Genomic DNA, 72,089 nt, shown 5'->3' on the forward strand with positions numbered 1-72,089 from the left:
TGTCAATAAAAGTAACTTGCATTGGCAGTGCATACTGTTTTGCTTGCTAGCTAGCAAATACAGTTGTGCTGCTCCCCATTGATGCTTGTATGCTTAGCTACTTTATTTATAGGAAGAAATATGTTTTAAATCGGACTGTGTTTTGATGGTATTAGGTTGACTATACACTTTATATACAGATTAATTGCCCCCATGTCCATGGCTGAGTTAATAATTTTGTCAAATGTCCTTGGTGCTACATGTTGGTGCCTATCCGTGATTAGGATATGCACCCAATCTGTGACATTTATACTTAAGCAACTTTAATCCTGTTCAAGCTGAAATCTACATTAAAATAGATTGTTCTGGAGAATATAACCTGGGCGGCACAGTGGCGCAGTGGTTAGCACCGCAGCCTCACAGCTCCAGGGACCCGGGTGCGATTCCGGGTACTGCCTGTGTGGAGTTTGCAAGTTCTCCCTGTGTCTGCGTGGGTTTTCTCCGGGTGCTCTGGTTTCCTCCCACAAGCCAAAAGACTTGCAGGTTGATAGGTAAATTGGCCGTTATAAATTGTCACTAGTATAGGTAGGTGGTAGGGAAATATAGGGACAGGTGGGGATGTTTGGTAGGAATATGGGATTAGTGTAGGATTAGTATAAATGGGTGGTTGATGTTTGGCACAGACTCGGTGGGCCGAAGGGCCTGTTTCAGTGCTGTATCTCTAAAAAAAAAATAACCATTGGCAAAAAAACTGTCCATCTATCAATCACTGATCTGTGATAATATTTAAATGCTAAATATTGAAAACTAGAATAATTGGGGTAAAGTTTATGCTTCAAAGGAGTAACATAAGAACATAAAAAATCAAAGCATAAAAAATAGGAGCAGGTGTAGGCCATTCGGCCCTTCGGGACTGCTCTGCCATCAACACATTGATATGTGATCTTCTACCTCAACTCCCACCTTCCCACACTATCCCCATATCCCTTAATTCCCGTAGTATACATAAATCTTTCAACCTCTTTCTTGAATATACTCAACAACTGAGCATCCACAGCTCTCTGGAGTAGTGAATTCCAAAGTTTCACAACCCTTTGAGTGAAGAAATCCCTTCTCATCTCAAGCCTAAATGGCAAATCCCTTATACTGATACTGCACACACCACCACCCCCCCCCAACCCCCGCCCCCCACAACCTGCCCGCCGCTGTTCTAGATTACCCAGCCAAGGGAAACATTTTCTCAGCATCTACCCTATCAAGCAGCTTAAGAATTTTATATGTTTTAATTAGTTCACCTCTCAATCTGATAAACTGCAGGGAGTATAGGCTTAGTCTACACAGTCTCCGCACATAGGATAATCACCTTATCCAAGGAACCAGTCTAGGAAATAAAAACAGAAAATGCTGGAAATACTCTGTGGGTCTGGCAGTATCTGTGGAGAGAGAAGCAAAGTTAACATTTCATGTCATGACCATTTGAGTATTTCCAGCATTTTTTGTTTTTTGCCTCAGTAATCCCTATTGAGACATGCCCCTTGAGCCTGTTCCACCATTTAATGGAGGAAGAGGACTCTCAGCAGGAAGTCTTATATCCACCTAGAGTCTTCAGGGAGCACTTCTCCTACCTGCACCTAAGCCAGAAGCAATGTGTGAGGCTAGTGGTGCAGCTGATAGGGTTTGACATGTAAGGATGCATTTGCTGACCTTGACCACTCGTGTGAGATTATTAAACTTCTTGTGGCACTGCATCCATGTCCTTGGCACTAGACTGTTGGCATTGACCGCCATAGCCACCAGCTCTCACTGCCTTCTGAACAGTTGGTCGGAGAGCCTTCACGTCCCCTGAGGGAAGAGAACCTCTCTCCTCTGGTATGCCTCCAGTACCAGCATCTGAAAATCTGGGGGCACACTGTTTTGCCTGCTGTGTTTCAGGTCTGTGACCTTTCATCAGAACTGGGAAAAGTTAGAAATGTAATAGGTTTTAAGCAAGTGAAAGATGGGAGGGTGGAAAAAGAACAAATGGGAATGTCCATGAAAGAGTGCAAGACAGGAAAGATTAAATGACAAAAAAAAGTTGGTGGTGCAGAGTCAAAGGGAGTGGTAATGGGACATGTAAAGAAACAAAAGATGTGTCTAGTGGAGCTGTAAATGGCATAGTGATGAACAACTGCTGTCCGAAACCAAAAACAAGAGAAAAATGTGAGTAAAACCAAAATCTGCAAAGGAAAAGGAAATAAAATGGGACAGAGGTTACGGGTTGAAATTGTTGAACTCAATGTCCGGAAGACTGTAGAGTGCCTAATCAAAAGATAAGGTGCTGTTCCTCAAGCTTACATTGAACATCATTGGAACACTGCAGGAGGCCGATGACAGAGAAATCAGCATGAGAGCAAGGTGGAGAATTAAAGTGAAAGGCAACCGGAAGCTTGGGATCATGCTTCTGGACTGAATGGAGGTGTTCTACAAAACGGTTGTCCAATCTGCCCTTGGTCTCCCCAGTGCAGAACACACTGCATTGTGAGCAGCAAATACAGTGCACTAAATTGAAAGAAGTACAAGTAAATGGCTTTTTCACCTGGAAGGAATGTTTGGAGTCTTAGACAGTGAGAAGGGAGGAGGTAAAAGGGCAGGTGTTGCATTTCCTATGCTTGCATGGAAAGATGTTATGGGAAGGGGGAGAGGGTGTTGGGGGTGATTGAGTTGACCAGGGTGTCGAAAAGGGAATGGTCACTTCGGAATGCTGAAAGTAGAGGGCGGGGAAGATGTGTTTGGTGGTGGAATCATGTTGGAGTTGGCGGAAATGACGGAGGATGATCCATTGAATATGGAGGTTGGTGGGGTGGAATGTGAGGACAAAGGGAACGCTGTCTTATTTCTGGGAGGGAGGGGAAGGGGTGAGCAGAAGTGCCAGAAATGGGATGGACAAAGTCAAGGGCCCTGTCAACCATGGTTGGGGTGGGGGGATGGGGGGGAGTGGGGTGGAGTCCTCGGTTGAGTGAAAAGGAAGATATATCAGAAGTGCTGGTGTGGAAGGTTGCATCATCGGAACAGATACGACAGGGATGGAGAAACTGGGAGAATAACATAGAGTCCTTACAGGAAGCAGGGTGTGAGGAAGACAACATTTGAGATTGCTCTGGGAGGAAGTGGGCTTATAGTGAATATTGATTGATAGCTTATCCCCATAAATGAGACAGAATTCAGGAAGAGAAGGGAAGTATCAGAGATGGACCATGTGAAGGTGAGACAAGAGTGGAAATTGGAAGCAAAGTTGATGAAATTTTCCAGTTCAAAGTGAGAGCAGGAAATGGCACCAATACAGTCATCAATGTACCGGAAAAAAAGGACGACTGGAACAAGGAATATTCCACAAATCTCACAAAAAGGCAGGCATAGCCAGGACCCATGAGGGTACACATAGCAACATCTTTTATTGGAGGAACTGAGTGGTGTTGAAGGAGAAGTTGTTCAACGTGCAAAATAAGTTCAGCCAGGCAGAGGAGGGTGGTGGTGGATGGGGACTGGTTGGGCCTTTGTTCAAAGAAGAAGCGGAGAGCCCTCAGACCATCCTGGTGGGGGAATGGAGGTATAGCGAGATTGGACTTCCAAGTGAAATAGGAGACAGTTAGGGCCAGGAAACCGTTAAAGTGTTCGAGGGCATGGAAGAATCACGGATGTAGGTGGGAAGAGACTGGATAAAGGGAAAAAGTGAAGTCGAGATAGAAGAAATCAGTTCAGTGGGGCAGGAACAGGCTGAAACAATGGGTCTACCAGGGCAGTCCTATTGGTGGATCTTGGAAAGGAGGTAGAAGCGGGATCTTCTGGATTGGGGGAATATGAAGTTGAAGTCTGTGGAAGGAAGCTGTCCAGAGGAGATGGGGTCAGTGACAGACATGGAGACGATGGCTTGATGTTCAATAGTAAGGTTTGCCACATGCACACTCTTGACCACTCTCTTCAGCAGCACCGATTCACTCTATCTCAAAGCTGTCCTGCTCCACAGTTTAATTTCCCATTTGTTCACATCTACTGCTTTAAAAAAAACCTTTCTTTCTTCCTTTCAGATGTGAAGGATCGCAGGCTTCATCAACAATGCCCCTCTGGATATTTCTTTCCCTTCATTTCCATCTGACCCCAGCCCTTCTTCTAATCTTACCTTACCCCTTGTCATGTATTCATAATACCCTCCAGTGTTCTGCTCCCTGACCCTAAATGATCCATCCTTAGCCAAGGCCTCAGCTTCATCCTCTTATATAAGCATCTCAATGAATTGTGAGCGCAGCATGACACTGAGCTCTCCTTCCAACCAGTCCCCATCCAGCACAACATTGTGGGATATGTGCAACATTCTTTGTTCCAGCCCTACTCGAGGCCCCCTCCCTCACTGTCTTTTCCAGCGCATTGACAACTGTATCGCTGCCGTTTTCTGCTTTTGCCCTGATCTGGAAAATTTCATCAACTTTGCTTTTAATTTTCACCCTTCTCTCACCTTCACACGGTCCACCTCTGGCTCTTCTTCCCCTTCCTCGATTTCTCTGCCTCCATTTCTGGGGATAGGCTATCAACAAATATTCACTATATTGGGCGGCACGGCGGCACAGTGGCTAGCACCACAGCCTCACAGCTCCAGCTACCTGGGTTCGGTTCTGGGTACTGCCTGTGCAGAATTTGCAAGCTCTCCCTGTGTTTCCTCCCACAGCCACAGACTTGCAGGTTGATAGGCAAATTGGCCATTGTAAATTGCCCCTAGTGTAGGTAGGTGGTGGGGATGTGGTAGGGAATATGGGATTCATGTAGGATTAGTATAAATGGGTGGTTATGGTCAGCACAGACTCAATGGGCTGAAGGGCCTGTTTCAGTGCTGTATCTCTCTATGACTCTATAAGCCCACAGCTACCTCGACTACAATTCCTCACACACTGCTTCCTGTAAGGACTCTATTCCATTCTCCAATTTCTACATTGTATCTGTTCTGGTGATGCAACCTTCATTATCAGCACTTCTGATATGTCTTCCTTTTTCCTCAACTGTGCATTCACCCCCTCCGTAGTTGCCAGGGCCCTCGACCATGTCTGTCCCATTTCCTGCACTCCTGCTGTCATCCATTCCGCTCCCTCCCAGAACCATGATAGGGTTCCCCTTGTCCTCACTTTCCACCCCATCAGCATTCGTATTCAAAGTATCATCTTCCGCCATTTCTGCCATCTCCAATGTGATTCCACCACCAAAGATCTCTTCTCCTCCCCTCCCCTTTCAGGATTCCGAAGTGACTGTTCCTTCCTCAAAACCCTGGTCCACTCCTCAATCACCCCCACCATCCCGTCCCCTTCCCATGGCACCTTTTCATACAAGCGCAGGAGATGCAACACCTGCCCCTTTACCTCCTCTCTCCTCACCATCCAAGGCCCCAAATGCTCCTTCCAGGTGAAACAGCTATTTATGTGTACTTCTCTCAATTTAGTATACTGTATTCACTGCTTACAATGCAGTCTGTTCAACATTAGGGAGACCAAACGCAGATTGGGCAACTACTTTGCAGAACACTTCTGTTCAGACCGCAAGCATGACGCTGAGCTTTGTTGCCTGTCTTTTTAATCCTCCAGCTTGCTCTCACACTGACCTCTCTGTCCTCGGCCTCCTGCAGTGTTCCAATGAAGTTCAATGTAAGCTCAAGGAACAGCACCTCATCTTTCAATTAGGCACTTTACAGCTTTCTGGACTCACATAGAGTTCAACAATTTCAGGCAGTAATCTCTGCTCACATTTTGTCTCCTTTCTTTTTTCAGGTTTTGGTTTTAGACTTGTTTTTGTCTTATTTTTGCTTTCGGCTGGCTGCTGTTCATCATACTGCCAGTCACACCTCCTCTCAACACATTTTTTCTTTACTTATCTTTACATTCCATTTGGTTCTGCACCACCAATTCTTTTTTGTCATTTAATCTCTCCTGTCTTCCACCCTATCACAGATCTTTCCTTTTGTTCTTCCCCCCACCCCCCACCAATTGCTTAAAACCTATTACATTTCTAACTTTTCCTGGTTCTGATGAAAGGTCACAGACCTGAAACGTTAACTCTGCTTCTCTCTCCACAGATGCTGCCTAACCTGCTGAGTATTTCTGTTTTTATTTCAGATTTCCAGCATGCACAGTATTTTACTTTTGTATCAGTCTAGTGAATCTTCGTTGCACTCCCTCAAGGGCAAGTATGTCCTTCCTGAGGGAAGGAGACCAAAACTGCACACGGTACTCCTGGGGTGGCCTCACCAGTACCCTTTATAATTGCCATAAGACTTCTTTACTCTTATACTCCAATCCATTTATAACAAAAGCTAACATACAATTTGCCTTCCCAATTGCTTGCTGTACCTGCATGTTAACTTTCTGTGATTCGTGTACAAGGACACCTAGGGCCCTAGAGACAAAGAGAAAGAAAGGACTTGTATTAAGATAGCACCTTTCACCTCTTCAGGGCATCCCAAAGCACTTTACAGTTAATGAAGTGCAGCCACTGTTATAATGTAGGAATCTGGTGGGGAAATTATTTAGTATATTGCCACCTAATATAATGGAAGTCAGTCAGTACAGCAAAGTCCTCTACTGCAATCAGAGTAAATAGGAGGTTATTTGGTACAATTGTACTTTAAGTTTGGAAAGCTATATATACTTTAGATGGGCATTTTGTATAACTGTAGAAAAGATATTGTTACAACCAGGTGAGAAAGGTGTCCAGGGGTCTGTTACTATCTTCACCTGGTCTTACCATAACAGGGTTTAATTTTAAACACACTGTGTTTTGAGCTCCTCCTTTGTGAATCCTTGTTCATAGCTTTCCAATTATAAGGCAAAGAAATGAGCACACTGGGTTTTCTTTAGGTTTAAAGAAGAAAAGTGAAATTTATTAAACCTTAAACTTAAACTCTAATACAGTTAACGTCTATGGATACATGACGCGCCCAAGCTAGCATGCACACGCGATAGACACATGCAAATAGGGACAGAAAAGGGCAGAAGAAAAATAAAATGGAGAGGTTTGAGGCAGTCTCTAAAAGGGGTGGTCTTTGATTGTAGACAGCTCTTACTTTTCATTGGGGCCCAGTATGCTTCTTAAAGCTTGTTCACTGTAGGCGACTTTTCTGTCTTGGTGTTCATATGTCTTTAGTGGTTTCCAAAGATGGTGAGAGCGAGATGAGAGCAGACAGGAGAGAGGTCTTCTCTCTCCAGGAGAAAAGTGCTTTCTGATTTCAAAATTCTGTTGGAAGCTCAAATTCAAAAACTCCAACAGTCAGTCAGTCATGTGACCAAACTGGCCCGGCGACGTCTGTGTACTCTGCCATCCCAGTAGCTAACCTGGAATGCTTCAACATCTGGTAATCAAAAGTCCATTGTGGATTAAATTGGAGCAGGGAATAGCCCCTTTGTCCTTTTAAGTACTTGTCAGTTGATACGCGAATGTCTCAGCCAAAGTCTCCAATTGTTTTTAAAAGCAAGTTCTTTCTTCACCATCAGCAGTTTAAAATCAATGCTCATGTGACAAAATTAATTTTCCTCATTCCTAGCAGATGGAGAGCTTGCCTGACAATATTATAATGAGTTCTGTTGATTGACATGGTGTGCTTTTCATTTTTTATGTGGGAAAGTTGAACCTTTATGTTTTGTCAGTTCTTCGGGTCATTGAATGTATGCTGCTTTCCAAATTAAGGGCTTGATCTTTTTGGGATATTTGTTATTCATTTACTAAAATGTTACCTTTCCCATTACAGATTATTTTAAACAGCCTTATTGTAGCTCAATTGGCAGCACTCAGGTCCCATTCCAGAAACTTGTGCACAAAAATCTATTCCAACACTCCAGTACTGAGGCCGTACTGCATTGTCAGAGGTGCCGTCTTTCGGATGAGACATTGGGCGGCACAGTGGCGCAGTGGTTAGCACCGCAGCTTCACAGCTCCAGCGACCCGGGTTCAATTCTGGGTACTGCCTGTGTGGAGTTTGCAAGTTCTCCCTGTGTCTGCGTGGGTTTTCTCCGGGTGCTCCGGTTTCCTCCCACAGCCAAAAGACTTGCAGGTTGGTAGGTAAATTGGCCATTATAAATTGCCCCTAGTATAGGTAGGCGGTAGGTAAATATAGGGACAGGTGGGGATGTGGTAGGAATATGGGATTAGTGTAGGATTAGTATAAATGGGTGGTTGATGGTCGGCACAGACTCGGTGGGCCGAAGGGCCTGTTTCAATGCTGTATCTCTAAACTAAACTAAACATTTAACCAAGGCACAGCCTACTTTCTCAGGTGGGTGTAAAAGATCCTATTGGACTATTTTGAAGAGCAGCGAGCTACTCTCCATGTTAATCCCTCACCCAACATCACTACAACAGATTATCCGGTCAGTTTCTCACTGCTGCTTGTAGGGGCTTGCTATGTGCATATTAGAACAGTGACTACTCTTCAAAAGAACATCCTGAGGCCATGAAAGGCACCAAATAAGTGCAAGTCCTTCCTTCTTTAAATAGTTGAAGGATGGAAAACCAGTGTGACATTCATCTTTATTTGTATTTGAAAGGCTAAACCATCTTTTACCAGCTGCTGATGGATCTGCTGTGTGATTTTTATTACGTGACTAATATTCTCCGATTATCTTCAGACGAGTTTATATTTCCATTCCATGTATGTTGATTTTCTTCATTAAAGCATTTCTTCAGATTGAAAAGTCACATTTATTTGGCAATGGACAAGTGTCTCCCAAAACAACCTTTCCTCCTGGAAACTCACTCATCTGCCCCTAGAAAAACGATTTGCTTGCTCCCTTCTCTCGTACTTATCTGCAAACTCTCTAACAGTTAATGGTCTGATTAATGCAGCAACCTTCCCTCCCTTCTTATTATACTAACCAAACAGCCAATGGATTAATGAAATAAAAACAAAAAATGCTGGAAATACTCAGCAGGTCTGTGGAGAAAAAAACGTTTCAGGTCAGTGACCATTGATCCGAACTGGCAAGGGTTTTAAGCGAATACAGTGGGGATGGGGAAAAAGATAACAAAACGGAAGGTGTTGATAGGGCAGAGGGTCACAGAGCATAACTGACAAGAAGGTCATGGAGCAAAGGCAAAGGGTGTGTTAATGGTGTGATAAAAGACAAAGCGTGGGTGCCGAGAGGGTGTTAGATGACAGAATAATGAACAGCCCTAGCCAAAAGCACAAACATGGGAAAAAAGTGGGCAGGCATGTGGTAAAAAAATGATGAAACAAACTACAATGTAATAAAAATTAAAAAATGAAACTAAAAATAAAAAGCGGGGGGGGGGGGGGGGGGGCAGCCACGCTCTGAAATTGTTGAACTCAGTGTTCAGTCCGGTGGATTAAATAGGTTTGTTTTGAAAGCTCTTGCCCCTCAAAGTTGTCTTTTTTGCTCTATGTCGGCCAGAAGCTATATATATATAGATAGATAGTAGGGGTGTAAGAACAAAAAGAACAATGAAAAACTTTTCCTTCTGATTTGCAGCATTGGCAATGCACTGAAGACTCAAGTCTACTTGACTTTTTGCTGGCGCGTGGCGCCTTGCACCAACGGAGCCGGGGCCAGTGCTCGAACAACCTACCTTGATAGTGGAGTGACGCTCGTCATTGACTTTTTACCTAGCCACTCCCCGCCCCATCTGAACCAATGGAAATGCTAACTACCTGAGACCGTCCAATAGTCTCTTCGGAAAGGCACGATTGGCCTCTTGCCATCAAGCTAGGGTGATTTCCGAGGCTATATAAAGGAGTCAGTGGGCCAGCGGTGGGGGCAAAAAAAAAGCTTTAGAGTTTTGGCCGGTGAGGGAGGTATTGAGTAAAATTAATCATTAAAAAAGAGAAGGGGAGTAGGGAGTGACCGGCGACGTTAATAACTCAGAGGAGATAGGAAAAATATCAAAAATAAAAAAAGCACACCAAAGAAGGAAGAAGGGGGAAATCAACTAATTTATTTATTAAATAGAAATAGGGGCCTGGAAAATGGCCGGCGACAGCGGCACGTACGAGGCGGTGAGCCGGTATTTGAAGGACAGGGATGAGCCGTGCTTCCCCGGCTCGGGGAGAGAGGGAAGCGGTGGCGGCCAGCAGGGGAAGGACGAGGATGATGAAGAGGAGGAGGAAGAACGTTCTGGAAGGAAAGTCGCCGCCGCCGCCGCCTCCCCGGGCGATCCCTCAGCGGCCTCCGGTTACGAGCTGATCGACGGGACTTTGTACCGCAAGAGGCTGGAGAGAGGGGCGACCAGTTACACTGAGGTGCTGCTGGCCGCCGCCGGGGAGCAGAGGCGGGCTGTCATCGCCGCCTTCCACCAGCAGCCGGCCGCCGGGCAGCGCCACTGCACCATGGAGGAGACGTACAAAAATGTTTCAGAGAACTACTGGTGGGAAGGTGGGTGGCTTCGCCTGACTCCAGTTTCCATAAGTTTTTCGCCCCCCCTTCAAAGGGAGGCTGGTTATATGTTAATAGCGAAAGTGTCTGTTTTAATCTAATCCCCGCCCTTCCTACAAAATGTGTTGGAATGTACTCGCCTCCCAAGGATATTATCAAAATCTTCGATGGGACACCAATTTTTTTATGCAACTTTTTTTTCCGAGAGGATCTGACTGTTGAGAATTCCCTCTCCTCACTAGTTCTGCTGTTTTGTCATGTGACTCTTTGGCTTGGTTCTAACCTTGAGGGGAAAAAACATAAAATGTTTATGTCCAATTTGCTCAGAAATTGGTTTGATATTTGAAGTGTTGCTTGGAGTCGTGGCAACACCCAGATTTTTTTTCGCCCCTTCTCTGATTTCCTTTTAGCCAAAGAAGTGTTAAAACTCCCAAGTTGGGTGGTGGGGGGGGGGGGGGGGTGGAGAGGGGTGAACGAATATTGTCTGGCATGATTTGTAAACTTATTTTCCATAAGCTTTAAAGTTGAAAACTTTCTGGACTTTGTCTGATTTTTAAATCCATCCACAGTGTTAAACTGCTGCCTTTCCAATGTTTTTCTGGTTTTCTTGGAGCTTTTCAGACCCAAAGAATGAGCATTGTTATTGAACTGACTGCTAGAGATGTACAAGAGTGACTTGGACTGATGCTGTTCCCCGCCCCAGCTCATTTTTGGGAAACTAGGCACTGCTGAAGGCTTAGCAAGATAGAGAACTCTATGGAGTGATTGGGGGCAGATGGGGGAATATGTTAAATTGTAAGAATGCTGCTTGTACACTAACCAGCTGAAAAACATAAAACTATGAAATTCAGAGATGGAGGAAATTTAGGTTGTTTTACAGTTTTGAGAGTACTGCTTCCTGCAGTATGAAGGAAGTGATGTAGCTAGAGTTTCTGTGGACAACTTTTTATGAAAAGGGTCATGATGTCATGTTTGTTTGGAAATTTGAGCCATCTCCAGGTCAAATAATTGCTTTGTTCGGTTTCACAACAATACCAATTGAACTGAGCTATATTTTTGAAGTTCTGAATTGACTCAACTGAATTTGTGTTGTAGAACTCTTAGCATTAATTGCTGAATTTAAAGTTCTGTGAAATTTCAGTTCCTGCTGCTAATTTAGGATGGAAAATTTATGATTTGGTAATTTGATGTTATGTAGTTAGCCTACTGTTTGAGAGAATGTGACCTTGCAAGATGTATAAAAGTTGATGGTTGTGGCATCTACTTCAGTATTTTCCGTCAGTAGCAGGCTCTTTAATTTGGGTAGCTCATTAAGAGCCTCTAGTGGCAGAAAATCATTATTGCAGTATTATGGTAAAAGCTGGTTTCTTGTAAAATTTCAAAATACAGTGAAAATAGGGTCACTAGTACGCCCATAGGTCAAATTTCCAGGCAGTAATTTGTTGCCCAAGGAGTTTGTGATCAGAAATATGCTGTGGAATGATAAGTAACACTTGAGTTAATCTACAATTGTGTGACTTGTATTCTTTGAGCCTTTAGAATACCAGCTTTTCTTGCCACTTTCCATAACATGCTATTCTTCAATAATTAAATTTAGCAAATGTTGAATATATGCCATCCATTTCATGTGAAGAACCAGTATGAATGGACTTGGGTTTGATCAGTTGATGAGTCTTGCCAAGTTTGAATCAGCACTGAGGATTAGTTTACAGTAGTGGTTCAGGTGGAGAAATGAGCCTAGCAGACATCTCCTAAATTTTAGCACTTGCAGCAAAGCTTTGGAAGTTAATTTCAAGTCTGTATTAGAGTGGGCATTCCTTGGTCATCAACAGAACCACCAATACTTAAGTAATGCAAGTCTTCAAACAATTGGTTGACAACAGCAATTGCACACAACAAATAACACTTAAGCATTTTAATTGACAGGTTCAATTGGTGACAGCAAACGATCTTAAAGTCGGAGAATGAAGGGATAGTTGCAGGAAAACCAAATAAAACGAGCTCTGGATAGATGAGCTGTTAAGTGGCAAATGGTATTTCATGTGGGCAACTGTAAGATAATCAGACTTGGGAAGGGAACTAAACTGTGGCATTAAAATCTAGATGGCGGTCGGATACTGGACAGAATATGGAATTTAGTGGGTATTAGTTGATAACTCACTGAAACCAACAGTGCTATTGGTGATGACAGCAACAAGAGCTATTGGATGTTCAGATGTATAGCCAGTGGGATAGAGCACAAAATCCTGGAGGAAATGTTGAATCTGTACAAGAAATTGGTTTAGGCATACTTGGAATAATATATACAGTTTTGGACAACATACAACAGCAGGATATTCAGATATTGAAGACAGCAGAAGAAAAAAAAACCCAAACTGAAAACTAGGATAAGATGTATGCTCTCTGAGGAACAGTTGAAGAGCCTGAGGTTGTTTTCTCTGGAGAAGTAGAGGTCTCGGGCAATTTTCATGTATTTAAGATTCTCGAAGGACCATATTTGCTAATATGTTTGAAATTACGGAGGATGTGGAAAGGTGGAATGGACTACTTTGTGGGAGCGAAAGACAGTGTAGAAACATAAAGAATAGGGAGGATATGAGGGAGCAGCTGGCTGAAGTATTTGTGTTTGGGAATAATCTTGTCCTCTCCTATGTTCTTATGAACTGTAAAGACCAAGTAATTTTGGTGACTAAAGTTTCTCTACAGAAATATCTTGCTTATCCTTGTACTACCATGGTGAATATACCACACTTGATCGTGTGAAGATTAAAAGGAGGCTATTTCTCGGGTTAGACAGTTTCGCCGTCCCCTATGGAAGAAGAGGACCATGACAAATATTTTGGTAGTATAAAGAGAGGTAACTCTTAAAGGAAATAACACCTGAAGGATGTGAGGAAGATTGCAATCAGTTCAAAGGCACAAGAAAGACAAGATTCCCATCTGTGAGTTATCCTGAAGTTCTGACAACCGAGGCAAGGATGGCAAACCTGTCAAGTCCCTCAAAGGACAACAGCATGAATTGAAGCAAGAAATAGTGGGAAACAACATTACATGCTTAAGTTGAACCAACTGGAAATATTGTTAAGCTGCAAATCTGTAATTCTGCATTTGAATGCCTGACATAAGTTTAATTATGGTTCCAAATTGCATAGAAGGATCTAGATAAGTATTCCCCCAACACAATGAAGTCTAACTAAATGGCATTGACCTGTCTTGCTTTCTGATGGGATGTAAAAGCAGAGTCTGTTTTGTTCCAAAGACCTGTAAATGCATTCTTGATCAAATGGATGATGGAGTTTGAGATTAATGCTTGTTCTGGATAGAGTGGCACAAGTCATATCACTGCAGTCTGTACCCTCCTGCAGCAAAACCTGGACAACATTCAAGATAGGGCTGATAAGTGGTAAGTAACATTCAAGCCACAGAAGTGCCAAGCAGTGACCATCTCCAACAAGAGGATCTAACGATCTAACCACCTCCCCTTGATGTTCAACACCATTACGATCGCTGAATCCCCCGCCATTGATATCCTGAAGTTGCCATTGACCAGAAATTTAACTGGTCCAGCCATATAAATACTGTGGTTACAAGAGCAGGTCAGAGGCTGGGAATTCTATGATAAACAACTCACCTCCTGACTCCACAAAGCCTCTCCACCATGTACAAGGCGCAAGTCAGGAGTGTGATGGAATACTCCCCACTTGCCTCGATTATGTTGTATGATCGCTTTAAGCGTAATGTCCCTTTAAGAACTCAGTATGCCAATGAGCTAAGTATCAGGATGCAGTCATGTGACCCAAAGCCATAGTTACTGCAATTGTAACCCCTTGGACAAAGGTTCTGTATTTTTTTTATTCCTTCATGGGATGTGGGCGTCGCTGGCCGGGCCAGCATTTATTGCCCATCCCTAATTGCCCTTGAGAAGGTGGTGGTGAGCTGCCTTCTTGAACCGCTGCAGTCCATGTGAGGTAGGTACACCCACAGTGCTGTTAGGAAGGGAGTCCCAGGATTTTGACCCAGCGACAGTGAAGGAATGGCAATATAGTTCCAAGTCAGCATGGTGTGTGACTTGGACGGGAACTTGCAGGTGGTGTTCCTGTGCATCTGCTGCTCTTGTCCTTCGAGGTGGTAGAGGTTGTGGGTTTGGAAGGTACTGTCTAAGGAGCCTTGGTGCATTGCTGCAGTGCATCTTGTAGATGGTACACACTGCTGCCACTGTGTGTCGGTGGTGGAGGCAGTGAATGTTTGTGGATGGTGAGCCAATCAAGCGGGCTGCTTTGTCCTGGATGGTGTCGAGCTTCTTAAGTGTTGTTGGAGCTGCACCCATCCAGGCAAGTGGAGAGTATTCCATCACACTCCTGACTTGCGCCTTGTAGATGGTGGACAGGCTTTGGGAATCAAGAGGTGAGTTACTGGCTGCAGGATTCCTAGCCTCTGACCTGTTCTTGTAGCCAGGGTATTTATATGGCTACTCCAGTTCAGTTTCTGGTCAATGGTAGCCCCTAGGATGTTGATAGTGGGGGATTCAGCGATGGTAATGCCATTGAATGTCAAGGGGAGATGGTTATGATTCCCTCTTGTTGGAGATGGTCATTGCCTGGCACTTGTGTGGCGCGAATGTTACTTGCCATTTATCAACCCAAGCCTGGATATTGTCCAGGTCTTGCTGCATTTCTACACGGACTGCTTCAGTATTTGAGGAGTCGTGAATGGTGCTGAACATTGTGCAATCATCAGCGAACATCTCCACTTCTGACTTTATGATTGAAGGAAGGTCATTGATGAAGCAGCTGAAGATGGTTGGGCCTAGGACATTACCCTGAGGAACTGCTGCAGTGATGTCTTGGAACTCAGCCGATTGACCTCCAACAACCACAGCCATCTTCCTTTGAGCTAGGTATGACTCCAACCAGCAGAGAGTTTCCCCCCTGATTCCCATTGACTCCAGTTTTGCTAGGGCTCCTTGATGCCATACTCTGTCAAATGCTGCCTTGATGTCGAGGGCCGACACTCTCATCTCACCTCTTGAGTTCAGTTCTTTTGTCCATGTTTGAACCAAGGCTGTAATGAGGTCAGGAGCTGAGTGGCCCTGGCAGAACTCAAACAGAGCGTCACTGAGCAGGTTATTGCTAAGCAAGTGCTGCTTGATGGCACTGTTGACACCTTCCATCACTTTACTAATGATTGAGAGTAGGCTGATGGGGCGGTAATTGGCCGGGTTGGACTTGTCCTGCTTTTTGTGTACAGGACATACCTGGGCAATTTTCCACATTGCTGGGTAGATGCCAGTGTTGTAGCTATACTGGAACCACTTGGCTAGGGGTGCAGCAAGTTCTGGAGCACGGGTCTTCAGTACTGTTGCCGGAATATTATAGCCTTTGCAGTATCCAGTGCCTTCAGTCGTTTCTTGATATCACAGGGAGTGAATCGAATTGGCTGAAGTCTGGCATTTGTAATGCTGGGGATGTCAGGAGGGGGCCAAGATGGATCATCAACTCGGCACTTCTGGCTGAAGATTGTTGCAAATGCTTCTGCCTTAACTTATATAGTTTGCTCTGTATTGTATATACTAGTTTGGCTGTCAATAAACCTTCTAGAGATCTTCAACAAACTGGAATCCACGTAACTCATTGTGTTGCTTAAGGTAACACAAAGTACACATAACATGATGGCAGCTGTGGTGAAAAGACAAGATGTATGCTAGATGACCACTGGTAAAAAAGCAAGCTGAACAGACAACGTAAGAGAAAATGTGAAGCAACAAGTAAAGAAACTTTAAAACAAGGTACAAGTACTTGAAAAGAGTGAAAGAAAACTACATACCTTAGAAGGCTGAGAATCATAGAACGGAAGCGTGGCTGACGGGCAAGCGATCGGGTGAGTCATTGTGCCGCCGATTGAGAAATTCCAGTTTTTAAAAAAAAAAGTCTGTGGAGTTTAAAAAGAAACTTCATTTTTTAAAGGCTCAGTGTGAGCCAGGGAAACAGAGTGCAGAAAACCCTGAAGACTGCAGTCTCCATTAAAGCAGTCAAGCTGAAGAAATCATTAAACCAGTCAAGCACGAAGAGCATAAATAAACTTTTTTTAAAAAAGCAAAGGGGAAAACTGCCTATCGAACAGCTGTGTAAACATATAAGCTGAAGTGCTGAAAGTAAAATAAACAGAGAACACTGTCAAGCACCTGTTACATGCCATCAAAGCAGCCAGTCTTTTAAAATAAGAACATTTCTTAAAGGGGGAACAGCACAGTGTTAATAGAACAAGTTTTAAAACCAGTTTCAAACCACAAATAGAAAAGTCAAAATAAGTACAGTGCCGAAGGGGCGCGCACAGCTGAACAAAGTTAAATATGGAGCAGAAAGCAAAAGAACAGCAGAAAGATGGATATCAAATTTCCCAGCATGAACTGGAAGGCCATTGATATCCTATCTGAGTTATGCTTCACAGACCAAACATTTGCAGAACCAGAGTAACATGTGCTGTGGATAAAGGGGAGCCCATTGACGTACTGTACTTTAATTTCCAGAAGGCATTTGATAAGATGCACATAAAAGGTTAATGTGCCAAGTAGGAGCTCATGGTGTAGGGGGTAACGTAGAAGATTGGCTGGCAGAAAACAGAGTATGCACAAATGGTACTTTTCTGAGTGGCAGGATGTGATGAGTGGAGTCCCGCAGAGGTCTGTGCTGGAGCCTCAACTGTTTACAATTTATATCAATGACTTAAATGAGGGGAGTGATGGCATGGTAGCTAAACTTGCAGCTGACACATAGATAGGAAAATATGTTGTGAAGAGGACATGAGTTTCAGACTGATATAGGTTGAGTGAGTGGGCAAAAATCTGGCAGATGGAGTATAATATGGGAAAATGTCAAGTTGTGCACTTTGGCAGGAAGAATAAAAGAGAGTATTACTTAAGCGGAGAACGAGTACAGAATTCCAAGGTGCAGAGGGATCTAGGTGTTTTGCTGCATGAGTCTCAGAAGGTTAGTAGGTTAGGTACTGAAAAAGAAGGCTAATGGAATGCTATCCTTTATTACAAGAGGAATTGAAACTCGAAGTAACGATGTTATGCTTCATTTATACAGGGCATTGGTGAGACCATGTCTCTAATATTGTGTGCAGTTTTGGTCTCGTTATTTAGGATGTAAATGCATTGGAGGTGGTTCAGAGGCGATTTACTAGATTGATGCCTGGAATGAGCGGGTTGTCTTATGAGGAAAGGTTGGACAGGCTGGGCTTGTTTTTACCGAAGTTTAGAAGAGTGAGGTGAGACTTGATTGAAGTATACAAGATCCTAAACGGTCTTGACAAGATGGCTGTGGGAAGGATGTTTCCTCTTGTGGGTGAGTCCAGAACTAGAGGGCACTGTTTTAAAATTAGGGGTCGCCCTTTTAGGACAGAGATGAGAGAGTTTTTCTGAGGATGGTGCGACTTTAGAACTCTTTGCCCCAGAAGGTGGTGGAGGTGCGGTCATTGAATATTTTTAAGGTGGCGGTAGATAGATTCTTGTTAGGCAAGGGAATCAAAGGGTATTGGGGGTAGATGGGAGTGTAGAATTCAAGGCACAAACAGATCAGCCATTATCTTTTGAATGGCGGAGCAGGCTAGAGAGACCGAATGGCCTACTTCTAATTCATATGTTCGTAACCAGAGAAGCAGGCTGTGAAAATACTAATAGCAGTTGGAAATGAGGGGTTATATAGAATCATTACCTCTGGCTTATCTGAAGTGGACCAGAAAGATCCCACAAAGATATGGAAAGTGTGCGAACATCAGCTTCAGGTTAGAGCGAATTTTAGAATTCATCGCCTGGAATTGATGTCCTATAGGGAACAGCCACAGGAGTCAATAGATCAGTTCATCAGTAGATGCTATAGTAAGGGTAACATGCGATTTTTCAGGAACTGAGCTGTCTGAGCGAATAATGGAGCTGGTGATTGTCTCAACACCTATTGAAGCTTTACTCTTGGGGAATAAGAAAGTTCACAGCATTGATGTGCTGCCTAAAGATGGCAGGAATTATGAAGCCATTGTAGTTGGACAATAGCATCTGCAGGTACTAGCGCAGCCGACGGTGTCATCACGATAAGTGGGCAGCAAAAAGCAAGCAAGCTGTGGGGTAAATGTAGTTTCTCCCGCTCATTGCGAAGTCGTCCTGCATTTCAAGATCTGTGGAAGGCATGTGGTGCAAAAGGACACTGTGCCCACCTGTGCAAGAAATCTGACTCCAAAGACGCAGCCAGAAGTCACAATAGGAAACAGACAGAAGACCGGCACAGCAACAGGGCAACAACAGTAAGGAGAGTGCCAAAGACCTGTGTAAAAGCAAGCCGATACACCCCCAAGTCCACAGTGACATAGGCTCGAGACGAGGCTCAGAGTGGAGCGCTTCTCGGCCAGAAGATGAGCAGGCGTTTCCCATTGTGAACCTGACACATTGTATTGAAGTCCAACAACCGGAAGCGTTTGCTGCTATTAAGATCATGTGCCCAAAGAAAGTTGGCAAAGACACACTCAGGATTAAGATTGACACTAGAGTTTGTGCAAATATCCTACCAGTCCAAATCTTAAAGGATATGTACCGGAGCATTGGAAATTAATGATACAGCCAATAACTGTAAAGTTAACAGCATATAATGGGTCACCCATCCCTTACAGTGGTACACTAATGATGCAGCTATGGCAAGTCAGCATGGAAACCACAAATATTTTACCTGGTAGACACGAGTGGATCAGCAATGGCAGGACTACCAGTATGTAAGGACCTCAATATTGTGTCTGCCCATGAGATCACCATGGTACCCATTACAGCAGAAGAGACCAAGAGTACCCGCATTGAGTCAGTCCATAACCTACAACAAATGTACCCGGACAGGTTCGACGCCATAGGAGATTTCAAAGGCAATGACGCACTGCACTTCAGAGAGGATGCACACCTTGTGTCCAGCCCCCTGATGTCTGAGATTGAGTCACAGTTCTTTCAGGATCTCAGTGGTTCTGGTTTGGAGAGCATCAGCCCCCTCTCTCAGATGCCACACCAAGAGAATGAAGATCCAAATTCAGATGGTGAGAGATCTTTGTCAACAGGCAGTGTTTCTTCACGCTCCAGTGACACGTAAGAGACTGACTTCGTAACCATTGAGAAGCAAAAGCTGGCATTGGGGAGCATTGCTAAGGGGAAATCTCCAAGGATGGAACCCGCTCGCAGACTCTAGCCAGCATCAAACAGTGCAGTCTGGAAATCCAGCAGCAGCAAACTGTGCCGTGCCCTCACCTCTGCTCTCTAGAGAACCGCCAGCACCACAACGAGCCAGAACAGACAGGTACCTCCATGAGGCCAAGTACTCCTTCCCAACAAGTCCTCAACCTTGAGCCCCAGGCCTTTGGATGCAGAGGATGAGGAGAGGCGAAGGACACACAATGTCCTGAAGAGACAGAGGAAAAATAAGTTGGACTATTGTCTGTTGGCTCTTCAAGATGATCTGCCAAAACTTTCCAAGAATGACAAAGCCTCACAGAAGTGGTCATCCTGAGTTTCTTAGCAGGCTGAAAACAGGCAACAGAAATTGAATGTAGAGAGGGAGAAACTTCATCAAAAAACAGCAACAGCTTATATGCAAATTTTCTGAGATGCAGGAGACACCATCCAAAGCACAAGGGAGAATGAAAATGTTCTATCACTGCATGTTGGTCATGCACCAACAGGACAACTGACTTATTGACAACATGTCTGCAAACCAAAAACAACCAAGGGTGAAGTCCACATCCCCAGAAGGTTATACCATAGCAAGATCTGGAAGAATTGTCAATCCACCGAAACAATATATGGACTCTTCAGCTTCTGCACTCATAAATGTCACAACCCCTATCCTTACATTTGTAAATTTTATAATCTCTTTCCTATATAACTAATTTTATTATATTCCAATTTTATGTGTTTTTACTTGCCTTATGTTTGGAAAGAAAGGAGATGTTGCATGATCACCTTAAGAGTGTCCCTTTAAGGACTCTGTATGCTAATGAGCTAAGTCCCAGGATGTAGTGATGTGACTAGAAGCCATATCACGCTGTAATTGTAACACCCTAGACAAAGGTTCTGTATGTAGTTTGCTATGTATTGTATATACTAGTTGTCAGGTAAGCCCCCCTCCCCCCCACCTGCCAAGAATGAGGAAAATTAATTTTGCCACATGCACATTGATTTTACATTGTTGTTAAAGAAAGAACATGCTTTAAAAAACAGTTGGAGACTTTGGCTGGAGAGAGGCATTAGCATATCAACAGACAGTATTTCAAAGAACGAAGGGGCTATCCCGTGCCCCAATTTAATCCACAATGGACTTTTGATTACCAGATGTTGAGGGTGGAAAGGCTAGCATTCCAGGTTAACTGCTAAAATGGCTGAATACACAGACAGATGTGGTTGGCCAGTTTGGGTCACATGACTGACTGGAGTTTTTTTGAATTTGAACTTCAAACAAGGAATTTGAAATCAGAAGGCTGTTAGCTCCTGAACTGAAAAGACCTCTCTCATGTATAATAAAAGCAAAATACTGCGGATGCTGGAAATCTGAAATAAAAACAAGAAATGCTGGAACCACTCACTTCATCGGATGAAGGGTCACTGACCCGAAACGTTAACTCTGCTTCTCTTTCCACAGATGCTGCCAGACCTGCTGAGTGGTTCCAGCATTTGTTTTTATTTCAGACCTCTCTCCTGTCTGCTCGCATCTCGCTCTCTCCAGCTTTAGAAACCATTGAAGACACGTGAACTCAGAGAAAAGTCTCCCATGTGAACAAGGTTTAAGAAGGATACTGGGCCCCATTGAAAAGTAAGAACTGTCAATCAAAGACGGTACAGCAAGCTGGAAACTCAAACAGTAACAAGAAACCCCCTTCAAAGACTGCCTCAAACCTCTCTACTTTATTTTTCTTCTCTTTTCTGACCCTGTTTGCATGTATGTATTGCATGTGCATGCTAGCGTGGGCTCGTCGTATAGCCGTAGGCGTTAACCGAATTAGAGTTTAAGTTTTAATAAATTTCACTTTTCATTAAACCTAAGAAAGCCTGTTTGTGCTCATTTCTTTGCCTTATAATTGGAAAGTGGTGAACAAGGATTCACCAAGGGGGAGCTCAAAACGCAGTATTTTAAAAATTAAAACCCTGTCACAATAAGACAGGTGAAGACAGTAAAAGACCCCATGGCACCTTTCTCCCCTGGTTGTAACAGAAATTTGCGTGCTATTGTCCGGGATTTTACCCACAGACAAATGAGAGAAATTGGAAGTGGGAAGCCAAATTGTTCCCAATCAAGAAGAACAAATTTCAATACAGGTTTTCTTGTGGTTGTGTGTGATTGAATATTAACATGTCTGCAACTGAAGCTAGTAGCACTCCAAGCCAGGGTGAAGTAACTTGGGATAAGTTAAAAGCACTGGCTATGGAGGATTTGCGAAAAATGGCTGAGCAGTGTGGGATCACTGTACATGGCAAGGCTAGGAGGTCTGAACTCCTAAGGCCAGTGGTTAAACATTTTTCCCTTGAATCTGAAGAAGTAGAAGCAGGGTTAGAAGCAGACCCAGAGAGTACTGCTAGCAAAGTTACAATTGGGACAAAAGAAACTTGAATTAGAAGACAAAGAAAGGTAGAGACAGGAAAAAGAGAGAGCCTTCCAAAAGGAAGGTGAAGAGAATGAAAGGCAGGAGAGAGAGAGAAAGAATATTCCAGAAAGAATCTGAAGAGACAGCTGAAGCGGCTTGAGTTAACTAGGGGGGGGGGGGGGGCGACAGAGTAACCCAAGTGAAAGCATAGCCAATATGGAGGAGCATAATTCAGGGCTGGGTACAAAATTGCTAAAACATGCTCAGTTAATTCCAAAATTCAATGAGGAAGATGTGATAGCATTTTTCGTGTCTTTTGAGAAACTGACAAGGCAGCTAAAATGGCCAGCTGAGACCTGGTCTCTTTTTATACAAAGCAAGCTAATTGGAAAAGCCCATGAAGTTATTCCCTGTTGCCAGATGGGAGTTCATCAAATTATGAACTGACCAAAAATGCTATCCTTGGGGCATATGAATTAGTATCTGAAGCCTATTGCCAAAAGTTCAGAACCCTCAAAAGCAAGCCAATCAAACTTATCTGGAGTTTGAAAGAAGTAAGCAGCTGGCTTTTGACCAGTGGCTGAGGGCTTTAAAAATAAAGCTCAGCTATGAGACTCTCCGAAAAGTAATTCTGTAAGAGAATGGGAGAGAGTTTTTAAATTCCTCTATCAAGACCCATGTAGAGGAGCAGCGGGTCCAGGGAGCCCAGCAAGTGGCCATTGTGGCTGACGAGTTTGCTTTAATTTATAAGTGGGTTTCCCAGGGGAGAACCTTGCCTAATCACCCCCACAAATCCGAAAAGGGCAAAGGGTTGGAAAATGATCTCCACTAAGGCAGTCCCGGGAGAGAAAGGAAAGCAGGAGACACAGGGGGCCCTCCTCCAGCCAAGAAGGAAGGTGCTGTGAGCAAGAGACCCGGAGACCTGTATGCTTCAATTGTAATAAGGCTGGACATTTAAAAGCTGACTGCTGGAAACTAAAGGGAAAACCTGTTTGGTTAACCAGGGCACACCCGCTCAGTCCCATGCTAGCGTGGACGCGTCATGTAGCTGTTAACTGAATTAAAGTTTAAGTTTTAATAAATTTCACTTTTCTTGAAACCTAAGAAAACCTGTTTGAGCTCATTTCTTTGCCTTATAATTGGAAAGCGGTGAATAAGGATTCATCAAGGGGGAACTCAAAACAGTATTTTAAAAATTAAAGCCCTGTTACAATAAGACCAGGTGAAGACAGTAAAAGACCCCTAGACACCTTTCTCACCTGGTTGTAACAATTTAGTTGTCAATAAACCTTCTAGAGATCTTCAATGAACTGGAATCTACGTATCTCATTGTGTTTAAGATAACACAAAGAACACATGACAGATGAATGCAGCTCCAATAACACTCGACATTCGACACCATCCTGGAAAATGCAGTCCACTTGATCGGCACCCCATCCACTACTGGTGCACACTGGTTGCGTGTACCATCTACAAGATGCACTTCAGCGACTCACCAAGTTTTCTTCGACAGCACCTTCCAAACCTGTGACCTCTACCACATAGAAGTACAAGAGCAGCAGACACATAAGAACATCACCATTTGCAAGTTCTCCTCCGAGTCACACATCATCCAGACTTGAAACAATATCACTGTTTCTTCAGTGTTGCTGGATCAAAAACCTGGAACTGCCGTCCTAGCAGCACTGTGGGTGTACCTACAACACATGGATTACAGTGGTTCAAGAAGGTGGTTCACCACCACCTTCTCGAGGGCAATGTGGGGTGGGCAACAAATGCTGGCCTTGCCAGCGAAGCTCTCATCCCATGATTGAGTAAAAGTTCTGATAAATATCCTTTTAAGTATTTGAAACCTGATGGATTTGAAGCCCAGTGTTGTCTGCTGAAATGCCAGAGTCATGGCTTAAGAAATTTCATAAGATCAACTCTGTTTCATTTCAAAGCCTAATTCATTTTAGCAACACTAAAGAGTGTTTTAGGAATTTATACAAAGCATGATGTCTGAGTGGATCTTACAAATTTTGCCAGTCACACGTCACTCACACTTGAGAGATCAGTAGAGGGACATTTTATTCTCTTGATAATCCATTTCTCTTTGGCAAAAGTACATTTATGGAATTTGTATTTTTTGCCTGAAACCCTTACTTCTGGAATCCTTTTAATGTTCCTGAAATATGTAATCTACCTTAGAGTACTGGAAATCCGGAGTATTCAACAAGTGTTGGGAAAATAAAGATTGTCCATTGTGGTATATTTGCTATGTTGTGATGGCTGTCGATTGTGTTTATTAGTATTTATTCATCAGCCTGCAGGTGCCTAGGAAGGAGTGAACTACTGTAGAACTCAGAAGTTCCAAGTGTTTCATTTGAAATATTGCCATCTTTTGACCACATTTTCAGAATCACCTACTTCAAAAAAAAAAGCTTTGCATCTGAAATTTAAGGCAGTCTCCTGAAGAATTGGAGGACATATTCTCTAATCACTAATGGGAATCAAGTTCTTGAAGATCAAATTCATCATTCTTATGTACAAGAAACTGTTGCTATTGCAGGCCAGGATAAAGCTAATGTTGGGATTCTCAAATACGTATTGTTACGACCAGGTGAGAAAGCTGTCTAGGGGTCCCTCTCAGCCTTCACCTGTTCTTACTGTAACAGGGTTTAATTTTAAACACACCTGTTTTGAGCTCCCCTTTGGTGAATCGTTCACCGCTTTCCAATTATAAGACAAAGAAATAAGCACAAACAGGCTTTCTTAGTTCAAAGAAGAAAAGTGAAATTTATTAAAACTTAAACTCTAATTCGGTTAACGCCTACGGATATACGACATGCCCATGCTAGCGATACACACGTGCAGATAGGGTCAGAAAAGAGCAGAAGAAAAATAAAGTAGAGGTTGAACCAATATCAGAAGAGTTTGTTACTGTGCTTCGAGCTCATTGTAGAGTCCTTTTGTAGGTATTTCTTTTTGTTGGGGCCCAGTATTCTTCTTAAACCTTGTTCACTGTAGGAGACTTTTCTTTCTTGGGGTTCACGTGTCTTCAATGAATTCTAAAGCTGGTGAGAAAGAGATGGAAGCAGACAGGAGAGAGATGTTCTCAGTCCAGGAGCCAGAAGCTTTCTATCTTCAAACACATTCACCAATTTAAAATTCTCATTTCAAAACTCTGCAAAAGCCAGTTAATCAAGTGACTAAACTGATCTGACTACATTTGTTCTGTGCATTGTATGGGAGCAGGGACTGGTTCCTTTGTCCCAACGCTGTCCGCTAGTATGCAAAAATGTCTCTCCGGCTAGTGGCCTGACAATTCCTTGTAATAGGCCCTCTTCCCAGCAACAATTTGAAGTTTAATGTCCATGTGGCGAAAATAATGTGCCTTATTCTTGGCAGGTGGGGGCCTGCATGACAGTATAGATAAAACACAACTCACATACAATGGATCTGTTTTGGAAAGTGAAATATCCAAGGTGACATATGCAACAAGAAGTGTAGGAGTGTTTTTTTAAGACTGATAACTAGATTGATCTTATGGAATCTTAAATCTATCAAAATGTAGCAACATTTGTAAAGGAGATGAGTAGTGAATGTGTTCACAATACATTTAGGAAAATCAGGAAAGAAAATATGCAGTTTCTTTTTTTTATTCTTTCATGGGATGTGAGCATCACTGGTAAGGCTAGCATTTGTTGCCCATCCCTAATTGCCCTCGAGAAGGTGGTGGCGAGCTGCTTTCTTGAACCACTGCAGTCCATTGGTGTAGGTACACCCACAATGCTGTTAGGAAGGGAGTTCCAGGTCTTTGACCCAGCAACAGTGAAGGAATGGTGATTATAGTTCTAAGTCACGATGGCGTGTGGCCTGGAGGGGAACTTGTAGGTGGTAGTGTTCCCATGCATCTGCTGCCCTTGTGCTTCTAGGTGGTAGAGGTTGGAGCTTTGGAAGGTGCTGTCGGAGGAGGCTTGGCGAGTTGCCACAGTGCATCTTGTATCTGGTACACACTGCATGATGGTGGCAGAAGTGAATGTTTAAGGTGGTGGATGGTGTGCTGATTAAGTGGCTGCTTGTCCTGGATGGTGTCAAACTTCTTGAATATTGTTGGAGGCGCACTCATCCAGGCAATCAGAGTATTCCATTACCCTCCTGATTTGTGCCTTGTAGATGGTGGATATGCTCTGGGGAGTCAATAGATGAGTTACACACCACAGAATTCCCAGCCTCTGACCTGTTCCTATAGCCACAGTATTTATATGGCTGGTCCAGTTAAGTTTCTGGTCAGTGGTAACCCTAGGATTTTGTTGATGGGGGATTCAATGATGGTAATGCCATTGAATGTCAAGGGAAATGGTTAGATTCTCTCTTGGAGATGGTCGTTGCTTGACACGTGTGGTGTGAATGTTGCTTGCCACTTGCCAGTCCAAGCCTGAATGTTGTCCAGATCTTGCTACATGTGGGTACTTTTTCAGTATCTAAGGCGTTGCGAATGGTACTGAACACTGCAATCATCAGTGAACATCCCCACTTCTGACCTTATGATGGAGGGAAGGTCATTGATGAAACAGCTGAAGATGGAAAGTTGATCCAAGATGAGCATCATTGTAATACAGATTGTAGTGGAAACAGTATAATTTTTTAATAAAGACACTTCAACAATGTGAAAAAAAGAACACAGCAAAATATTAAGATATTTTGAGCATTGTCTGCATAGCTGCAACCTTGAAGTACACAATATTAGCAGTACAGGTCATCATGATTGTGTAGATAAATCCAGTAATGTGTAAGGCCTGAAATAGCAATTGAGCTCTTGGCACAAATCAATCTGAAGAACATGTGACGAATTTTTTAAAAAAAAAGTAAAGAATATTTGGAAGAAAATAGAATAAAACAAAACAGATTGTAATTTACAAAAGAATCCAATATGCTAGAAATACATGGGTGAGATGGAAAAATAGGAATACTGTAAAAATCAAAGGAAAATTTGAAAAGTGAGAAATGGTATCTTTGCTCAATATTAACTTTATCAAATAAAACTCAATGTCAGCACAGTAATTTTACAACAAGCATAGATTAAAAACTAATTAAACATAATGGAACAGTGAAAATCCATCGTGTCAATCTACTGAATAATGCAAGCTTTTTAGGCACCCTATAGTAGGCAATTGAGCATGCATTGAGTTGTTTTACTGTTCTGGTTGTAGATTTCCAGACTTTATTTTGTTCATTTGAAAATATAGGTATCCCAGTGAGAATCCTATATCAATCAAAACTATAGGTCCACCAGAATTTATGTAATGATATGATCAAGAGTATGAACAGGTTCCCAGGCACTCTAGAAGAGTTGAAGAACATAATGTCAGTTCAGAAGTTCTATTTGTGTGATTTTTATCTTTTCCCCCACAGTACCATCAGAAGCATGTTATTTATATGGAGATTGGACAACCAGACCTTTTGACCTTTCCTTGGAAGGAAGTGGTGTAACAGCAGATGTGCACCTGATGCAACTTCCTATAGTGTAAATTGTTTAACTGTATATATCTCTTCTAATGCAATATAATCTTTTTTCAGGAATGTTTCCAGACATCAGGGACTATGTTCAGGGATGCAATCAGTGTAAAGATGGAAGAGATAATCCTCTGGTAAGTGTTTGGGAAATAAGCAGATAAATTGGATTTGATTACGACAGAGGTGTTGGTGGAGAAATAGAAAGCTATAATGCAGCATGATCATATAAATTGACTAAGTGGTTAAGCAAAACATCATAAATACTTTCCTCATAGATATTGAGTCAGTCATGTCAGTGCTGGTGCTGGATTTTATTTTGGATCTAAGTGTTTTAATCCCATTTCCCTGCCCTTTCCTTTTATTTCAAATCTTTATCCAATTCTTTGCCAAATGAAACTCTAACCTTTGCTGCAATTGCCACTTGTGAAGCAACCCAGCTAATAACCAACAATAACTTGCATTTATATAGTGCCTTTTAATGTAGTAAAAAGTCTCAAGGTGCTTCACAGGACTGTTAGCAAATTTGACACCAAGCCACAAGGTGATATTAGGATAGGTGGCCAAAAGCTTGGTCATAGAGGTAGACTTTAAGAAAAAGGAGGGGAGACAGTGAAGGGATGGAATTTCAGAGGCTCTGGCTCAGGTAGTTGAAAACATGGCCACCAGTGGCAGAGCAGTTAAAATTGGGAATGCTCAGGACCAGAGCTGGAGGAGTGGAGATTTCAAAAGGTTGTGTATAGGCTTGGAGAATGGTATAAAGATAAGATGGGATGAAGCCCTGGAGGGATTTGAAAATTGAGGTGTCGGTGGAATGCAGAGCACTCTAGGACAGTAAGCACAGAGGTGATGGGTAAATGGAACTTGGAGTGAGTTACAATATGGGCTGCAGAGTTTTGGATGTGTTCATGTTTATGGGGGAAGGAAGTTGAAAAGTCAGCTAAGACAGTATTAGAACATTCAAGTCTAGACATAGCCCTGTGCATTTGTAGGTGGGGAGCTCTTATTTTCTCTTTTGCTTTTCTAATGACAATCCTGAATCTATGCCATGTTGCTGATTTACCGGCTAGGGAAAACATTCTTTCATTATCTATCCCTTCAATGGTTTTTAGTTTTTGGAAACTTCTATTGGGTCACCCCTTAAATTCTTTTCCAGTGGCAGAAGATCCAATTTCTGAACCATTCATCGTGATCACAACCTCTCATTCCTGAACTAAAAGCAAAATACTGCAGATGCTGGAAATCTGAAATAAAAACAGAAAGTACTGGGGCCAGTTCTGATATGAGGTCACAGACCTGAAACGTTAACACTCTTTCTCTCTCCACAGATGCTGCCAGACCTGCTGAGCGCTTCCAGCACTTTGTTTTTATTTCTCTCATTCTTGACACCTGTTGCCTATCTGCCATTCCACTAACCCATCTGTGACCTGCATTCTTCCTTACAGTTCCAGTGAATTTTAATATTTCTCTGGGTCCATGTCCCAGTCATCATTTATATAAATGAAAAACCTAAGAGAGAGGTCCCAATGTAGATCTGAGTACATCAATACTGATACCCATCAACCTGTAAAGTATTCATTTGCTCTTGCACTCTGTTTTCTAACCACCAGCCATCTTGTAATTCATATAATTATATTCCCTTTTGTAACAAGGATTTTATGTCCCACCCTATCAAATGTATTCTGAAGATCCACATGTACAGCATCTGCCACATTCCCTTTCTACACCGATATCGAATTTTAATTAAATTAGTCAAGTAATTATTACAGGAAGGTGCAAAAATTATAGGGTGGTTATAATGCGGGACTTTAATTATCAAAATATAGACTGGGATAGTAGCAATAGTGTAAAGGGCAATGAGAGGCAAAAGTTCCTAGAGTGTGTTCAGGAAAATTTTTTACAATATGTTTCCAGTCCAATGAGAAAAGAGGCACTGCTAGACCTAGTTCTTGGGAATGAAGTGGGCCAATTGGATCAAGTGTCAGTAGGAGAACATTTAGGGAACAGTGATTATTGTATCATAAGGTTTAGACTGACTATTGAAAAGAAGAAGGAATAATCCAGAGTAAGAATAATTAACATGAGGAAAGCCAACTTCAATGGGGTAAGAACGGATCATTAACCATTCTACAAAACTTTTGTAGAATTGTTTTTGTTGAGAAGTTCTTTTTGTGTAACGGTAGTTGCATTGGTGACACAAGTCAGTGATTTTTTTTTTGAATATATTGAGTGTTATATTGTTTAGAGCCTCGTGCATATTAAAATTCAAAAACAATACCCAAGTTATCCTAAATTATATCCATTGTAGATCTTGGATATACCAGTAGCAAGTGTCCTTGGCTTTGTTCCATTTATTGTTTTGATGTATGAACGTGTTTCACCACAAAATGGCAGGAGTTTAGTTTGTGGTTGTGATTTTATAGTTGTGTTTGAGGCTGTCTGGGAACGCTGCTTACAGAGATATGATGATTTCCCAAATGGAAGGAAAAGAGGGAAAAACTGAGGAATAGTCAATCAAAGCCAATACCATGCATATATTGAACCCATTGGAGCAGCACTGCAGGGGCTGGCAATGAACTATCTGATCCCATGGCTGGGGAATGGTACTCTTGGAATTGGGAAAAGGAAGATGAAAGTAGAAGTGACTCAGAATGGAAAGAAATATGTTGTGAACAGTTAAATTTATATTTTTTCTTGGCAGATTTCAGAAGAAAAACATATAACTCGTGAATTGCCTACACACTGCACCAAAGTGCTTGAGAGATTGAACAGTCAACGTTCTAAAGGCCTTTTTTGTGATGTAACTTTGATAGTGGAGAAAACATCCTATCCAGCTCATCGTGCTGTGTTAGCAGCTGTTAGTGAATACTTCCAGGATCTGTTTTCAGAGAAAGGATCTACTTCTAATAAAGTTGTGGATTTGAAAGGTGAAGAACTTTTAAATAATTCTTTCAGCATGTTTTGTTTTTAGTGTCAGCTTTACCTAGTGAACTAATGGCTCCGAAGGTCATGGGTTCAAGCCCCCTCTAGGAAGTTGAGCATGTAATCTAGGCTGACACTTCAGTACATCGCTGATTGAGTGTGGCACTGTCAGAGGTGTATTCTTTCAGATGAGACTTTAAACTGCATCTCTATCTGCCAGTTCAAGTGGATGTAAAAGATTGCATTGCACTTCGGAGACGAGCAGGAGAATTACTCCAATATTCTGCTCAACATTTATCCTTCAGTTAATACTGTTTAAAAAAAAAAAAGAATTTGAAAGGCACTACATAAATGCAAGTTCTCTTTCTTTATAGTACTTGTACAAGTGTTACAAAATGAGGCTTTACCATACTTGCAGCAACTACATATATTTATACTTCTGAGCTTTCGTCAAAGCATAATTGCTGCTGTATTGCTACAGACTGGCAGTAGAATGGCCTGTTTATAATTTTCCAGATTGTAATAAATTACTGATGTTGATAGCTAGGTTTGAGGTTTTTCTCATCTTGTTTGTAAACTGCTTATTATTTGTGATGTTTGTCAGGAGTGTCCAACCTATGACGTGCTACCCGAGTCCCATCAGTCTAACCTTTGAAGGCCAGCTAAGTCAATTCAACGAATATTAATAATTTGACTAATAAGTCTAATGGGAAATTCATGAGAAACGTTTTTACTCCGAGTGGTTAGAATGTGAAACAGTACATATGAGCATACAAATTAGGAGCATAAGCAGGCCATTTAGCCCTTCTAGCCTGTTCCGTCATTCAGTAAGATCATGGCTGATCTGTTTGTGTTTTGAATTCCACACTCCCCTTCTACCCCGGTAACCTTTGATTCCCTTGCCTAACAAGAATCTTATCTGCCTATGTGGTTGAGGCAAATAGCATAGATACATTTATGGGAAGCTAGATAAACATATGAGAGAGGAAGGAATAGGAGAATATGATGATAGGGTGAGTCTAGGTAAGTTGGAAGGAGACTCGTGTGGAGCATAAGTACTGGCAAAGACCTATTGGGTTGAATGGCCTGTTTTGTGCTGTAAAATTTTGCATAACATATGTAACTCAATTTTTGCTTGTATTACTATCATGGGCCTGAAAAGTTTGAGAAGTGCCATTTTGAGTGCTGTTGCTTCATTGGTGGATGAAGCCTGAATTGGAACATCAAAATGCGTTGGCATCAGCAACTTGAGAAAAATGCAAATTAATGAAAACATGAATTTGAACTTCTTATGTGGCTCCAAGGCACCATGGGTGTACTTTTGTAGCTCATTGCTATAAGCTAAGTTATCCTTTCAGCTGATTGTTTAGAAAGCCTTTTCTTGCATTGGAAGGTCAGCAACTATGTAGTTATAGTTTCTAAATCAGGACGGTTGTAGTGGTTTTCCCTAATCCAGAAACTTTAGAAGATTAAATAAAACTGTAGAAAAAAACTTTGTTTGAAAAATATGTTTAATGTCCAATACACATGAAATCCTTTTTTTGTGACTGAGGGGCATTGTCGTAAAAACTCATTTTAATGAGACATTTAGTGTTCTCAATTTGTAACACAGGAAATGGTTTTCATTAAATAACTTCATTTCTATAGTGAAATGATTGCCTTATGATTTAACGACTATTTAAGTCACAGTCCCATCCTTGTGATAAAATAATTTAACTGCTTTCATTGTTTAGACAGGCTTCCTTTGGCTTTGCATATAATGTTAGTAATATGTGTCTTGATGTTTAAGTTTATGATTTAAACAGAGTACACAGTGAAAATCAGTTGTGAAAGAATAGCAATGACCTCGGATGTATGCACAAACTTAAGACAATGGAAACCAGATTGTGAAATGAAATCTACTGAACACCTGAGATGAACGAAAACTTTGAAGTTTGAAAAATACGCTCAGTAATGAAATGAGGGAGAATCAGTACAACCTTTACAGAAAGAGCTAAACTTCCAGTGTTCAGGAAGCCTTTCGAGGTGTAATAGTGGTGGTGGTCCTGAAAGTACTTTGAGCTACCTGTATATGTTTCCATGCTTGTCACATTACTGGATGAAGCCAAAATTTGTTGTTAATGGTGCCGTCAGAAAATTTTGGGTTATGTGTAGGTTCTGCAATTCAAAGGTGAAAACTTTTCTTTCTTACTGTTTTACCTCCATTGTTGATGAAAATTCAAAAATGGAATAGCTATTGCTTGTAGAAGTAGAATTTGACAAATGGTGTGCCAAGAAATTCACTGTTGCAATGAGATAAATTGGTGGAACCATTCTGCTGTATAATTCTTTTTACTCTTTGCCTTCTAGGTTTTAGCAGCAAGAGTTTCCTTCCACTGTTGGAATTTTCCTACACATCTTCATTGTCCCTGAAACCTGATTATTTTGCTGAGACATCTGCTTTAGCCAGGCACCTGCGGATTTGGGAAGTGGTTGAGATGTGTGCAGCATTGTACAAATTACATGGAACAGGGAACAGTAAAGCACATAAGGAGGAAGGCAGCAAAGAAGAAAAAAATGAATTTTCTTCATTTGAAGTTTTTATTGATCAATCTTTAACTGGACCTAGACAGCACGTTTCTGATATTTGCTATAAGTTTGGTCAGTTAGAAGATGGTACAACACAACAGAAACTGGATAATTTTGATAGAAATGCATTTACTGCAAGACCACATTCAGCAGTAATTCAAGGAGAAGCAAAAGTCTCAGATTTTACTGTTAAGCTTCAAGAAATGCAAGCAGGACTTTTCAAAGACAAAATGACACCAGTGCATTCCGAAAGTTCTGTCGATGACCTTGGAGTGGAGACGTTGGAAAGTCCCAGTAAACAATTTAAATTATTAGGCTTTTATGATAAAACTCCATCTAAAATCTTCTCAAAAGTTAAATCTCGTCCTCAGCAAAGACGTCCGTCTGCAACTAAGGCATTGGGTAACATTCCTAATTCCTTAGACTTGAAATTTGCTGACATGTCAAAAAATGCTAGTCATCAAAGAAAATGCAGCTTTGAGAAAACTCCCGGAAAGTCCAAACCACATACAAGAGTGTCAAAGCACTTGGATCATAATATTGTAGGCACTCAGGACAAATCGGGTTGTAAAGGAGTGAGCACACTTCTCCGATCACCCGTTAGACAAACATACACTGAAGAAGAACTTTATTCTCCTAACACAACTGAGAAATACAAACTACTTAGTGTATTAGGGTTGCGGAGAAAAACCTCTGTAACTGATGGCGAAGAACAAGCTGGTTGGAAACAAAAAAGGAGACTTCGACAGCCTAAAATAAAAAATTATTCACTGCTTACTGGAACAAAGGAAAGAAAAATAGACATTGCAAAAACTCAATTGCAAGAAGACCAGGTTAAACCAAAAGCACTTGCCAATTGCTTTGTTGTTATTGAAAAAATTCTACCACCAATACAGAAACAAAAAGGAGACAATCAAAAATTAAACAAAAAATTGCTTGCACTAAACAAATCTGAACCTCTAAGTCATAAAAATGTGTCTCAGGGTCATACTGAAAAGGAAATAGTTTGCATTCCACCTAAAACACAAACAAATAACCCTAAAGCTAAAACTAAAGGTCGTATCAGTTGCCATGACAAAACCCGACAAGGAAATAAATGTAAAGGCAGTAACAGTAGAAATGGTCCTTCAACAACAAAATCACAACAGTGCAAAATAAATGCTAGTATTTCTACAAAAGGTCTGAAGAATGGTAAAAAGTTTTCTGTCATTTCTGCAGAGCAAAAAGCTGTGTTATCAAAAACTCAGGCAAGTGACAACAAGGATACGGAATATACATTGACTAGAAAAAGCAGAAGATGTGCCACTTATATATGTCTAAAAAGTTCTTCCTTATCAGGAAGAATGACATCTAAGCTGTCACCTTGCCTGACAGATCATGGGCATAGTGGCAGATGGAAGACCAGACAATCGTATGATACTACAGTAAATTATCGAAAGTGTAAGTTAATGAACATGGACCATAAAATGCCCAGTTGTCCACAAAATGCTACTGTGAAAAGATGCATGTCAAAAAGAACACTACCAAGGCATTGTTTATCATTAGATAACCATAATTTTCATCAGACTCCAAAACCAATATTTTCTGATGACACTTGTGTGGCATTGCCATCCAAAAATAATGAGACACAAGTTTTAGATGAGAATCCTTTAAACCAATTATCTACAAAAGCAGGGGTAATTAATGTTAGAAAGTTTAAGGGGAAACATGAAGGGAAAAAGCCAGTTTCAAATTTTTACCAAAACAATTATGGAGCAAGAAATGAGCAGAAGGCAACAACTCGACTAGATAGGAAGCCAGTAGGAAATGACCAGCCAAATCAATCGCACTTGAGGTCTAAACAAGAGACAAGGAATCAAGAACATTTAAAAACTGCTTTCAACTACTCAGGGAAGCAGACTCTAATCTCTAGAAGTAAAACACAGCAAACTAGAAGGAAAGTAAAAATCACAGGGTGCCGATCTTTAGATGCTGGAAACCAAAATTTGAGTGCTTTTTTGCACAGCTTACAAACCGATGGAAGTATTTCCGTACTAGGTAAAAGGAAACGCATACCTACACAGAAACTGATTGAAGCTGGTTTTTCCTTTGGATTTTTTATGTTCCCTCAACGTAAGGAACAAATTGACAGGCCACCAGACAGCGCTAATCGTAAACAATTTGATTTGTCTCCTAGTCGCACGCTAAAGGACAACCGTGCAACTAAAGCAAAGGTGGTTGTGAAAGGAAATTCTAAAATGGCCACTTCTGATAAACGGGCACTGGTCAATAGACGACAGAATTGTTACACAACTGAGCCTAGCTGTAGAAGAAAGTCATCGTGCTCAGAAATTTCAAAAAGGATGAAAGGAAGTGCAGCAGCAAAAATGAAGAAAATAAAACCTGTTGGCTTATACGGAAAGAAACTAATAAATTTGAACATTAAGAGTACACTGGGGAACAAAAGGACAAGATGTCGTGATGCTCATGTTAACACTATAAAGAAAGACACACAACTGTCTACCTCGCAGAAGGCAGTAACGTTGCAAAGAGTAGCCAGTGCTAGTTTGAAGCTCATAGGTTCCAAAGACCTACCAAAGGTACGCTTCCTTTTGTTAGAGAATTAAAGGCAGTATTTTCAATCCAAGTTGGGTGACGAGATAAACCATGGAAGTGAAAATTAAGTGGTTAATCATCTTATATTCAGGTTAACAGGGATCATAGTTGTGTTATTGACTCTTGACACAAACGTACCAAACACTATAACAATGATTGGTAACTAAACAAAAGGTTGTTTATTGAAGAATAACAGGATTCTAGGAGAGCTCTTCAATACACATGCTACCTGCTGACTAACACTGCTGGAACTACTGTATCCCATGTTAACTTGCCTCACTTGCTGTGATGTGTACTTAATTATTTACATATTCAGTCGTATGCTAATTAGTATTGAAGCAATATCACAACATCCCCCTTTCCTTAAATAGAATAATTACATAAGTTATCAGCTATGTACATAATGAAATAGGATAATTGTGAACAGTATGTTCACTCATTAATTATTCAAGTGTCTCTGAAATGTACAGGTGGTCTGCTGACTTGAGCTGATCTGGTAACAGTGAAACTTTGCTGAGATCTGGAATTGTCAATTCTTTTCTCTTGACTCGCCGATCTACACTGACGATTATCTTGTACTTGAGTGTTGTATGCGTCATATTCCTTAACCACTGTCAGAACTTGAAAGTGAATGTGTTCGATGCTGCAGGAGTGTTCGATATGATGCTGTTGGATAACTCTCTCAGCTGACATCCATTCCTTCTCACTGTGTCGCTCCATTCAGTATGGTTACCTTGTATGACCGTGGCTCATTACAGATATATGACACTTCCACAGGGAACCATGTCTTCTCTTGTGGGTGGTTCACTCTGACCTTCTGTCCTACATGCAGTGGAGGTAACTCTGTACCTGCATGTTTGTCATGTGATTTTCATTTTCTTTTGTCTGACCAATAATTTAACTTGGACTGATGACGATCTGATCGAATGATGACTCGAAAGAGTTGTCCTGACTTGCCTTCCTAACATCTCTGCTGGGGCTGGTAATCTCGTATATAGTGGTGTTTTTCGTAGATGCAACATTGCTATTTGATTGTCTTGATTGGTCTCCTTACGTTTCAAGATTAGTGACTTTATCATAAGCACCATCCCTTCTGCTAGTCCATTTGACCTTGGATAGTGTGGAGATGACATAATGTGATTTACTGCCCACTTTGCGCACATTTCTTAGTATGGTGTACTGTGGACCATTATCTGACGCTATCTCCTCCAGGGAGCCAAAAAGACTGAAAACTGTACTCATCATGTTTGCTACTGATGTACTTGATGTATCCCCTGGTTGGCGAATGGTAGAAAATTTGGAAAAGTAGTTGGTAATAAGTAAGAAGTAGTCACCTCTGACAGTAAATAAGTCAGTAACTATTCTTGACCATGGATGTGATGGAACATCATGAGGATGGAGTGACTGTTTGTGTTGACTCGGCTGATGCTCCTGACATGCATTGCACACCCTCATTGCTTGTTCTATGGTATTATTGATCCCTGGCCAGTAAACTGTCTCATGTGCAAGTCGTCTTGATCTTTCGATGCCCATTTGACCTTGATGTAATTGGGTAAGGATATCTTGACGAAGAGCTTTTGGTATCAATACTTGTCTGCCCATGAAAATGACTCCATTTGATATCCTTAATTCATCATGATATGGCCAAACTGTTCTGAGGTGTGTGGGAACATTGTATCTGGCCATCCACTGGCGGTGATCTGCCATAATGCTATGAGGACAGGATCTTTGGAAGTCTCTCTTTTTTGGAACTCTTTGCATTTGTTCTGTCCAAATTGCATTACATCAATGTTGTACACATCTTCTAGTTCCACATCTACTTCATCCACTTGGAAATCCAACTGTACATCTTTTGTCTTCTTGGGTTTGGGTAGCCTGCTCAATGTATCAGATGTAACCATGAGGTTTCCAAGTTTGTGTTGAATCTTACAATCATACCCCTGTACTTTGATTAGTAATCTTTGGAGTCTAGGTGGCGCACAGGTGAGTGGCTTTTGTCAAATTATTGCTGGCGGCTTATGATCAGTCTCAACAACAAAGTGTTTGCCAAATAGGTACGTGTGGAATCTGGTGATTCCAAGCGTTAATGCCAATGTTTCTCATTGTACATTTGAATAGTTCGCCTGTGCGAATGACAAACTTTTAGAACCAAACGCATTAGTCTACCTTCCTGTAACAGACATGCTCCAGTAACTCCGGTTTCCTCCCACAAGCCAAAAGACTTGCAGATTGATAGGTAAATTGGCCATTAGAGACTAATTGTCACTAGTATAGGTAGGTGGTAGGGAAATATAGGGACAGGTGGGGATGTTTGGTGGGAATATGGGATTAGTGCAGGATTAGTATAAATGGGTGGTTGATGTTCGGCACAGACTTGGTGGGGCCGAAGGGCCTGTTTCAGTGCTGTATCTCTAATCTAATCTAAAAACTTTTTGTAAAGCATCTACTTCGAGTGTAGTTTCTTTCCTTGGGTTGTAAACATGCTTCAGCAGGTAGTGACTTTTAATGAATTGAATGCATGCTAATGATCTTTATGCCACAAGAATGGCATACCTTTCTTGAGAAATTCAGGCAGTGATGATGCTTTCTCAGAGAAATTTGAGATATATGTTGCTAAGAAGTTAAACAGGCCCAAACACCTCTGTAAATCATCTTTATCTTGAGGAGTAGGCATCGATTGTACATCCTCAGCTTTACTGGGATCTGAGCATATTCCAGTGTCAGAATAGATTGAACTGACAAAATTAATATGGCTCACATTGATATCCTTTTTTTTTTACTGTTCAACCCAAGACCTTCTCTTCTAGCCGTCTCCATTAGAATGCAACGATCCTTGTCATGCTTGTCCTTGGTACTTCCCATGACTGCGATGTCTTCCGCAGTGCAAACACAGCCAGGAACACTCAGTAAAGTGATCCTCATGTAGTTAGAACTGGTCTTGACTCACTGACAGACCAAATTATAACCATAGTAAGCAATGCCTCCCTAATGGTATTCTGAATGTTGTTAGTTCCTGCGAATCCTTGGAAAGGTGCACTGACCAATATCCATGTTTCACATCCATGTTTGAGAAGAACTTGGCTCTAGCAAACCTTGGGTTGAGCTCCTCTAAAGTAGGTATCCTGTGAGGACACCCTTTGAGCGCTCGATTTTAAATCTCTAAGATCCAAGCATATTCTAATGGTACCATCTTTCTTAATTACAGTGGTTATAGAGCTACACCAATCAGTGTGCTGTTGAACGCAGCAAATACTCATCATTCTACTGTGTCAAGCTCGGCCTTTAACTTGTCCTTTATGTGGACATTGCACTTCCATGGTGGATCTGTGGAGGGAGCTGCTTTAGGTGAAGAATAGTGCCTCCCATAAAACTGTCCACAGTATCCAATCTATCCAGACATTTCTGTTGCAGATTTTGAATAGACTCAATAGGGTCACACTTGCCTTGATTATCTAGCATTGGCGCTTTGTTGTTCTTGTGAATTGACACGATCCAGAGTTCACTGCATGTTGGTAGTCCTGCTACCGCTGGACCATTGGTGTCAACAACATAGATGACTTGTAGTAACCATGCAGCACTTCCATTTCTGCACTTCATCAGTGCTCCCACACAGTAAATTGGTGAACCATTATATGCGGTGGGTCTAGCATTTGTTGGCTTAACATAGACTCCCATTTTGCTAGGTACATGTCTTTGAGTATCTGCAGTGGTAAAATGTTGGCGCTTGCCCTAGTATCTATCTTCTGTCATGGCTTGTGTTTGCCACTTTTGTTAGGACGTAAGGCTTTCACCACAGTTGAAATTATCAGTTGTGTGATTGCATCTATATGCTGTGTGATTGTCACTGTATGGAAAGCTTGTTCACTTTCTAGCTTGAGTTTGCCTCTTTGTGTTTTGCTGGCTGCCCCGGTCTCTGCCTACCTCGTGGACATGCCTGTGCTTGAAATGGTACTTGAACTTTTTTACTCTTTCCACTAGGCGCCGTCCATTTTTTGTTGAGTTGTGGCTTCTGACAACTTCTTCACTGCCAGGTTTTCTACACCGTTTTGCCCAGTGACCCTTTAGACCACACACCTTGTAGCTATCAATGAATGCGAAACAGTTATGTGGCTGATGGATTAGACTGCACTTGCCGCATGCTTGCCCTGTTGAGGTGCCTTGGCTACCTCATTTATGGCTATTGCTGCTGCACGCGCTTGTATATATTGACTACTCACAGCTATGGCTGACTGCAGCGGATCAAGAAGGCAGTTCACCACCACCTTCTCAAGGGCAATTAGGGATGGGCAATAAATGCTGGCATAGCCAGTGACGCCCACATCCCATGAATGAATAAAAAAAAAAATTCTGCCATCTTTGAGTAGACTGTTGATGTCATATCCTTTTTTTTCTTGTCAAGCAGATCCTTTTGGAATACCTCTACTGGAGTCAATGCAATCATCAGCTCCATTATTCTTTTGGAGAGTTCTGCGTCTGAGAAATCGCAATCTTTGCCTTTTTCTCGACATTGTTACGACCAAGGCGGGAGTAATGCACTATTAATTCAGTCCTGCTGCTCCACAGGTCACAGCATGTTAGTAAAGTTTCCCACCTAGTGGAGAATAGCCAAATTAAACACTATTTGTCCCCCAGAATAAAGAACACCAAACCAGGTTACTTTAAACAGCAGCAAAATTGACTATTAATAAACTAAGTCTTAAACAACAATGAGATAATTCTGTAGGTGAAAAAATTCTTTAAAACTTCTTCCTAACCCTCATGCACACGCGCACACCTTTTAAAAAAAAATGTTAACTGGTTTTAAAAGGATGTTTTGGATTACAACTGTTTCTTAGGAATAATAAAATAATTAGGTTGTAACGTTCTGGTAGGATATTTCCAGGTCAGTGAGGTGTCCCAGAGCCGAATAGTCGGATGCCACTCAAAGCCTATCCAGGAAAGGTTGATGAACAGTCTGTGATGGGTAGGCGTTCACGGCACTTCGTCTGCAGCAGGTGTCATGCAAATCTTTCAGCAACATGTCTACTTGGGTTTTGAAATGGTAGTCTAGCAATATAAGCTTTTAGGATCTCCCAAAAAATAAGAGGCAATGGGAATCACTCCTGAGGCAGGGATATTCTGAGACTGGAGGCAATAGGAATTTTCTACCTTTTAAAATGCAGGGATTCCTCTCAGCAAAGGAGCCTGTCTCCACAGAGAGCAGAAACTCCTCTTTTCCTGGGTCTTTTCCTTTCCAGAGGTCTTTTTTTTTATCTCCAGGCAGATCATAGCCACCACCTCAAATGTTGAATTTCTTTTTACAAGAGAGGCAAGCCGCCTTTTCTAGGGAGAGGTCTGTCTTCTCTGATCTGCAAAAAAACAGGTCCTAGCCAGTTTGTTTTGCCTCCTGCCTGTCCAGCTTTCTGGTCTCCACAGAACATAAGTGAAACCAAAATGCTTAACAGTAAGTCATGTGACCTGTCATTTCCCTTGCTGTTTGGAACAGATGTCTTGCAGTTTGTCCCACTCAGTTCAAACACCCAAGTTTCAGAATTCCATGTTCACAGAAAATCCATTTTCTCAGTCTTTTAAAACACACAGAACTCCAAGCTTTCAAATATAAAAACATACTCTTGTGACAACATCTACTGATGAACTGGTCAAGACTTTCTTTGGGCTGTTGTCTATCGGGCATCAGTTCATGTATATGGATTCTGAAATTGACTTTGACTCTTAACTGACTTTCCAGCATTGTCCAAAGTTTAGTTGGGTCTGTCTGGTCTGCTTCTGACAGTCCAGAAGTGTTGATGTGATGGAGACCTTTATTGACAATTGCTATCTTTATTTTTATTGTTTGCTTATTGGGTTATGCGACTGCACGGTCTAAAAAACATAACTCCATGTGCTGTCGAAATAGTTGGAGTTCATGAAGGGCATCTGGAACCTTCCAATTCATACCTGGATAATTTGTTGTCATGGTGTCAAAATTTCTTGCTTCCAAGAATTCTTTTTGCCAGGGCTGTTTCCTTAAACTGCTTTTTCTTTAATTACTTTTCTTTGAGGAAAAACAATGCAGGTCTACTGCACATGGCAGCATGTGACCTCTACCATAGGCTTTCAGCCTCTGCGCGGGGAGATTCTGCCCACAGAGCTCTTTTTGATGGGAAAATGCTACGCTTAATGGCGGTGCAGTCTTGCAGCCCCAATTCAGATCAACCTGAGCCAACAGAGGCCTGTAACATAACTAGTGTTGCCAGCTGCACTTTTCACTTTCGAGCTGGCTTTTTCTGATTTGTCCACTGAGTAGGCCTTTTCCGGCTTTGACATAACCTGATGGCAGTCCTACAGTGTGCTTTTTGTGGGAAAAGCAGTTCTTAGGTTCCTGTTGCCTATTCGGTATAGCTTACTATGATGTGTGATTATTCATTGTTTTAAACCATTAGTTAGCGATATTCACTGCTGTTGAATATTGTAACTTGAGCCATTCTTTTGAATGTGACAGGTTGGCTTTGCAACAATTAATAGGAGTTTTCAAAATAAATTTTCTATTATCTTCTAAAAATTTTCAAATTGTTAAGTGTCTGCTTATGCCAAGTGACTGGTCTTGGGAATTTAAAATGCTTTTCAGAACGCATTTGTACAACAGGGAGTGAACTGATAATTGTTACTGCATTCACCTCTTATTTGGAAAACTAATTTTCAGACTCTTAGAAAAACCTGGTATTGGATTTCTGAAGGGGACTGGAATGCAAAATGTAGGAAATTATTCTTCAAAACCTTGGTCAAACCCCATCTGGAGTACTGTTCAGTTTTGGACACTGCACTCAGGAATGACCTTTTGAGGCACAAGTAAACCAGAATGTTACCAGGGCTTAAAAGGATTAAATTAAGAGGACAAGTTGCATTAAGTTAGCTTGTGTTCCCTTGAGAATAGCAGGTTGAAGAGTGATTTCACCGAGGTGTTAAAAATGATAAAAGAATTTGATGGGGAAGATAGAGAAGCCATATTTGCTTTGACGGAGGAATCCAGAACAAGGGGGCACAATCCTAAAGTTAGAGCTCGGCTTTAGAACCGTAGAAAAATTACGGTACAGAAGAAGGCCATTCAGCCTGTCATGTCCGTGCTGGCTGAAAATGTAGCCACCCAATCTAATTCCACCTTTCAGTACCTGATCTAAAGCCTTGCAGTTTACAGCACTTCAGGTGTATGTCCAGGTACCTTTTAAAAGAATTGAGGGTTTCTGCATCCACCACTATTCCTGGTAGTGAATTCCAGACACCCACCACCCTCTGGGCGAAAAAGATTTTCCTCATGTCCCCTCTAATCCTTCTACCAATCACCTTAAATCTGTGCCCCCTGGTAATTGACCTCTCCGCAAGGGAAACGGGTCCATTCTATCTGGGCCCCTCATAATTTTGTACACCTCAATTAAGTCACTCCTCAGCCTCCTCTGTTCTAAGGCAAAAACCCTAGCCAATCCAATCTTTCTTCATAGCTGCAACTTTCAAGCCCTGGCAACATTCTTGAAAATCTCCTCTGTACTCTCTCCAGAGCAGTTATGTCCTTCCTGTAATGTGGTGACCAGAACTGTACACAATACTCCAGCTGTGGCCTAACCAGCGTTTTATACAGTTCCGGCATTACATCCCTGCTTTTGTATTCTATATCTCGGCCAATAAAAGAAAGTATTCCATATGCCGCCTTCACCACTCTATCTGTCTGTCCTGTCACCTTTAGGGACCTGTGGACATGCATTCCAAGGTTTCTCACCACCTTCTACCCCTCTCAATATCCTCCTGTTTATTTTGTATTCCCTCGCTTTATTTGCCCTCCCCAAGTGTATTACCTCACACTTCTCTGAATTGAATTCCATTTGCCACTTTTCCACCCACTCAACCAAACCATTGATGTTCTGGAGTCTGTAGCTATTCTCTTCGCTATCAACTACAGGGTCAATTTTTGTGTCTAGAGCAAATTTGCCAATCAAGCCTCCCGCATTTAAATCCAAATCATTAATATATACCACAAACAGCAAGGGACCCAACACTGAGCCTTGTGGAACGCCACTGGAAACAGCATTCCATTCGCAAAAACGTTTGTCGACTACTACCCTTTGTTCCTGCCACTGAGCCAATTTTGGATCCAACCTGCCACCTTCCCCTGTATCCCATGGGCTTTCAGTTTACTGACCAGTCTGCCATGCAGGACCTTGTCAAACGCCTTACTGAAATCCATGTAGACCACATCCACTGCACTACCCTCATCAATCCTCCTTGTTACTTCCTCAGAGAATTGAATTAAGTTAGTAAGACATAACCTTCCCTTAACAAGTCCATGCTGACCACCTTCTTCTTTGGCCTCCTTATCTCGAGAGACAATGGGTAAGTGCCTGGAGGTGGTCAGTGGTGTGTGGAGCAGCGCCTGGAGTGGCTATTCTAGAGTGACAGGCTCTTCCACAGGTGCTGCAGAAAAATTTGTTTGTCGGGGCTGTTACACAGTTGGCTCTCCCCTTGCGCTTTTGTCTTTTTTCCTGCCAACTGCCAAGTCTCTTTGACTCGCCACACTTTAGCCCCACCTTTATGGCTGCCCGCCAGCTCTGGCGAGTGCTGGCAACTGACTCCCATGACTTGTGATCAATGTCACAGGACTTCATGTCGCGTTTGCAGACGTCTTTAAAGCGGAGACATGGACGGCCGTTGGGTCTGATACCAGTGGCGAGCTCGCTGTACAATGTGTCTTTGGGGATCCTGCCATCTTCCATGCGGCTCACATGGCCAAGCCATCTCAAGCGCCGCTGACTCAGTAGTGTGTATAAGCTGGGGATGTTGGCCGCCTCGAGGACTTCTGTGTTGGAGTTACGGTCCTGCCGCCTGATGCCACGTATTCTCCGGAGGCAGCGAAGATGGAATGAATTGAGGTGTCGCTCTTGGCTGACATATGTTGTCCAGGCCTCGCTGCCATAGAGCAAGGTACTGAGGACACAGGCTTGATAAACTCGGACTTTTGTGTTCCGTGTCAGTGCGCCATTTTCCCACACTCTCTTGGCCTGTCTGGACATAGCAGTGGAAGCCTTTCCCATGCGCTTGTTGATTTTTGCATCTAGAGACAGGTTACTGGTGATAGTTGAGCCTAGGTAGGTAAACTCTTGAACCACTTCCAGAGCGTGGTCGCCAATATTGATGGTTGGAGCATTTCTGACGTCCTGCCCCATGATGTTCGTTTTCTTGAGGCTGATGGTTTGGCCAAATTCATTGCAGGCAGCCGCAATCCTGTCGATGAGACTCTGCAGACACTCTTCAGTGTGAGATGTTAAAGCAGCATCGTCAGCAAAGAGGAGTTCCCTGATGAGGACTTTCCGTACTTTGGACTTCGCTCTTAGACAGGCAAGGTTGAACAACCTGCCCCCTGATCTTGTGTGGAGGAAAATTCCTCCTTCAGAGGACTTGAACACATGTGAAAGCAGCAGGGAGAAGAAAATCCCAAAAAGTGTGGGTGCGAGAACATAGTCCTGTTTCACACCACTCAGGATAGGAAAGGGGTCTGATGAGGTGCCGCCATATTGAATTGTGCCTTTCATATTGTCATGGAATGAGGTGATGATACTTAGTAGCTTTGGTGGACACCAATCTTTTCTAGTAGTCTGAAGAGACCACGCTGCTGACGAGGTCAAAGGCTTTAATGAGATCCATGCTGATTATCCCTGATCAATTTGTGCCTTTCTAAGTGGCAGTTTATTCTGTACCTCAGAATTGATTCTAATAATTTACCCACCACTGAGGTCAGACTGACCGGCCTATAATTATTTGGCCTATCCCTCGCCCCCTTTTTAAACAATGTTATAACATACACAAACCTCCAATCCTCTGGCACCCCATCTGTATCCAGTGAGAATTTGAAGATGATCCTCAGCGCAATAGCTGTTTCCTCCCTGGCTTCCTTTAACAACCTGCAATCCATCCGGCCCTGGCAATTTATCCACTTTCAAGGTTGTCAAACCCTCTAGTACTTCCTCTCATTATGCTAATCATATCTAATATTTCACACACCTCCTCTAAAATGTCTGCATTATCCCTCTCTGTGAAGACAGAGTCAAAAAACTCATTAAGAACCCTGCCCACATCTTCTGCATCCATGTGAAAGTTCCCTTGTACATCTCTGATGGGCCCTCCCCTTTCCTTAGTTATCCTCTTGCTCTTAATGTACTGATAAAACATCTTTGGCTTTTCCTTGATTTTTACTTGCCAATAGTTTTTCATGTCCTCTCTTTGCTTTTCTAATTTCCTCTTTTACTCCACCCCTGCACTTTATATACTTCTCTCGGCTTTCTAAAGTATTAAGTTTTTTGTGATAGTCATAAGCTTTCTTTTTCTGCTTTAACTTGCCCTGTATACCTCTAGATAACCAGGGGGCTCTAGATTTGGCCGTACCATCCTTTATCTTTGTGGGGACAGGCCTACATTGTGCCTGTAGAATCTCGCTTTTGAATGCCTCCCACTGTTTCCCACTGATTTTACTTCAAGTAACTGTATCCAGTCTACTTTTGCCAGATCACTTCTCAGTTTTGTAAAATTTGCCTTCCCCCAATTTATAGAACAATAACCGCTTATATTTATATGGTGCCTTTAACATAATAAAATGTTCCCAGGCGCTTCACAGGAGTGTTAAGAAGCAAATTTATCACTGAGCCACATAAGGACATATTAGGGCAGAAGAGGTAGGTTTTAAGGAGCATATTAAAGGAGGAAAGATTGGGGAAGTTTGGGGAGAGAATTCAAGAGCTTTAGGGTCTTGGCAGCTGAAGATATGACCAGCAGTGATAGAGCAATTAAAATTAGGGATGCTCAAGGGACCAGAATAGAGGAACACAGATTATAGGGCTGGAGGAGATTACAGAGAAAGGGAGCAGGTAATGCCATGGATGTATTTGAAAACCAGGATGAGAATTTTAAAATTTGAGATGCTGCTTATCTGAGAGCCAATGCTTAACAGCGAACATAAGGGTGATAGGTGAATGGGACTTGGTGCGAGTAAGGACACGGGCAGCAGAGTTTTGAATAACCTCAAATTTATGGATGGTAGAATGTGGGAGGTCGGCCAGGAGTGCGTTGCAATAATCAAGCCTAGAGGTGACGAAGGCATGAATGAGGGTTATAGTAGCAGATGAGCTGATACAGGGACAGTCAGGTAGTGTTACAGAGGTGGAAATAGGCAGTCTGTGATGGCAAGAATGTATGGTAGGAATCTCATCTTGGGGTTATATTCCAAATATGCCCTCACTCCAATGTACTTTTGAACTCAAGTTTTTACTGTAGTCTGGGATCTGCAGTTTGGCTGTGAAAACCCTTCTGTCATGGAGTCTGCTTGGAGGAGAGTGGGAAATTGGGTTGCCTGTCCCAGCATAGTATTGGCCTGTGTTGCAAGTGCTAATCATATGTGTGGGTGGACACACTCAATTTCAGCAGGAAATAAAATTGTTCCCCTGACCCACCTCAATTCCACTGGAAAATCAATGAGAGCAGAGTTTTTTCCTTTTTCATGAAAAAAATGAAATGTCCAGCATCAGATATCAAGTTTAGCTAACATGATGAATAGTATGAAGAATTTCTTGGAAAAATAAATGCATCCTACTACTGTCCATCTTTCTAGCATGTGAAACTTTCTTTGGCCTCCTTATCTCAAGAGACAATGGGTAAGCGCCTGGAGGTGGTCAGTGGTGTATGGAGCAGCGCCTGGAGTGGCTATAAAGGCCAATTCTAGAGTGACAGGCTCTTCCACAGGTGCTGCAGAAAAATTTGTTTGTCGGGGCTGTTACACAGTTGGCTCTCCCCTTGCACTTTTGTCTTTTTTCCTGCCAACTGCTAAGTCTCTTCGACTCGCCACACTTACTCCCGCCTTTATGGCTGCCCGCCAGCTCTGGCGAACACTGGCAACTGACTCCCAACTAGCATGTGAAACTACTATACATTTGATGCTGCTTAATAGCAGGAGTTCTGCTTCCTGAAGGCAATAGTGTAAATGGGTTTCTTGGCCAACAGGTTAGGTGTTGCTTGAGCTAAACTTTAGCTTCTGCCATCATCTATGCACAACGTAGCTGACCATTCGAGTAAAGTTACAGTCCATTCGCAAATTACATTTAACGCTGGGTGAAGCAATCTTGGCTTCAGATCACTGCTACGATTATACAGTATAAGTTAGGTATTGAGGGCTGAACTGACTTCAGTGGAGTGAATTTACCTTCTCCAGGAAACAGCTTTATACCAATATTGAAGTTGTCTTGTGAATATATCCTTGGTGTTTAGAATTGCAGCTAGGACGGAGTTGCAAGGCTGTAAGTGAATACAAACCTCATGATTAAAATTCAAGAGCTAAACATTGTGTTCAGTTTTTAAATTTCTTTTTGTCTGGCTATATAAAATGTCAAGTTAGCCGAATGATCTCTCTTATACAGAAGCCCATCTGCAGCAGAAATTTGATACTGAGGAATACGAAGCAAAAACTTTTTGTGAAAAACAGATACATAATAGCATCATGGAATGGGCAAAATAATCATTTGCTGTATATACTTTTCTTTCACTCTGAGGTGCTGTTCATATAATGAAATGCTAATTTTTTTAGCACAGCATATTTTTGAAATGGTATATGTTTTGTTAGTGGGAATGGCAGGCCTATGTGATCACATGTAACACCACAAATAAATATTCTTTAGAATTTGCGGGGAGCTGCACAAATCCTGAAGAAAGTAAAGCCAAAAGTTAATGAAGTATTAAAACTGACGACGAGAAGAAAATCAGTAACTGGAGAAAAAGTGAAGAAGATCAAAGCTTCAGAATCCCATGCCTGCCATGAATGTAGCACAACATTCACAAATTGTGACTCGCTGTTTGTGCACAGAGTGAGACACATTAAGGGAAAGCACTGGCCGTGTCTGGTAAGTACCAAGACCATTGTCTGAACATTTATAAATAAGTAAAAGTTTTTGTTTAAAAGGGGAAGAGCCATTGGGGAGTACTTTAATTCCAAGAAGTCCCCTTTTATGCAAGAAGGTAGCCTCAGGAGAATTTTAATGGAATTTAACAGACATACTTGCATTATGCGCCCTCCTTTGCTAGGCCAATTTGAGGTCATCAGCTGGGTTATCCTGAACAGTGTAACTTTGGACCAGCCTCTCAGTTGCTGTCAAAACCCTTCCCTCGGCACTCTACAAAATCATGAGGCTCTCTTGGAAATCGGCAACCCAGCCTGTAACATAGTTTGCTGCATTACAGTTTCCTGTGGAGCTGCACAGAGATGCATCCTAAAGCAGCCAAGGAAGGAGGGAGACCCAACTCCTGGGAATCCACATCAGCAATAGCATTGACATTTTAATTTTTAAAAAATTTTTAAGCTTATTCTAGAGTTTAGAGTTTTTGAGTAAGGAAAGGACAATGTCTGCTTCAAGAGAATGCATACAACTTTTAAATAGTGATATATTATAAATGTAATAAATTAATTAACAGGTTTGGGTAACTAGCCAGTTTCCAAAGGTGGGATGGTTTTGTAACTTTTAAGCTCGTGCACTGACACAGAAAGTACTAATTAGTAATAAAGCTATGTCGCAAATAGTATTATAAAAATGTGATTAAAAATGAAGATAATTTTAAATATTCAGTTCTATTTTTTTCCACATTTTATTTTGCCATCAGTTCTTATCCCATATAATTGCCTCTAACTTTTCTAAACAGGTAAATGTCCAGACATTGCAAAGTGATTTGGTTGCATCATGCTGTTTCCCATGGTCTATTTAAATTACATTGCATTGTTCCCCATTATAATGCAGATTCTGATCTAATAGCAGACTATAACTTAATCAGTTACTGTATACCAGAGCCTCTGATTACCTTAAATCACATCTGAGCGCAAATCATCTTGTATTGTCCATTGTTCCTACAATTTCTACAAGGTAACCAGTGGAAAATGTTTGTTTTTAGTTGTGTGATAAATCGTTCTTTCGCCAGAAGAATGTCCTGGTTCATCTTCGCTGTCATAGTGAGAAGCTGTACAGATGTAAACAGTGTATGACGGAATCAAAGAAAATAAAGTCATTTCAGTCCAAGTAAGTATTAATATTCCTTGCTGAACGTAGCTGCAGAACGACAGATTAAATCACAATGCAATGAATTCACAGAAAGAAGGTGCCATTGTGTATTATGTCATATAAATGTGTACCATCACAAGTTACAAGGCCTTTTGGCTAATGTTTGTTTCAGATTTTAATTTCTTTTAGCTACCTTCAATTAAAGACACCCCCCCAATGACTTAAAGGGAGGGAGAAAACTTCCACACTTAAATAGGTGGCAGATGTTACCACCGAGGCGGGAGGAGTGCACGGTTTTCTAGTTCCACTTCTCCACAGGTCACAACATGTATTTAATTTTTTTTCCCAGTTACTGATACTGGCAATCATAGACTCTATTTCTATCCCAAAATAAAATACACCAACCAGGTTTCTTTAATAAATAGCAAAATGATCAGTTTATTACAAAACAAGTCTTAACCAGTAACAATGCAAAGCATTAACACACAGATTGAAATATAAAAGTTATCTTTTTACCTTATTCCCTCACACACCAGTTAACCAAAACAAAAGGGATTTACTCTTTCAAGCTCTATTACAAAAAAAAACAGAGAAAAAGAATACTTTGGCCAAATACTTGCTAATTCTTGAACAAATAAATAAGAGATGGAAAGATGTCAGATGTCCTTTGTTTTGGTTTGGCGTCCCAAATACGCATAGACAACTGTCATTGGAATCTTCCTGGAACAGTTCTTGTCTGGCACTATTGAAGATCACTTTAGGCAGGCTTTCCAAGAAAAATGCAGCAACAGGGTTGCAGGCAGTTTCTTACACTTGCTTCTCAGTGCTTCTTAAAGAGATGGAAAAGTTGGCAGGCCTTTTTAAAGAGATGGAACAAGCTGAGTTGGCGTTTTCTCCCTTGGCAAGTTTTTTCCAACTGTCTTTTTTTAACACTGTCCACACCCCCACTCACTGTCCAAAGCAAAATCAAAAACAATGTCAAAGAGTCAAGCCTCCTGATGCCTATAAATCTTAACCTCTCACTTATTTGTAAACATCTTTCCTCAAGTCAAACAAAAACCCTGCCGGGTAATTATCTGAAGACCGGTGCCTTCGAGTAAGGGCTTGTTTTTAGCACTCCTTGATTCTTCCAGGAATTGTTTGTTTCCAAACCAAACTCAGTTCAAAAGACCTTCTGAAGACCTCTTTTTTTTAAAAAAAAAAAGCAAAGTTCCAGCATCTTTGGAATCCTTTCAATTTTAAAACCCAAGTCCTCAAAAAAAATATTTAGCAAAAAAAAGGAGCAACTGGAGCAGTGTGAAAATAACACAGAGCATCGTAAGCTTTCTGCTCAGCAATGGAATGAAACTGAAGAATTTGCACTTACTATAGTAAACATGATAACGTAGAATGGTTGCAGCACAGAAGGAGGCCATTCGTCCCTTGGTGTCCCTATCAGCTCTAACTCCCTCAGCCTTCCTGTAATTCTGCAAACTTTCTTCAGATGTTCATCCAGTTCCTTTTTGAAAGCTACGATTGACTGCCTCCACCACCTTTTCAGGCAGTGCATTCCAGATTGTAACAACTCACTGCATAAAAGGTTTCTCTTCATGTCACTGTTGGTTCTTTTGCCATTCACCTTAAATGGGTGTCCTTTGGTTCTTGACCCTTCCGCCAGTGGGAACAGTTTGTATATACTCTGGACTCCTCATGATTTTGAATACCTCCATCAAATCTCTTCTCAGCCTTTTCTAAGGGGAACAGCTCCAGCTTCTCCAATCTTTCAACATAACTGAAATCCCTTATCCCTGGCACCATTCTTGAAAATCTTTTCAGCACACTCTCTAAAGCCTTCTCTTCCTACCTAAGGTACGGTGCCCAGAATTGGGCACAATGTTCCAGTTAAGGCCGAACAAATCTTTTATAAAGGTTCATCATAACTTCCTTGCTTTGTACTTCCATGCCTTTTTAGCCACTTTCTCAAACTGTCCTGCCACTTTCAATTTCACATACCCCAGGTCTCTCTGTTTCTGCACCCACTTTAGAATTCTACCCTTTAGTTTATATTGTCTCTCCTTGTTCTTTTTACCAAACTGTATCACTTCACATTTCTCTGCATTAAATTTAATCTGCCGCTTTTCCACCCATTTGTCCTCTTGAAGTCTATTACTATCCTCCTCACAGTTCACAATACTTCCAAGTTTTGTCTCATCTGCAGATTATGAAACTACCCAGGTCTAGGTAGGTCTATCAAGAAAAGCAGCGCTCCTAGTACTGACCCCTGGGGAACCACCCCCACCCCCATATCTCTTCCTCCAGTCTGATAAACAGCCATTCACCATTACTCTCTCTTTCTTGCCACTCACCCGTATCCATGCTGCCACTTTCCCTTTTATTGCACGGGCTTCAACTTTGCTGGCAAGCATGTAACTTTATCAAATGCCTTTTGGAAGTCCATATATACCACATCACCTGCATTACCCTCACTAACCCTTTATGTTACCTCATCAAAAAACTCAATCAAGTTGAACAATTACATGTGCTTTGCAACTGGAGCAGTGTGAAAATAAGTGTAGATCCTCAGCTAAAAAGCCACATTACTTCACAACAATGATATCAATATAAAGCCTAATTATTTTGTTCATATTTATAATGTGTCCAAAAGAGAATAAATTATACCTGGTGATTTTTGTAACCTTGATTCACCTCTGTCATTTTTATTGCTCTCTATCTCTCTCCTGTGGCGTTTTTCTCTTTTGCTTTGTGTAGAACAGCATAAAGGATTACAGGTGTAAATAAAGTGACATCTCTATTTAATCAACTATGATGTAGCTTTTTAATGAGTAATAGATGGTAGGATGTGGTGTTGTCCCAATCATTGAATTACAATGGGGTGGCGCAGTGGTTAGCACTGCAGCCTCACAGCTCCAGCGACCCGGGTTCAGTTCTGGGTACTGCCTGTGGGGAGTTTGCAAGTTCTCCCTGTGACCGCGTGGGTTTCCGCCGGGTGCTCTGGTTTCCTCCCACAGCCTTGCAGGTTGATAGGTAAATTGGCCATTGTAAATTGCCCCTAGTGTAGGTAGGTGGCAGGAGAATGGTGGGGATGTGGTAGGGAATATGGGATTAATGTTGGATTAGTATAAATGGGTGGTTGTTGGTCGGCACAGACTCGGGCCGAAGGGCCTATTTCAGTGCTGTATCTCTCTATGACATGGAAATCAAGGTTTACTCTTCCTCACTTGACCTAGTCTTAATATCAGGTGTCTGCTCCATTCCGAAATTGTTATCTCCCTTTCCTTCAACAACCGATCAAATCGATTCTTAAATATTGGCATGGTCTCTGCTTCACTCACAAATTAACACAATACCACAAACCTCTATAAGCTTTTGCTTCTTTCTGTCCTAAATATCTTAGTATTTGTCTTGTAAGTACATTCTCTTGTTCCAGACCCCTCAATCATTGGAAATGACCTGCTTCCACCTGTTCTATCCCATCCTCTCATAATTTTAAAGACTTATCAAATCTCTTGGTGATCGGCTCTTAACAAAAACAGCCCCAATCTTTTATATTCTTTCTTCCTATTTGTATTTTCTCACACCAGACATCATCCTAATGAGTGCACAATACCAGCTGTATTGTATCACCACCCTTCCTATTGTGTGGAACCCAAAATGTTGCATAAATACAACTGTGTTCTGTCTTTGGTTTTGCATAGATTCAACATTCTTAACTTGTATATCTCTTGCCATAAACCCCATATTTTAACTTTATATGCTATCTTGTCCACCTGGTTCTGCTTTTAATGTCTTGTGAATATACAGCTGTTCCCTATTTCATGTGTTGTCAATTTTAACCAAGTTATCTGGATATATGAAACTGATGTTCCTGTACGTTGTAAGTTGGAAATGTGAAGGGGATCACTGGGGTGCTTCCTTCTGCCACCAAGAAACTAAATTCTAATACCCATAAATAAGTTCCTGGAAGGGAAGAAATGTATTTTGTATTAAATAAACTGACCCATTTACGTTGTGACTCAAAGTACAAATGACATTTTGTACTTCCAAGTATCACTGATAGATGGTGCTGTTATTTCAAAAAAATAAGTGTCTTAAACCAATTTCCTCTGAAACCACATGATTTGAGCAATGTTGAAATTTGAAATCTTCTTTTCCCAGGAGATTAAAAAAAAGTTTCAAAAAAGGAAATGTTTTCATTTAAAGTAGACCAGTAATAAGGAATAAGCAAGAAAATAATTTGCATGCTTGAATAGTAGGATATTGTATGTTTATTTTTCTGTCAATCTATTATGCTTTACTAATGTACAACATAAAGAAATAAGCACAGATAATAGTTTGCATCATTTAATAAAAGTTGAGTATGAAATTGTGTTCATATAAAATTGATGTTTTCCAGGCATAAGTTGAACAAACAAAATGGTCAATATACTTACTTGTAATGGTCAAAAATGTTTTTCTCTTTTTTTAGATATAAGTAAATGCTAAATTAGAAATAAGTTTGAAATATTTTTTTTAGAGACTGTAACTGGAAACACTCTGCTGTACATAGAATCTGCTAAGGTATTTGTTTCCCATTTCTTGCAGGCGATGAGAACTATTGAAGTGGTGTATGGGCCAAGGAGTTCAAATGGTGATTGTTGTGAGCTGGAGATTGATAAACTAATTCATTTTAATACATCCAAATTTATTCCACCATTCAAAACAGCAGGAATTATGAGAAGGTGGGCTGAATTTCATGTACACCCTGGTGCTTGCATTTCCATGAGTAGATGAAATATCCATTGGGCCTCTACCAACTTGATCATCCCTCAATGAGCAAAACTGTGTGAAGCAGAATATTTCCCTCCCCCAAACAATTTCAAGCCATTTTAAAATTATGTACCTAACTCTTAGAAAAGTCTGTTGTCTTATGAAAGTTAATACTTTGTCCCAAAAATGAAATCTCATTTGATTGTACATACCTTGACTACAGCACTGTTTTTACCCTGTGGTCTACTACTGGTTAATTTGGGATAGATAAAAAGTGTGCCTTCGAGATTAATTGTGTACAATAAAAATATATGGTGGTTACTGAAGCCCCTCAGTGGGCTTAAAACAAAAGCATGAATGATTTCTATGCACTGGAGCTTGGAAACTAGTAACTTGATAGAATAGGAATCTAATTTGGTATTGATCTGTGGTTATGGTCATGTACTTGCTGATGTAACCATTACTGCTACAATGAAGCAATCGTGCAAAACACTGTAATGTTTTGTAGATAACGAGATAATTACTGTTGTAAATATTACAGAAAAATGTATGTTCAGTCTATATTTAAAAGAATGTGATTACCCAATCAACTGTCTACACTTAACTCCTAACTAGTGAACAATTTTATTTCATTCAAACTATAAATTTATATTTATGAAACTAAACATATAGCTGTAGTTTTCACTACTTGAATATTTTAAAGATATGTTCTTAATGTATGTGAAACCATTGCACGTTTATTCTCAAATAGAAGTGTACCAGCTATTTTTAATAAGTGAACTTTTTGAATTTTTGCAAAAGGGTGCTAGCTGTTTTAAGTCTTGCAACAGAAAAGGCCAGCTAATGATACAGGAAGCTTTGTCATCTAATCCAACCAGTTCAGTGGTATGTGATTAAACATTATGAAAGTGTATTCCCACTTCCCTGATGTGTGCACGTGCTCGCGCACTCTTTCTCTCCCACTCAGGTTTTGTTTAGCTGGATGCGTTTTAGAGAGAAATAGCATTAAGATGAAAGTTTAAACTTTGTATCATTTTCACGTGTATAATTTCTTAAATTTCATTGTGAATGGCAGATTAGCATTTTTAAAAATATTTTAATTGAGTTTAAAAATTGTTGCTTGTCTGAAAAGACTGGAACAATCCTCTCATCTCAACGTCGTCTTGGTTTTAACATGTTGAAACCAGCTAGGAAGCTTGAACCATTTATACTGCGGAATTAGGGTTCATTCTAAACAAAGTCTTTGCACCTTTGCTCACTCGCGTGGTCTAGTTTCCAGTCAGTCAGTTATATTCTCTTGAACACCTTATGTGTTCCCCTTCCTGAATTGTTCTAGTTCAAAAAGTAGACTCTTTTTCTTTTTTTTTCTTTCTTTCTTTTGGGCCTCCTTATCTCGAGAGACAATGGATACGCGCCTGGAGGTGGTCAGTGGTTTGTGAAGCAGCGCCTGGAGTGGCTATAAAGGCCAATTCTGGAGTGACAGGCTCTTCCACAGGTGCTGCAGAGAAATTTGTTTGTTGGGGCTGTTGCACAGTTGGCTCTCCCCTTACGCCTCTGTCTTTTTTCCTGCCAACTACTAAGTCTCTTAGTAGACTACCCTCCAAATAAACTACTTATTTGTGGAACAGGCAGTCTTGCGGAAGGGGAAATGAGAATGGGTCTTGTAGGAATTGGATCTGTATCAACAATTTGTTTAAAAATAGCCACAGCTGAAGTTATATTAGAATTATTTTAAAGCCGCTATGATTTACTTTTAAAGAAAATAATGCATTTTTTGTTTTTAATTTGCCAAGCTACAGGTAGCTGCTTAGATAGACCATTAAAAAAGGATAAGATGCCTTTTAAACTTTAAACCTACATGTTAATTAGTTTTATTGAACAAAGGAAAACGTAGCTGCAAAAATCATTTTTAATTCCAAAAGTTGTACTCTAAATCATCCTGACATATATAATGTTTTGGTTATTCTTTCGCTGAATGATACTTTAAGCTCATTTTCATTTGAAGGAAAAGTTACCTGAATACTCAAAGCACAAATGCTGAACACAGTGGCGCAGTGGTTAGCACCGCAGCCTCACAGCTCCAGCGACCCGGGTTCAATTCTGGGTACTGCCTGTGTGGAGTTTGCAAGTTCTCCCTGTGTCTGTGTGGGTTTCCTCCGGGTGCTCCGGTTTCCTCCCACATGCCAAAGACTTGCAGGTTGATAGGTTAATTGGCCATTATAAATTGCCCCTAGTATAGGTAGGTGGTAGGGAAATATAGGGACAGGTGGGGATGTGGTAGGAATATGGAATTAGTGTAGGATTAGTATAAATGGGTGGCTGATGGTCGGCACAGACTCGATAGGCCGAAGGGCCTGTTTCAGTGCTGTATCTCTAAACTAAACTAAAGTGATGCGTGCTTTATAACATGATAAATATACCTCCAGGTTATCATGTTTTTTTCTCCTTTAGTCTCAGGTTCAGTATATTCTGTTATGGGGCTTTATCTAAAAGAATTGAAATTTAAGCCACAATTTATACAAAAAAAAATGTTCTTAATGTATTTGGTGTGTTCCTTATGCACTATGCTTGCTTTTTTACAGTTTTTTTTCCAGGAACAATGAGTGCTTTATTCTTGTATGTAGTGATGTGCTACCGTTTGGTGGCTTGGTTCCTTACAAAAAAAACTTCCTTGAACTGTTAAATATTTACTGTTGAGTTTGCATTTGGTTCCCATTCCAAGCATTTTAAACTTTCTAGGAATGTAAATTTTGTATGAACATTAACATCTGAAATTTTGTATATAAAAAAAATTTAAGGAGTTTTACAGAGTTGAGGTTTTTAGAATATAGTTTTGAAAACCCCAATGAAAGATAAATGAAATGGTTTTTATTTTACTATTTTGTAAATTAACTTTTGGCAGGTAGATTCAGAATAGATTTTTAAGTAATAAAAAGTTTTGATCTAATAAGGTACTTGTTACTATGTATGTTTCACAAATTTATGTATGTGATTTTCACCATTTTTAATAAAGGTATATATGTAACGCTGTATGTACCTGTTGCACACATTGTTCAAATGCTGATTGCTGCTTTTCATATAAACATATAGGACTTCACTTTTACCTCCACTACGTTTTTGATCATACTTACGCAATTACATAAAAGCTGTAAAATATAAAAATGGGATGTTAATTTTATTAATTTGCTTTACATTTGCTGAGTAGAATAAAACACACCTTGTAAATGCAACCATAATGTGAAGGTATCCACAGAATAAAGTAAGGTTTCAGTTGAATATTACCTGCATATAGTTTCTGTGGCGACAGTTTTAGTGGTGAAAATTGCCATATCTTCATAACTGCGGAATATATTTCGACCTATTTGTAAATCTAATCTCCAGATGGAAGCTGCTCCCTGTCTAGTTGTTTACTTTGTCCTTTTATGTTGAGTGTACAGAACCAATAAACATTTTCCTGAAGTAATCTGTCTGTGGTTCTAGTTCAGCTGGTAAACTGACTTCTCGATCACTTCTATTACTTGTGCCCTATCTCCCAAACTTGGGCCATCATTACGACTAGCAGCACATATCAGTGCTAGATGCTGATTATGTTATAATATTGAAAAGTCCAGTACTATTGGGTCCTAAGCCCTTGCTGGTATTGCATTTTTTCTGTTTGTTGCCAGTCTTACAATGGAAGTTGCTTGGAGATTTTGCCCATTGGTTTTCTTGGCAAGGCAAATCTTTCTGTCACCACAATCACCTAACTCTTAATTCAATGTTGTTTAATTCTAATTTGAATATGACTTTTTTGAACACTGAATTACTACTGTGTTGTTTATATTAATTTGAATTCTGTAATTTAGTGCACAAAAGATTTGTAATTATTAGGGGTGCACTGCATAAATTATAAGGTAGGCTATGCCTGCAGCATGAATGTTGTAGTTAATGCCCAGACTTAACAGGTGTTAAGAGAAACTGGAGATAACCTAGCATTAAAATATGTCTTGTAAAATTTTCAGTGTGTGATAAATTCATTGCTTATTGATCTATAATTAAAATGGAAAGCCCATTTGCAACTCCTAAAAGAGGCTTTGAATTGCTTAGTTTCATGTTATAAGTAACATTTCTTGAGTATTGCTCTTAAGTACCATAAACTGATGTATTTATGGATGTTTACAGTTAAAAAGTTTGCATTGTATATTTGTAATGCACGCTGTACTTCCCATTTTATTGCAGGTATGTCAACTATACATGAACATTATTATGCATTGAAGACAAAGTACAATCCACACTGATTCACTTAATAGAAAGCTAAAACCAAATAAGACCCTAGACATATAATTGAAGCTAACTAACTTACAGTAACAGGCATCAGGCTATTGAAGCTAATCTAACAGAGCCATAGAATCTTACAGCCTGTTGTGAATGTGCCAGCTCTTTGAAAGAGCTATCCAATTAGTACCACTTCCCAGCTGTTTCACCATAGCCCTGCAAATATTTCCTCTACAAATATATATCCAATTCTCTTTTGAAAGTTACTCTTGAATTTGCTTCCAGATCATAAAAACTTAATACATTTAAAAAAAATTCTCAATTCTCTTCTGGTTCTTTTGCCAATTACCTAAATCTTTCTCTTCTGGTTACTGCTTCACATGCAAGTGGAAACAGTTTCTCCTTGTTTACTCTATCAAAAACCTCAATTCTGAATGTCGTCTTTAAATTTCCCCTTAATCTTCTCTGTTCGAAGGAGAATAATCCCATCTTCTCCACGTAACTGAAGTCTTTCATCCCTGGTATCATCTGACAAATATCTACACCTCTTCCAATGCTTTCTTCCTAAAGCCTGGTGCCCAGAATTGCATGCAATACTCCAGCTAAGTCCTATCCAGTGATTTATAAAGGATTAACATAACTACCTTATAGAAGATTGTGGACAGAGGTTTTAACCATAATGTCAAATTTCCTTAGGTATAGAAAATGCGCCAGAGGACTTGAGGGCTGCTGTTGAAAAATGGTTAAAGCAGGTAACTATAAACTAGCCAGCTTAACAATGGCCAGAATTCTACGCCCCCCCAACGAGCGGTCTGGTGGCGGTGGGGGGTTGAAAAATTGAGTTGGGGGGGCGGTGGCCAGTCTTGACACCTTCCCACCTCCCCAGCAATTTTACGCGAGGTAGCGGCGGCGAGAAATGGCTGGTCCACCTGCCTCCAGCCAATCAAGGTCCTTAAGTAGCCAATTAACTGCCACTTAAGGGCCTCCTTCTGCCGCAGTTGATACTTTGTCCGCAGCAGCCAGACAGCAAAGGCCCCAAGAATCCGACTGGTAAAACCAGGCGGCCTTTTTGCTGGCTGCAGGGGACGGGGGGCCCTCCTGATCGGGCACCCTGTTCCCCATGGAGGGCGGCCCCCGAAGCCCCAACCCACAACAAATTTTTTTCCCCTCCCAACCAAAGGCCCCCATCCCCACCCCCGGCACCTCTCTGGGGCTGTCTTTTCTCTTGCTTCCAAAGCTGGGTGTAGTCCCAGCAGTGGCCACTGCCCGGCAACTCCATTAGGTGGGACTTCCTACCTCAAGGAAGTGGAAGTCCCGCCCAAGACCAATTAAGGGCCCGGGGAGCAAAAAATCCCGGCGTGGCCCCCTACGCCCGGCAGAGGCGGGCTCGCCACTGACTTTTCGGCTGGTGGGCAGGTTCTCCCACCCGACATAAAATTCCAGCCATTGGTAGCGATTAAAGCTTCTACACGCCATTATTTGGGATAATAAATAATCAGAAATATATGGGTTAATTAGGGACTGCAGCATGGATATGTAAAATGCAAGTTGTGTCTAACAAATTTAACAGTTTGTTGAAATAATGGAGTGCAATGATACAAGGAAATGCAGTGGATGTTGTGTATGAATTTTCAAAGTCAGATGTTGGTAACACACTCGCCTCTGAGTTAGAAGGTTATGGGTTCAAGTCTCACTCTAGGACTTGAGCACAAAAATTAAGGTTGGCACTCCAGTGTAGTACTGAGGGAGTGCTGCATTGTTGCAGGTGCTATCTTTGGGATGAGATGTTAAACTGAGGCCCCATCTAGTGGACATAAAATATCTCAAGGCATTATTTCAGGGAAGAGCAGAGGAGTTTATCCCTGTTGTCCTGGCCAATATTTATCCCTCAATCAACATCACAAAAACATCTGGCCACTATCACATTTCTGTTTGTGGGAGGTTGCTGTGTGCAAATTAGTTGCTGTATTTCCTACATTATAAAAGTGAGAACACTCCAAAAGTACTTCATTGGCTGTAAAGCACTTTGAGACATCCTGTGGTCATTTTTTTTTTCTTTTTTAAAAATGGTGTTGGATAAGATCTTATGTAGGAGGCTCATTGATAAGGTTAGGATGCATGGTATTAAAATGAGTGTGGAAGCTACTTATTGATGAATTTTGGATTTGAGGATGTAAATAATGGAATCCTACAGGGATCAATATTGGGATCATTGCTATTGGCCTTTAATTATAGGGACACAATATTGATGTTTACAAATGGCCCAAAAAATGGAATGTGTTTAGCTGTAATGGAGACTAAATTATTTCAGGAGGATATAGAATAACAGGTGCCAGGTAAAGTTTAATACATAGAAATAGAAGTAGGCCATTCAGCCCTTCAAGTCTGTTCTGCCATTCAGTGAGATCATGGCTGATCTGTACTCTAACTGCTTCCACCTGTCTTGGCACTGTATTCCTTAATACCCCAGCTAGCAAAAATATATTTGTCTCGTAAAATTATTAAATGAGTTAGCATCTACGCTTTTTGTGGGAGTGTTTCCCACGTGTACCACTCTGTGTGGAAGTGTTTTCTAACTTCTCTCCTGAATAACCTGGCTCTTTCTTTAAGGTTATGTTCCCTTGTCTTAGACTTCCCCCACCAGTGGAAAATGTTTATCTAGGAATGTGAGGTGCTGCATTTTAGGAAGATTAGGAAGAGGGCAAATACACTAAATGGCAAACTGTATTTAAGATCTAGAGTGCCAGAGAAATGTAGTGGCTCAGGTACACAAGTTGTTAGATGTGGAAGGACAAATTGATATCTTCTAGGCAACCAAAACTGGTTTGAGAAAAATGAAGAGTTTTGCTCTGCAATCTAGAAGCAAGCTTGTTTAAAAGCAAAATGCATAAACATCTCCATTCTGTATCAGTTTGAACTACATCTATTTCAAATCCTCTTACTTTTGAAGTGCCTTGTTACATGACCTCCATTGTTCATTTCAGGACTATCCATAAGAAGGAAATTTGATCGTGTATTAGTGTTAGACATGGTGCTCACAGCCATTGTAATGTAACTGGAACCATCTAAATCATATTATTGAGGACAAGTTAGGTATCCAAAAATGCAAGTAAGAATGCTGGCCCTATAGGTAACATTTTTGTCACCTAAAAAACTTTGTTTCTGTTCCACTCTGCTACACATATAGGTGTTATATACCACATTATTGTATTCAACAAAAAAATATATTTTTATAGCTCATTTAATGTAGAATAACATCTCATCACTTCCCAGAGGTGTAATCAGGCAAAAATGGACATTGAAATAAATGAGATAGTATAAGGAGTGACCAGAAAGCTCGGTTAAATAGGTGAGTTTTAAGGTAGGCCTTCAAAGAAAGAGAGGGAGGTGGAGGGATTGAGGGGGTGAATCCTAGACCACTGAAAATAGAGCCATGATGGCAGTGGGGTTGCATAAAAGGCCAGTCAGAAGAATGGAAAGTGGGATGGGGGATTGTGGGGCTGAAGAAGGCTGTAGAGGTAGGGAGGGGCAAGGCCATGATGCGATTTAAATGAGGATAAGAACTTTCAATTTGAGCCATTAGGGGATCGGGAGTCAATTTAGGTCGGTGAGAAAGTGGATGATGCATGAGCAGAACTTGGCGCAGGATAGGATATGGGTAGCAGACTTTTGGAGCTGAAGTTTACAGAGGATAGAGTGTGAGGCTGGCCAGAAGAGCATTGGAATAGCTGAGGCTGAAGGTGACATAGGCATGGATAAGGATTTTAGAGCAGTTGGACTGAGGTAGGGGCAGAAGAAATTTGATCTGTTACACTTATACTTGTATGAGAGGATTTTCACAACTTTAGCTATAAATGTTTAGAGATAATCCCACCATTAACAATTTTGCCAACTGCATAGACAAATCAATAATCTCTAATTATAAGCTAACCTCATCTGACCAGCATAATAAATATAACCCTTTTAAGAGCATGATTTGTTTTGTGAAATAAATACTTGCCTTCTGATTTGTGATAACAATGCACTTCTATTTTCACTGCAAGTTAAATTAATGGTAGTTACTTCCATACCTGGCCATACGTACTCATGAAATCACTAATATTTTAAAAGGTGTCTTTCATGCAATTGTGATTCATTTCAAGTCAGGTTGAAATATTTCCCTCATTGAAGAAGCACAACCTCTACAAATTGATGCTTAAATTTTCAGATTTCAGTGAAAGATTCTGGGTCTCAAACCTATCCTTTGATATCCAAGTTGGGAAACAAGTCTCTAGAAGTTTAGTTAGTACAGTTACAGAACTGAAACTGAAGGATTGACAGAAAAGAGAAAGGGTCATATTAAATTGTTATAACTAACGCTAAAAAGTTTGTCAATGGTTTAGAGCACAGTCATCGAACCTCTACAGAAAACTAATGTGGATGATGGAAGGGATATCATTTCAGTGGTTTTGGTTGAGGCAGGAATGTTAGCCAAGATACTGGCAAAACTCCCTGTTCTTTTCTGAATAATGCTATCAAATAACACCTTTGGCATTTTACTATGTTAAAGGTGTTATAAAAATGCAAGTTATTGGGATTTTAATCACCTAAATAGGCAGGCATGGCCTTCGGTTTACTTCTCAACTGCAGTTCAGGACTCCTGACAATACAGCATTCCCTCAGCATTAGTCTAGTTTATGTGCTTAAGTCTTTTGAGTCAGGCTGAAACTCATAACCTTCTGACTGAGAGGTATGCGTGCCGTAGAAGAATATTGTTAACACTTCAACAATTAAATAGAGCACTTGGGAAAGAAGAGACATGGTCACAAAGGCCCAAGTAGTTATCCAAGTTCCGTATGAAGAGAAGAAAACCTGAATCACATTTGCAAGTTGCCTCAAAACATGACGTGTTGAAAGCTATAAACTGAACCTTATGCTATTTCAAAGGAAGTTGGGAGGAGCTACCTTTTGACATTATTGTCTATCAAGATGATGGGACTGTAGTCCACATCAGCAATGTTGTGTTTTCTGCTTAGGCAGATGCCAGAAAAGCTCCCTGGAGACTACCACCATCACTCTCTTGAAGTGTAAAGCACATATTAGTTTCTTAATCACCTGATCTCAGTCCATACTATTTCTTCCTCAGGGGTTATCTGAAGGAGCTGGCACATGTGTGTCGACATCCATAGTGCCCTGGAGGAACTGAAGGTCAGTATCAAACCTGAAATCTGGACAATCCCTTGACATGCAATTTTAAGAGCTGTAGGCAACTGTTGCAATGTGGTAAGTAGAGATCAAGCATTCTGAACAGCTGGCAACACCAAGTTAACTTGTGTTGGTTTCCTCTTGTTTTACATATTTAAACACAAAGCTGACAATATTTCTTTTGAACAGAGACTTTGCAAATGATAAAATTCACTTTAAAAACTTTTTACAATATTTTCTTTGGTTACTGTATTGTGTAAGACTAATGTTATCGAAATACACTTTACTGGGCTATCATATAGTGATGAAACTTGATTTACACCAGCCATTCTTAATATGATTACTTAGCAAATTAATCCATACCACAGTAAGTAGCTGCCAAGTGCCTGTTTAAAGGAAAAAGAATGACCCTTGGTCACTTTCACACTTCTTGTTGACTCTGAGAATAACCCTGGCAGAGACAAGAGCAACTTATATTTATATAGCGCCTTTAATGTAATAAAACTTCCCAAGATGCTTCACAGGAGCATTATCAAACAAGATATATTGAGCCACATAAGGAGATATGATGACCAAAAACTTGATCAAAGAGAAACATTTTATAGAGTGTCTTAAAGGAAGAAAATGAGTTAGAGAGGTGTATGGAGGGTATTCGAGCTGAGAACCTAGGCAACTGAAAGCATGATACCAATGTGCAGCGATTAAAATCAGGGATGCCTAAAAAGCCAGAATTAGATGAGCACAGATATCTTGGAGGGTTGTGGGGCTGGAGGAGATTATAGTGATAGGGAAGGGAGATGCCATGGAGGGATTTGAAAACAAGGATGAGAAATTTAAAATCAGGATATTACTTGACTGGGAGGCAATGTAGGTCAGTAAGCACAGGGGTGACAAGTGAACACAGCTTGGCTAGGATACTGTTTATGGAAGGTAGAATGTGGGAGGCCAGCCACAAGTGCGTTGGAATAGTCAAATCTAGAGATAAAGGTATGAATTAGAGTTGCAGCAGCAGATGAACTGAGGCAGGGGTGAAGTCGGGCAATGTTACAGTGGTGGAAATAGGTAGTCTTAGTGATGGCCTGAATATGTAGTTGGAAGCTCATTTCGGGGTCATATATGGCACCAAGGTTTCAAATAGTCTGGTTTAGTCTCCGACAGTTGCCAGAGAGTCGGTAGCTAGGGAAAGGAATTTGCAGTGGGGAATGAAGACATTGGCTTCAGTCATCCAGTGCTGGATGTCAGCTAATCAATCTGCTAATTTAGAAACAATGGAGGCATTGAGAGAAACGGTGATGAGGTAGAGCTGGTTGTCGTCGGCGTATATATGAAAACTAATGCTTTCGAATGATGTCGCCGAAGGGCAGTATGTAGATAGGAAATCGGAGGGGCCAAGGATAGATCACCAAAGCTAACGGTGCAAGAGTGGGAAGAGAAGCCATTGCAATTGGCTACAATTAGAAACTAATGGAATCAGGTGAGAGCAGTCCCACCCAGCTGGACGACAGTGAAGAAGTATTGAAGGAGGATGGTGTGGTCAACCGTGTCAAAGGCTGCAGACAGGTTGAGAAGGATGAGGAGGGACAGTTTACCTTTGTCAGAGTCACATAGGATGTCATATGTGACTTTGATAAGAGTTGTTCTGGTACTGTGACAAGGATCAATGTGGTTGACTTTTACATGCCCTCTGAAATGGCCTAGCAAGCCACTCGGTTGTATCTAACCGCTAGCACTGTGGGCGTACCTACCCCACATGGACTGCAGCGGTTCAAGAAGGCAGCTCACCGCCACCTTCTCAAGGGCAATTAGGGATGGGCAATAAATGCTGGTCTGGCCAGCGACGCCCACATCCATGAATGAACAAAAAAAAGGGATCAAAACATGTTTGAAAGGATTCCCATATGGATTTCCGGGAAAGATGGGGACGGATTTGGGAGAAGTTTGTCTCCTCACCTCCTCAGTTGCAGATGGTGCTAGTTTTGGAAAAGTGCAGGGAAGGAGAGATGGAAATCATTCAAAACATATGTATTTTAAAATTAAGAGTACAAACAGGATTTGTGAAAATTTATAATGAGTCTGTCTCTTATCTCTTCCATTTGTAGGCTGTTTTTCACTCACATTCTACATGGCTTTGTAATTCCACACAGCTGTATTTCCCTATTTTTTTTTTTGTTATGCCTTTCACCCCTTTGATATTGTTGCACTGGAGGCCAAAATATAAAGCCATTTATCTCACACAGGTAAAATTGTCAACATGGATATACACATTTAAATTGTCAATACTCTCCATTCTTTAGCTTCTGCTATGCTTTACAGTATTAAATGTAATTTAATTAATCTAGAACATGAATTTGATATATATTTGTTTGAAATGAATACAACACAAACTTAATTTGCATTATCTTCCCTGAGGAATTATCAAATTTCTTATTTAATTTTCCAATTATTCAACGCTATAAACGCTGGATGGATTCAAGCAGTTTAATTATGTGCCTTTTTGGACTCCATTATAAACTAAAATAATATAACCAACATTTTGGAAAAGCAGTGTGAAACATTTTGCCTAGTCGGCCACTTGGTGGCAATCTTGCTAACAAATTTTATTCTAAAACACTTCAGGTGCAGTTTGTTGCCTCAGGCATAATCCTCTATGCTAAACCCCTGCAACATTACTTTATCGCAAAAGGGGTCGTGCTTGTTTCAGGGATCAGTGTCCTACGCCCTCAAGGCACCTGAAAGATATTGTGTCCAGGACTGCTGATGAACACAAGCATTAGGCTCCTTGCATATGCAAGGAAATTGGGTGCAAATCGTGTTTGCTTCACTCAGGTTTTCCAAGCATGATTGAAAACAAGAGTTTTATTTTTGTAGGTTTGATGCACAGCCAAGAGGAACAGGAGTGCTTGTCCCAGCTCCACAGCACTCCCAAGGATCACTGCAGGACAACGATCAACTTCTTTCTCCCCTCTCCCCAGGACTGAACTGCTGGCAAAATAAGCAGCCAGACATTGATTGGCAAGCTACTTGTTTCAAAAGTAATGTTAATGAGCTCCAAGGCCCAATTTCGGCCAGTTTCAGATATCCCACGTGTCCTAAAACAAGGCTGGGAACTTCTATTTCAAGAAGTCACCTAACAAGTTGTGGAGCTCAGTGCATTTCCTTGACCTGATTCCAGTCAGTGTTTTCATTAACTTTCGTTTTCAGTGTTACACCAATTTTAAGGCACCTGAATAATTAATTAGAATTGGGCTCTTGTTGAATCTTGGAGATATTTGACTTGTTAATCTTTTTACCACTGTCTTTGCCTGTTTATCTGCTAAGCTGATGGGACACTGGACTTCTGTTCAGAGGCCTAGAATCTGAAGTCCATTCTCTGCAAACATTTAAAGGAAAAATCACCAAGTACTACTATTAGAACCATTCCCTATGTTGATCAGAACAGAATCCAGAGCAGTCTACTGTGCACAATATTTGATGATATTCTGGGGGAGTATAAGTAGGCATATTTATGAGGGATATGAGAGAGAGAGATCCTGTGGGAAAACAGTGCCGGAGACCCACAGGTAAAAGCCACAGCAGGAAATCAGTGGGAGACAGAGAGGGAGCCTGTAGGAGTCAGCGGGAGAATGAGAGAGAGAGCTGTGAGAACAAATCATCAGCAAAAGAAATCAAGGAGTGATGTCACAGGGCAGCAGGCAGGTGATTGGTTGTTCGGACAGGCCAGAGATGAGCAGCGTGTAGCTGAAGGAAGTCAGGGACAGAGCAGCAGAGCAGAGTGAGCTTGTGAGCATCAGGGAGCAAGGTTAAAAAAAAGACTTAGTGTCATCAGCATAAGCTGGGTAAGTATAACAGTAAATGAATTAATAATAAAAGTATTAGCACAGAGAAGTTCTAAAGGCATTAATTAAATTCATAGTTTAAACAAGCTACTAAACAGATTCTAAAAGAGCGAATAGAAATGTTTTTAGATCATGGATGGGCAGCTGAGACTTGTTGCTTGTAATTCCTGTGCCATGTGGGAACTTCAAGACACTTCATATGTTTTAGGTTACCATGTGTGCAGGAAGTGTCTCCAGCTGCTTGAGCTCAACATGAAGCTCAGGATTTCTAAGCTTGAGGGGCAGCTGGAGTCCCTGCAGAGCATCAGGGAGCAGGAGCATTTCCTGGATTGTTCTTTCCAGGAGATGGTCATCCCACTGGCAGTAAGCGTTCAGGATAGTAGATGGATAGCCATCCAGAACAGTAAGAAGAGTCAAAAGATTCAGGAGTCTCCAGGGTGCGTGCCCTTCAAACTATACTCAGCTTTGAAGACTGCTGAGAGTGCAATCCAGATCATGGCACCAGTGGGCAAGAGATTGTACAGGAGGGAACAGCCATGAGTAGAAATGCAGTTATAGGAGTTAGGGAGTGCTATGATCAGATGAGAAATATATCTAGGGTTCCCTCTCAGCCTTCACCTGGTCTTACTGTAACGTTTTAATTTTCAAACACTGTGTTTTCAGCTCTCCCTTGATGAATCCTTTTTCTCTACTTTCCAATTATAAGGCAAAGAAACCAGCACAACAGGTTTTCTCAGGTTTAAAGAAAAAAAGTGAAATGTCATTAAACTTAAATTTAAACTCTAATTCAGTTAACACCTACGATGCACAACGTGCCCACGCTAGCATGCACACGCAGCACACACAAGCAGATGGAAAGAGAACAGAAGAAATAAAGTGGAAACGTTTGGCGCAAATCGGAGAAGGTTTTTTGTGTTACGATTCTTCGAGCTCACTGTAGTGTCCTTTATTGTAGGTAGATCTTGCTTTTCGTTAGGGCCCAGAATTATTCTTAAACCTTGTTTGCTGTAGAAGACTTTTCTCTCTTGGGGTTCATGTGTTTTCAGTGGATTTGGAGATCCGTGAGAAAGAGATGGGAGCAGGCAGACTGGAGAGGCTGTGGCGAGCCAGCCAGGAGAGATCTTCTCAGTCCAGGAGCATTCTGCTTTCTGCCCAAACTGTTTGTACAAATTCCAAAAACTCAGGTTGCCCAGCAGATTAGTCATGTGACTAGCTGGTTTGACCATGTCCGTGTATGTATTTTGCCATCTTAGCAGTCAACCTGGAATGCGAGCTCCCCCACTTTCAACATCTGGTGAACAGACGTGGATTGAAAGGACCATATTGTCCTTTCCAAGCACTGTCTGTTAATATGCAAATATATTTCCAGCCAAGGATTCATTGTAGGTTGAATGTGTCAGGGAATGGCTGCTTTGTCCTTCCAAACACTCTTTTAATATGCAAATGTCTTTCCAGCCAAGATCTGGCAATTTTTTAAAGCAAGTCCTATCTTCACTTCAACAGTTTAAAATCAATGTTCATGACAAAATTAATGTGCCTCATTCTTGGCAGGTGGGGGCCGAGCATAACAGGAGACAGACAGATATTTCTGTAATCATCATCGTGAATCAGTGTAAAGGATTCACACAGAGGGTGCAGAATATTCTGCAGGGGGAAGGGAGTGAGCTAGAAGTTGTGGTACGTCAGTACCAACGACGTAGAGAGGGCAGGTATTGAGGTCCTACGGTCAGATTTTCAGGAGCTACCTCGAAGGTAGTAATCTCTGAATTACTCCCAGTCCCATGTGCTAGCGAGAGTAGAAATAGGAAGATAGGGAGGATCAATGTATGGCTTGAGGCAAGATGCAGGAAAAGAGCTTTAGATTCTTGGGGCATTGGGGCCAGTTTTGGGGCAGGAGGCACCTATTTAAAAGGGACGGGTTGCACCTCAACAGGACTGGGACTAATGACCTCACAGGGAGGTTCATTAGTGTGCTTGGAGAGGGTTTAATCTAAATCCATTTGGTTAAAGTTAAGAAGCAAGAAAGGTATGTTCACACTACTAGGCTATTCTATAGGCCTCCAAATAATGAGAGATAGAGGAGCAAATCTGCAGGGAAATCACAGAGATGTGTAAGAACCATAGAGTGGTGATATTGGGGGGCGTGAATTACCCAAATATTGTTTGGGATAATGTTAGAGTAAAGGAAAAGGAGGGAGAGGAATTTCTGAAATGTGTACAGGAGAACTTCATGACCAGTATGTTCTCAGTCCAACTAGGAAGGAGGCATTGCTAGATCTGGTGCTGAGGAATGAGGTGGGTCAAAGTGGACCAAATGTCTGTAGGGGAACACTTGGGTAAGAGTGATCACGACATTGTCACGAACGCATTCTATGCCAAATGATGATTTTTTTATTCCATCGGCTGGAAACCTGAATTAATTTTTTTTTTAAAAGGTGACTTCTAGTAGCTAAAATGGCCACCAAAATTTGCATCAAAATCCCCTACATTCCAATGCATCAAGAGGGAGTCAAATTGTCTGGCCAGTCCCCTCCAGAACAATGACTTGGGAAGTTTGGAGTGCATCACCTGGCCAGAAGGAGAAGGAGCCCAGCACATCAGTGTAAAAGACAAGGCTGAAGCCTCGATCTACTCGATCATCAGCAAAGTGATGGAAGGGGTCATTGACAGTGCCATCAAGCGCCACTTGCTCATCAATAACTTGCTCACTGACACTCGGTTGGGTTTCACCAGGGCCACTCAGCTCCTGATTTCATTACAGCCTTGGTCCAAACATGGGCAGAAGAGCTGAACTCCAGAGGTGAGGTGAGAGTGACTGCCCTTGACATCAAGGCAGCATTTGACCGAGTATGGCATCAAGGAACCCTAGCAAAACTGGAGTCAATGGGAATCGGCGGAAAACCCTCTGCTGGTTAGAGTCATACCTAGGTTATGGTTGTTGGAGGTCAATCATCTGAGTTCCAGGACATCACTGCAGGTGTTCCTCAGGGTAGTGTCCTCGGCCTAACCATTTTCAGCTACTTCATCAATGACTTTCCCTTCAGCATAAGGCCAGAAGTGGGGATGTTTGCTGATGATTGCACAATGTTCAGCACTATTTGCAACTCCTCAGATACTGAAGCAGCCCATGTTCGTATGCAGAAAGACCTGGACAACATCCAGGCTTGGGCTGATAAGCGGCAAAGTAACATTCGTGCCACAAGTGCCAGGCAATGACCATCTCAAACAAAAGAGAATCTAACCATCGCTCCTTCCTTTCAATGGCATTACTATCTCTGAATCTCCCACTATCAACATCCTGGGGGTTACTATTGACCAGAAACTGAACTGGACCAGCCACATAAATGCTGTGGCAACAAGAGCAGGTTACGAGGCTGGAAATTCTGCAGTGAGTACCTCACCTCTTGTCTCCCCAATGCCTGTCCACCATCTACAAGGCACAAGTCAGGAGTGTTGGAGTACTCTCCACTTGCTTGGATGGGTGGAGCTCCAACAACACTCAAGAAGCTTGACACCATCCAGGACAAAGCAGCATGCTTGATTGTCACCCCATTCACCACCTTCAACATTCACTCCTTTCACCACTGACACACATTAGCATCTACAAGATGCACTGCAGCAACTCACCAAGGCTCGTTCGACAGCACCTTCCAAACCCACAACCTCTACCACCTAGAAAGACAAAAGCAGCAGATGCATGGGAATACTACCACCTGCAAGTTCCCCTCCAAGCCACACACCATCCTGACTTGGAACTACATCACCGTTCCTTCACTGTCGCTGGGTCAAAATCCTGGAAATCCCTTCCTAACAGCACTGTGGTGTACCTACACCCCAAGGACTGCGGCGTTTCAAGAAGGCAGCTCACCACCTCCTTCTCAAGGGTAATTAAGAATGAGCAATAAATGCTGATCCAACCAGCGATGCCCACATCCCACAAACAAACCAATAAAAAAGTCCCCCATTAACAAGACATTTAAAGGCAAATACTTGGGCATTAAACTGGTGGAGATGAACCACTCAAAGCAAACAAGCAACGGGACACTGATCAGAAGGAACCCAAGTGGGATCCTTCTCTGTCGCTCTCCATCCACCTGGCAAGTTTCGAACCCTGCCTGCTGGCCATAACCACCTAAGCTTATCACTGCGGCAGACAGAGTCGCCGTGAAGGAACTCATCCACGTCACTGTTTTCCAGGACCACTGAGCCTGCTGGCCACATTTACAAGCTGGAGACCTTCGGACCACTGAGTTCGGCTGGAAGCCAACGGAGCCACCAAACTTTATACCCTTTTTTATTGCTCCGGACTCTAATGCAACCAATCGTGTGTGTGTGTGTGTGTTGGAGCATAGTTTATTATTTTACTTAGATCAGTTTAAGTACATTAAAGCTAATCTCTTTCTTTGTTAAATGTCCAATTGGTTCTTTTATGATCGTAGCACGTAAATAGTTAA

General features: G+C 41.4%; 1 protein-coding gene across 1 annotated transcript; it reads left to right on the forward strand.

The window, feature by feature from the left end:
• Positions 1–9,765: 9,765 nt before the first annotated feature.
• Positions 9,766–55,822, forward strand: si:dkey-229b18.3 (uncharacterized). The gene is made up of 7 exons (XM_068041150.1): positions 9,766–10,376; positions 27,543–27,613; positions 30,178–30,403; positions 32,748–35,545; positions 48,248–48,469; positions 49,509–49,633; positions 54,197–55,822. The coding sequence occupies exons 1-7, from the start codon at positions 9,971–9,973 to the stop codon at positions 54,201–54,203; spliced, it is 3,855 nt and encodes a 1,284-aa protein (XP_067897251.1). The 5' UTR covers positions 9,766–9,970; the 3' UTR covers positions 54,204–55,822.
• The last annotated feature ends 16,267 nt before the right edge of the window (positions 55,823–72,089 follow it).

Source organism: Heterodontus francisci, chromosome 10, assembly GCF_036365525.1.
Source record: "Heterodontus francisci isolate sHetFra1 chromosome 10, sHetFra1.hap1, whole genome shotgun sequence".
Classification (NCBI taxonomy): Eukaryota; Metazoa; Chordata; class Chondrichthyes; order Heterodontiformes; family Heterodontidae; genus Heterodontus; species Heterodontus francisci.

Excerpts from the sequence above, each read along its gene's own strand:
- si:dkey-229b18.3 (XM_068041150.1), top strand. The coding sequence starts at position 9,971 with ATGGCCGGCGACAGCGGCACGTACGAGGCGGTGAGCCGGTATTTGAAG. Across the intron at positions 10,377-27,542 it reads AGAGAACTACTGGTGGGAAG|GAATGTTTCCAGACATCAGG; the intron begins GTGGGTGGCTTC and ends ATCTTTTTTCAG. Across the intron at positions 35,546-48,247 it reads GTTCCAAAGACCTACCAAAG|AATTTGCGGGGAGCTGCACA; the intron begins GTACGCTTCCTT and ends AATATTCTTTAG.